The 59340-nt window shown below is 54.4% G+C and overlaps 1 protein-coding gene across 4 annotated transcripts; it reads right to left on the reverse strand.

The window, feature by feature from the left end:
• Window positions 1-24230: 24230 nt before the first annotated feature.
• On the reverse strand, window positions 24231-52300 carry KCNC4 (potassium voltage-gated channel subfamily C member 4). Of its 4 annotated transcripts, none has more exons than XM_064732886.1 (5): window positions 51240-51499; window positions 49626-50373; window positions 43446-44382; window positions 40144-40329; window positions 24231-26174 (listed from the first exon to the last, which is right to left on the reverse strand). In XM_064732886.1, exons 2-5 carry the CDS (start codon window positions 50274-50276, stop codon window positions 26110-26112), a joined length of 1839 nt encoding a protein of 612 aa, XP_064588956.1. In that variant the 5' UTR covers window positions 50277-50373; window positions 51240-51499; the 3' UTR covers window positions 24231-26109. The 4 variants fall into 4 exon arrangements, with proteins under 4 accessions (XP_064588956.1, XP_064588958.1, XP_064588955.1 ...); XM_064732888.1 differs by lacking the exons at window positions 24231-26174; window positions 51240-51499 and adding exons at window positions 32365-33453; window positions 52129-52300; XM_064732885.1 differs by lacking the exon at window positions 24231-26174 and adding an exon at window positions 32365-33453.
• Window positions 52301-59340: the final 7040 nt, after the last annotated feature.

Raw genomic sequence — 59340 nt, forward strand, 5'->3', positions numbered from 1 at the left:
CCCCGTGCCGCTGCCGGCTTAAACCGCTCTTAAACCAAGCTCTGCTCAACATCGTCCCCAAGGAATTTGGGTCCCCAACAGCGAAATCTGCGGAGCATCCTCAGCAGCAGCAGCAGCACCCGAGACCCCGCGGCTCCCCAGCCTCGGGGATGCCCGGGCTCTGCCCGCAGAGCAGGGAGAGCAGAGAAAGGGAAGAACAGGGCAGGGAGAGCAGGGCAGGGAGAGGAAAAAAGGGAAGAGCAGAAAAGGGAAAAGAAGAGCAGAGCAGGGCAGGGAAGGGAGAGCAGAGCAGGGAAAGGAAGGGCAGGGCAGGTAGAGCAGGGCAGGGCAGAGAGAGCAGGGCAGGGAGAGCAGAGCAGGGAGAGGAAACAGGGAAGAGAGCAAGGCAGAGGGCAGGGAGAGAGAAAAAGGGAAGAAACAGAACAGGGACAGCAGGGCAGGAGAGCAGAAAGGCAGCAGGGAGGAACAGAGCAGGGCAGAGCAGAGCAGGGCAGGCAGCCCCTGCCCGTCCCGCTGCCGGCAGAGGGCAACGCCAGCCCGTGAATTACCGCATCTGAGCCGGCCCCGCCGCCGCAGCCCAGCCCGAGACCCTCTGCCCTGGCTCCTCACCCCCCTCCTCTCCCTTTTCTTCTCCATTTCGTCTCTTTTCCTCCTCTGCGTGGGGAGGGCTCGAGTTTAATAAGTAATGAAGGAATTTATGGAGCCATTAGCACGGTAATTGTTCGCTTTCCACCTAATATTCAGAGATTAATGGAGAGGGAAGAATAAACCCCCAAAGTACAGGGAGAATTAAGGCAGGATCAGGGATTGCATTGCAGGGCCACATCCTTCTCTATGCCCTGTGTCCTGAGGAGACCTGATGCACGGATATGAACCCAGAATTCCAGAGCTTTGGGGCACTCAGGGGTCCTCTGTACTCTTGGTCCTGTTTTCCTCCCAGGGGCTTGCTGAGAATGGACATTGATGTGTGTACAGGATGGAGCCACCTGATTTTGGGTGCCCAGCCCCGATCCCTCATGGTGGCCAGGCCCTGGCTCTTCTCACAGGGCTGCAGCCCGAGGAAGCCAAGCAGAGCCCCGGGAAGCTGCACACACATCCACGGCCTTCAGGTGCTTTGGCTCCGCTCTGTCTCCGGTCCATCTGCCCCCTGCAAGCTGCTGCCTTTGCCTTCCAAGCGTTCCCCGTGCTCAGAGGAGCCCAGACTGACATCCTGCTCCCTCCCAGAGCCTCGCAGGGAGCGGCAGGGAGCTCGTCCAGCCTGCCTGGGTTCCTCCCCGTGCCCGGCAGGAGCAGCAGGGCCCAGCAGAGCTCGGCCCATCCGCAGCCATCCCGGCAGGCAGGCGCCTTTAAACGCTGGAGCCTCCTCTGGAGCCATTCCCATGTCACCACACGGTGACACGGCCGGGGATGACGGACGAGCTGGGGCTGGCTGGGCAGACACCGAACAGGTGGCAGCTCTGCAGGGGGCACATCACATCACCACAGGCTCCCAAACACCAGAGGCTCCATCCCAGCCAGCGCTCTTGGCTGCCTTTGGCAAAGGATTCTCCTTGGATAGGGAGGGAAAATGGGAGAGACCCCCCCAGCCCTGCTCTGAGCTATAACGTCACCATTGTGTGTGACGTGTCTGCAGGACAAGTGGCACTGGCTCGGGGAGGGAGAGGCAGCGCTGAGGATGCTCTGAGGAGCCAGACAGCGAGACCTGCGCCCTTCCCCGTGTCCCAGCGGGGAGGAACAAGGACACAGCCTGCGGCAAAAGCCATTTTCCAACCATTTGCACAAGCAGCCGGCAAGGGAGGCGCTGGGCACTCACACAGAGAGACCAAGGGGACGGCCCCAGGAGGCAGCTCCATGTGCCAGCCTGCTCCAGGCACCTCACACCTCTCTTCCACACCTCTGAGGATCATCCCCATCTCCCTTCACCTTCAGGGTGGTGTGTGTCACGTCTGGCAGCTCTTCCCTGTGACAGGCTCCAGCCACGGGGGGAGTGGAGCGTGCCATGCCAAGCAGCACGTCCTCCCCTGTCCCTGTCCCTGTGTCTGTCCCTCCAGGGCCTTGCCTGCAGCCCTGGAAGAGAACAGACAAATCCTCCTGCCACCTTCCTTCCTCTCCAACACCTTCCCAAGTTCAAAAGGTGGAGTGCTGAGATGATTCACCCCAGGGCAGATGCTTCACCCAGAGAAGGTACCTGGTATCCCTCAGCTCTGAGGATTCATGCTCACCACAAAACTCCAGGATTTTTCCTGTTGTCTGCCCTTCTCATCCCCTACAATGCACAGACAGCCCAAAACTGTTTTCTCCTCCCATTCACCTGCAGATAATTTCCCATCTCCTCCTAACCTGCTCCAGTGCCTCAGTTTCCCCACACTGGGGGGACCAAGGAGCAGTTTTTCCATACATAGGGGTGGGCAATGCCCCCACCAAGCCCCCAGCACATCCTGTCTGGGGTGCTCCAGCATGGATTCATCACGTCTTTTTGTCACCAGGAGAAGGGAAAAATGGCAATTAAAATAAGCCAGAGGCTGGCAGATCCATTTATCATCTGGAGGGGAACAGTTCCAGCCTGGATGGGGAGGGAACTCAGGCAGGAGACAATCAATAAGGCCGTGGGTCTGTAAGGAGACACCCACCAACCTTCAGTCGGGGCCCCAAAGTCAAAACCTCGCCTGACTTTGCTGTTGGAGGAGCGCTGGACCTGAGGAGGAAATGTGTGAATTAATTCCCTCAAGATCTTGTGTTTCCAAGCTGACAGCTCTGGGCAAGGCTGTGCTGCTCAAGGAGACCCTTCTCCAGGTGTAAGGGGATCCTCCACCCTACGGAGGAGCCGTGAATAATTCATGGTGCTGGCTGGTGGCACAGCTCCTGGGCAGACCTGGGAGCTGAGGGCTGCTCTTCACAGGGGCTTTTAGCCCAGGATGATCTTTGGAACAAGGGAATCTTCTCATTTCCAGAGAACTGGGAGCTGGGCAATGCTTTGGGAGCTCAATCCCAACTGGTGCAAAGAGCACAGTGTCACTCTGGGCCACCCAGGTGATTCACACCCACCAAGCTTCATCCTCATGGTGGCTCCATGCTCCTCATCCCATAGGACCACACCTGCCCCTTGTGTCTCCTCATGGAATCTGCATTATGGGTTTAATTCCATGCTTTTCCATCCTCTGGGTGGCCCATCAGCAGTTCACTTCCAGAAGGGCTGGGCTTGTCACAGACATCTTTTATGAAAAATCCTTTCCTTAAGATTTTTCCTCCTGAGAAGCTGAGAGGCCTCAAGAACAAAATGTAAACAATGGTTATCTGCTGCTGTGCAATGCAACAGGTGCATCTGTGATTGGTCTCATGTGGTTGTGTCTAATTAATGGCCAATCACAGTCAGCTGGCTTGGACAGAGAGCCAAGCCACAAACCTTTGTTATCATTCTTTCTTTTTCTATTCTTAGCTAGCCTTCTGATGAAATCCTTTCTGCTGTTCTTTTAGTATAGTTTTAATGTAATATAGATCATAAAATAATAAATCAAGCCTTCTGAAACATGGAGTCAGATCCTCGTCTCTTCCCTCATCCTCAGCCCCCTGTGAACACGGGCACACTGGGCTCACTCCAGCACCTCCTCATCTGCTCCCAGCCTCCACGGGGACAAGGACCCATGCCAGGCTGTCCTTGTCCAGCAGAGGCACCAGGAACTGTTACTCCCAAAGGAGAACCATGGAGAACAGGGTGATGCCACCACAAACCTGCCCTGGTGGGATGTAGGAGCATCAAGGGGTAGGACAGTGGGGATGGACAGAGACAAGAGATCTCTGCAGCCAGGGCTGGGAACTTGTGGGTTATTGCAAAGGGCCTGGGTGCAGGGCCCTGCTGGGAGCTGCCAGCCACAGCTGGAGCAGGACTGAGAGAAGAGAGGGGCAGAGAGGAAGAGAGAGTAAAAGGGGTAAGAGAGTAAAAGGCAAGAGCTAAGAGAGCGAAGTTCCCATTACAATACCATAAATCTTCTGTGTTGAATATTCTGATTCTCACTAACCAATCTAGTACAAGATACAAATCCCACAGCATTTCCATACAGCCTTCTCATTACATTACCACATTGTGTTACATTTTAAACCCTAAAAACTCCTCTTTGGGCCCCTTCTGCCAAGCTGTAGGGTCTGCTCTGACCCTTGGGCCTGTCTGCAAGCAGAGGGTGTTGTTCCATCAAAAGGGGATCACCTTCAGCTGGCCACACCATTGTTTTCCAGTTGTTCAGTAACTGAGGGATCTCAAAGCTTGCTTTCATTTCAGTCTCACTTATAGTTTCCATATTCTCAAAATCTTTTGTCAGACAATCATATTTATAAGGCTTTCCTGTTTCATCTTCCCCAGCAGTGGGACCCACTGGGTCTCCACAGATTGGGTGTCCATCAGCAGGACACTTGCTGGGACATCCTGGTGGAAAAGGATCCTGTTTTAGAGACCCAAAAGGCTCAACATGTGGCTTTATGCAGTGTGGGGGCAGTTCACTGGCATGGGAGCAACCCTGCAGCCTCCTCCTGCCCCAGGATCTCCCTCACCTCCATCCCTTCTCCATTCCTCCTTCTTCCCCCCTAGGCTGTGATAAATCCTGTGGGTCTTCATCAAAAACCACACTGTACATTTGGTGCCTGGAGCTCCTTCAGCCATGGACTATGAATTCCTGCTAAATATATATTTAAGGCAGTCGTGGGGATATTTTTAAATGACCCCTGAAGCTATTTCTGCTTAATTTCCCTCACTTTTTCTCTGTGTCTCTCCCTGATCTTCTCCTCCAGAGAGGACGAGAGCTCATTTTCATCTCTCCTGTCTGGGAGATGGGGTGCCTGACTGGCTGAGGACAAAAACCAGCCCAAAAAAGAGCAGACAGGGCTGAGCAAGAATAGCAACAGGGCTGGCCCAGGGCAGAGCACAGCAGATCCAGCCCCCCTCTGCCTTCAGGGTGCTGCTAATCACCAGCCAAGAGCACCCAGCATGGAATATTCCCCCTGCAGCCTCGTCCAGGCACCAAACAAGGCTTTCAGAACCTCTGTAACCTTAAATTAGATTAAACCTCCGTGGTCAGGATGAGATCTACTCCTGGTGCTGATGCTTGGGAGCAGCCCCTGCTCAAAGGCAAAGGCACATCCCAGCCTGCCCTGTGAAAACAGCGGGGCCAGCCATAGCCCCAAACCCAATTTATTTTCCACCTTGGGCCAAGCTGTTTCTCTGCTTTACATCTCAATTTTCTCATCTGACACCTGTGGAAAATCACCCGTTCCTGGAGCTAATAAGGCCCCGCAGATGGAAGGGGTTATTTTGCAAGGCAGCCCTCGGGGGAAGAGCAGCGAGTGTGTGTGTGTGCACATGGGTTAGAGCACTGAAACCCTGCCAGGGGAGAAACACAAACCAGCAAAACCCCAGCCTGGTGCTGAGGAGAAACCAGTTCGTTGGTTTAACTCTTTCATCTCCACCCATCTCCTGTCCTTGGGAGATTTCATTCATCTGCAGCCTTTGGCTCATTCATCTTCCCTGCTCTCAGGTCAGCTGTTGATAATTGCAGCCCTGAGATGTGCAGGGTCTCTGTTTCAGCCTGCACAGGTGAAGAAGGAGTCAGAACTCTTCACTTTTCGGTCTTGAGGTTGTTTATTAATTCTTATCTATAAATTTTCTTTCTGCCCAGCCGAGATCTGCTCAGCAGGGCAGCCACAGGCACTCTGTGTTGTCCTTTTATACTACAAACTACGTATAACATATTTACACTTAATTCCCAATACCTATCACCTATGTTAGACAGTGCACTTCTACTCTAAACCAATCCCAAAGTGCCAACATCACTGCAGAAAATGAAGAACAAGAAGGAGAAGGAAGGCTGGACATGCCCAAGTTCCTCCATCTTGTCCCCAAAACCCCCATACCAAAAATCCTAAAATCTACATTTTCACCCTGTGATCATTTTATTATTACACCATTCAAACCTGTGTGATTTTCACATCTTCATACAAAGCTGGTAATTTGTTCCAAGGGTCAAAATCAAATCCCCAGGTTCTCTGGACTGTGTGCCAGGGTCTCTGAGCCTCCTGATGGTGTTCCCAGCAACTCTGGACATCCAAAGGGATGTGCTGAGTTCCCACACTGCACCACCCCTCTATCCTGGTCAAACTGCCTCCCCTCCTTCCCCTGAGCCACAGCACCGTGGTGAGAGCTCTGATCACTTGATCTGGAGCTGCTGCCTGGGAAAGGACTCCCAAGGACAGCAGACAGGGGAGGGCACACCACGCTCAGCTTGATTAGATGGATTTGAGATTGCTCTGAAGCCTCCTCCAAGGCCAGTGGAGCAGGGCTGTGACCTTCCCAGGTGAATGGCTCCAGTTTGATTGGGATACCAAGGGGGAGATCACACCCATCCCCATGGCACCCACGTTTTCCTCAAGGCCTGGGCCAGGGGTGCAGCCCTCCAGCATCCCCCTCCCCTCTGGCCACTGTTCCCACAGGGAGAGCAGCCGCAGCTGAGATAATTTACCATTTAATGTGACCAGATGGCTTAATTTAAACCAAATCAGAGGGGAGAGAAGCAGGTCTGAATGTCTCCAGGAGTTCAGCCTGTCCTCCCACCTTTCCCTCTCCCTGCAGCAGGGTTGGATGCAGCCCCAAAGCCCCTCAGGTCCTGTCATCCTTTCTCCTCCCCAGGTACCACTGTGCAGGAGGGAGGACAAAATATATCCAGGTGTAGCAAAAATTCCAGCCCAAAATTCCCCCAAAGCCCTTTGCATGGAGTTTTGGTCTACAAAATTCAGTGCAAAGGACCCACAGGGATCATCCAGTCCAGCCCTTTGCAGATGGGCCCTTGAGTTTATCACTCTGGGGGTTGTGTTGAGTGGTGACAGGTGCTGGTGTGGCTGGAGGTGGTGGCACTGTCACCCAGAGGTGCAGGGGCAGAGCTGAGAGCCATGGGGAGGTGGGCAGGGTGGGCAGAAGCCCTGGAGGTGGGCACAGGAAGCAGAAGGATGAAGATCAAAGCTGTGGCTCCTGTGTTAAATCTGTCCTGCTCCTCAGGAACATCCCAGCAACCTTGGTGCTCATGAATCCCTTCCCAAACTGCCCTCCAGGCTGTGCTGCCCCAACCCTGTGCCCATCCCACTGCCCATCCCAACTCTCACAGGACTATGGAAGGGTGGGAAGGTTGGCCAGGCTGGGAAGATCTGGAGATGACCCAGTCCAACCCTCTACCAAGGCAGAGTCACCTGGACACAGGAACCCCCAGGTGGGTTTGGAATCTCCAGACAGAGGCTCCACAGCTCCATGGACAGTCTATTCCAGTGCCCATCTCCAGCTCTTCCCTTGGCCCTTGCCTTCCACCCAGAACCAAATTCCCCTCTGGCTTTGACCTCGTGGGTCCCATTTTGTGCCCTTCTAGCCCCTCACACCATAAAATCCTGCCCAGACCGGAGCTTTCAGTGCTAAAAATCAATGTTTTCAGTGCCAAAAATCAGTGTTCTTTTGGTCAGCAGGGGTGGAGGAGGCAGCTCTGAGCCCAAACCATCCCCAGGGCACGGTGTCAAAGCAGAGGATGATTGGGGAAGGTTGGCCAGGCTGGGAAGATCTGGAGATGACCCAGTCCAACCTCCTGCCAAGGCAGGGTCACCTGGACACAGGAACCCCCAGGTGGGTTTGGAATCTCCATAAAGGCTCCACAGCTCCATGGACAGTCTATTCCAGTGCCCATCTCCAGCTCTTCCCCTGTCTCAAAGCTTCTCCTGCCTCTTGCCTTCCACCCAGAACCAAATCCTTCTCTGGCTTTGGCGTCATGGGTCCCGTTTTGTGCCCTTCAGTCCTCTTACACCATAAGATCCTGCCCATACCAGAGCTTTCAGTGCTAAAAATCAATGTTTTCAGTGCCAAAAATCAGTGTTCTCTTGGTCAGCAGGGGTGGAGGAGGCAGCTCTGAGCCCAAACCATCCCCAGGGTACGGTGTGAAAGCCAAGCATGATTGGGAAAGGTTTGATCAAGTTCAGCACTGCCTTTTCCTACCCAGGAATTACCCCAGCATGTCCCCTGTGCCCACAAGGAGAGCCAGGCAGCCAACACAGCTCCTTGGGCTGCCAACTTCCACCATGCCCACCTGCACATGGAGCACAACAACCCTGCCAATGGGGGGGAAACACCTCCAACAGCAGTGCCCACCCCCCTCATTTCCAGAACAAACACACCGGGCTCTCCTCTGTCAAGAGAGGTTGATTTTCCTCTAATTACCAACATAACAAATTCATCCTGGTTATGCAGAGCTTTCGTAACAGGTTGCATGGCCGTAGGTGATTGCTTTAAAAAGCTTCCCCACCCATGGAGCTGTGCTGTTCCCTCCGCTGTAATAAATGCTAATAATAAGGCTCAGCACCACCACGCAGCATTTTATGGCCTGTCTAATGCAGGAAGTCAAAGTTACTCAACACAATGGGCTCCTCCAGCCACAAAAATGAGCAGAATCCAAGGGAAAAGCCAAAGCAGCTTTTTGGAAGGGGCAAAGCTCACCTGCAGCCTTGATTTGGGCTATCAGAGCTGGATCTGGAAGTTAAACAATGCCCCCGAGGCTGGAAAGCTGGGGCTGGGATCTGCTCCTCTGGCACCTGTGCCCACCTGAGCCTGCCTTGGGCACAGGAACGGATGGATGGATGGATGGATGGATGGATGGATGGATGGATGGATGGTTGGTTCCCATCCCCTCGCAGCAATTTTCTCCCTCATTAGGCTAATTAGCCCCCTGTGAGAGTCTGTCCGAATTTTCCCTCATCCGCCTCATGATTGCCATTTGGGGACCACTGAAGAGAGGACCCACCCTGTCTGGAATCTCTGGCTCTGTAGGAGAAAGTCACACACACCAAAGGCCCGAGACCTGAGCACAGTGCTAAGCTATTGTTCACAGGTGTTGTTTGCTGTATGCTACACTGAGCCCAGTGAGAATAAGAAGGGGACACCGTGCCCTGTTTGCAACAACAGCCTGGGAAGCTGTCCCACCTCTCAGCCTGGCTGGACTTCTCCTGAGTTTCAGGTGGTCTCCCACAGAAGACCCTCACCTCTTTTACAACAGCCATGACAGACAGACTGAGATGTAAGGAGCCTCTCCATCAAAGACATGAAACCCCCATGTGAAAAGGCCCCTCTGCTCCTTCCAAGGACTGGGACTGAAACCCCCAACCCAGGGGAGGTGTGAGGGGGAGGCAAGCTGACCAAAGCGAGATGTTCACCTGCAGTTTGTGACCACTGGACCAAGAAAACAATGGCTCTCATTTACTGCTGAGAACATGGACTACCTGTTACATCTATTCCTTATTGTATCTGTTTCCCCCTGCTTCGCAATTTCCAATAGAGTTATCATAATAAAAACCTCTGAGTTAGCTAGAGATTTTGAGATCTCCCCGACGTAACAGGTGGACCAAAGGACTTCGTCTCTATGTTTTGGTACCTATATCCCTCTCTCTCTCTCTCTTTTCTCTCTCTTTATCTTTTCTCTCTCTTTCTCTACATTTTTCTCTCCCTTAATCTCTCTATCGCATTTTGCTGTGGCCATTCAATAAAGCTGCATTTGTTTTCATTATCACTGCAAACCCCCTGTGCCGTGTCGGTTCTTTTTGCACCCTGAGATCAATGCATGAACCATCACAAACCCCGTTCATAAGGACGGATCGTGACACTTCCCAGCCCAGCAGGTCCCGCCCGTTCCCATCCCATTCCCAGCCCGTTCCCAGCCCCATTGCTCGGCCGGGGCTGCTCGGTGCCGTTTCAGCCGCTCCGACCCGACTGAGCGCCAGCCAGGCTGTGCTGAGCCGAATTTCAATCAGGCCAGGCAAAACCCATCCACCTGCATCCTCCACGGGGGAAATGTGGAGGGAAAAACCCGGAGAATGGTTCTTCCCGAGTTTTGGGAAGGGTGTGATCACATGGAAATGCAGCAGCACTGGGATGTTGAGGGGGGCAGCTCAGGAGGGGATTTTATCCTGCAGGGTGAAAACGTGCAGGGAAACAGCAGCAATGAAATATAAGGAGAGGAGCCAGGAGTAAAAGCTAGGGTGCACAAAGGATGGAGCTCACAAAGGAGGGATCTCACTAAGAAAATTCTCTTTTTTCTTCCCTCCAGTGAGGTTTTGAGGACTGGCACAAACCGTGACCACCGGAGACAGGAGCCCTTCCCTCAACAGCAGCTCCATGCCCACTGTGGAAGTTGAGAATCCCTTGTTGCACTGTTTTAGGATCAGCTGGCACAAGGATGGACCGTAGTCCCTGGGGATCCATCCTGCTTCACCCCTCGCTCCTGCCCGTGGCCCTCGGGGCAGTTCCGGCTCTGCAGCGCAGACAACGGGATTAGCATCGATCCGCCGAGAGCAGCAGCATCCTGAGCATGGCCTGAGCGCCCACCGCCCCTCCCTGCCCGCATCTGAGTCCTCTGCAGTGTCCTGGCCCCATCTGCCCCCAGAGCTGTCATCTGAGGGGGTCCCGACCCAAATAAACCATGTACCAAATAGGCGGTGCAGATTTGAGAGCTGAGCCCCCCCGTGCATCACCTCCCTCCCCTGGCTTGGTGTTCCCCCCGCAGCCGCAGCTGAATCCTCTGCTGTGTCCTGGCCCCATCCTGCCCCCGGAGCTGTCATCAGAGGGGACAAAACTGTGTCCCAACCCTAATAAACCATGGCCCAAACAGGCGGTGCAGATTAGAGAGCTGAACATCCCCGTGCATCACCTCCCTCCCCTGGCTCAGTGTTTTGGTTACAGCTGGTTTAGGAACACGGCCATACCCCCCAGCCTTTTTACACACCAGAGAGAGGAAAACATCCCTGATTTATCCCCAAATGCCTCTCTGGCTCCAGCAGCATCTGTGCTGTTTCAGAGGGAAATGGGGAGAGGGGCTGAACATGAAAAAAAGACAATTCCTACTGCATGCTGCATTTTGCGGTGGGGAGATCCCAGCAGCCCAAGGAGCTCCTGCATTTAAATTCCTTTTCCTAGGAGCTCCTGCATTTAAATTCCTTTTCCTAGGAGCTGGGTCCCCGTTGTGTTGCCTGATGAGCAGGGGAAGGAGCAGCACGGCCAAGGCTCTGTTTAGGATCCTGGAATCCTGGAATGGTTTTGGAGGGAAGGCTCCTAAAGCCCATCGTGTTCCAACCCCCTGCCACGGGCAGGGCCACTTTCCACTAGGCCAGGTTGCTCCAAGCCTGGTCATTGGCAGCAATTTCAAAGAGGTACTGAGGAACAAAAGCTCTTGAACATTTTTAATGATGGATGTTCCCTGTCGGCTGAACAAGGAGCCTTTAAAATCGGGCTCCCTTTGATTAGACAATGGACTCAGACTGAAGGAAGTGCTTCTCCTCCTCCTTATCTATCATCTGCCCTCCTCCATACCCCTCCTGCCCCAAAAGGGCTAAATTTAGAAGCAAAAGCCCAAGAATTCCAAGCAAAGGGCAGGAGGGGCTGCCCAAGATCAGAGCAGCAGTGCCACAAACCGGAATTTTATTCCACTGTGTCTCCGAGGGGTTTTAGCAGAGGATGGGGGACATCAAGGGGGTTCCTCACCATCTATCCCTAATTTATCCCCATCATTTTCTGCAATACAAGAACTCTCATTCTGAAACAACACAGCACCCCCATCATGGCCACAGCCAAGACCAGAGAGGAGAACTTGCCCCTTCCCTTCTCCTCCTTATATCTCTTCCAAAGTGCTGCTCCAGATGAGTTGTTTTATAGCCCCAGTCTCTTAAAAAGCCATTTCTCCCCACAAACCCCAGCCCTGCCAAGCTCCTCAGCTCACCCTGGCTCTCAGCATTCCCGACTGGCTCCAAGGACACTTAAAGCAGTGACGGGAATGTGACGTCCCTCTCCGAGAGGGACAATGCTGGGGAAGCACAAGGAGCCCCCAGCTGCAGCTGACTCCCAATTGTTCTGCTCTGAAACTGCTCTCTGGTATTTTTTGGAGTTGTTAACATCCCATTAGAAGTGTCCTGTTGAGCAGAGCTGGCTGGCAGGGAGCAGGGAGGGTGCACGCCTGGAAGGAACCGCAGCTCTCCCGTTATGGTAAGTTTTCCAAAACCCACTGGTTGTGTCCCTAAATAGTTTCCTTCCATGAACAGTGAGATGGTGTCAACTGCCTTTTTTAAAAATGAACAGCAGAAAACAACAAAAGAGCTGCAAGTGGCAGCTATAAATGCAAAGCAGGGGCTGGAGGGGGTTGGGGTGCCCTGGAGAGGGGCTGGGGGGGCTGCAGCGAAAGTGGACACACATTCAAAGGGGACAGGGCTGGGCTGGCCCTGCAAGGAGCTGCTGCAGCCTGGCAGAGCTGCTGGGGCACCACTGACCTTCCCTTGGCTGCCAGTTTGGGAGGAGATGGCATGTGCTCCAGCTGGAAGCAGCCATCCATCCCTGGCAGTGTCCAAGGCCAGGCTGGACGGGGCTGGGAGCAACCTGGGCTAATGGAAGGTGTCCCTGCCATGGCAGGAGGTGGGATGGGATGGGATGGGATGGGATGGGATGGGATGGGATGGGATGGGATGGGATGGGATGGGATGGGATGGGATGGGATGGGGTTTAAGGTCCCCTCCAACCCAAAGCTTTCCATGATCCACAGTGAAAGCTGCTCCTTGGACTGCTCCACTCTCCCCCTGGCCTGTCTCCTGCACCTTCCGTGCTCAAGGGGGGACTCTGTGCTCTAGAGCAGAATGCTTCCTACAGGGCTTGAATACATTGAGTTTATCACCTGCCTCTGCCCACCCCTGTGTGGCCATCCCTGCTTCCCATCACTGCTGGGAATCACAGAATCACTGAGGTTGAAAACACCTCTAAGAACATCGAGTGCAGCCTTTGAATGAAGCTGCAAAATCCTTCCTTTCTCCAGAAGGGCCACAGCTCCCATGGAGAACTCAGCCAGGTCACTGAAATAAAGTCAGTGGGTATCTGGAGTGCTACAGTTTGGTTTGGGGGGTGGCTGGTTGGTGGGTTAGTTGGTTTGGATGGTGGGTTGGTTGACTGGTTGGTTTGGGGGGTTGGTGGGTTGGTTTGGGGTGTGGTTGGTTGGTTGGTTGGTTGGTTTGGTTGGTTTGGTTAGTTGGTTTGTTGGTGAGTTGGTTTGGTTGGTTGGTTGGTTGGTGGATTTGGGGGATTGGTTGGTTGGTTGGTTTGGGTTGGTTGGTTGGTTGGTTGGTTGGTTGGTTGGTTGGTTGTTTTCCTTGCAGGCTGCTTCACAAATCCCATTTACTGGGAGCAGGAAGCGAAGCCAGGGACTTGCTCACGCTGGGAAGAAAACAAAGGCTGACAATGGAGCAGCTCAGGCAGGGATAAGAATGAATTCATTTGCATTTGTTTCATGCAGCCTCAGACACGCAGGAAATCAGCCCCTGGTTACCACCGAGCTCCTGGCAGCATTGAGAGAATGCCCTTGGCATGTGGTCCCGACCCAGGGAGAAGGGGACTCCTGGACACTCCTGCAGTGGTGACAGCATTCCCAGGGATTGGATCACACCCTGCATCCCAGAGGAATGTCCGTCCCACCAGCACAGGGAGGGCTGGCCCTGTCCTGACCTGTCCAAACCTCAGCCAAATCCACGATCCAACCACAACCCTCCAGCATCAAAGTGCCTCTGGCAGCACCCCCTTGACTCCATGGGGAACGACACAGCTTCCAAGACTACAAAAATCAAGGAGCTGGGCAGAAAAATGACCTTTTTCCTTTTTTATTACAGAGAACAAGGGAAACATCCCATTTTCTGAGCACGGCTTGAATAGGAACAAGTCTGCCTAAATTCTCTGTGAATGGAGATGAAATCCCATCGTGTCAGCTGTTTCCAATCTTGGAAAATAATCCGTTGGAAAGGAACAGTTTCAGGCGTGCTGAGTGCAGGGCAGGGCTGGGGGAGCAGCTATTAGTGCCAGTGGAAGTGGTTCTCAATTAAAAAAAGCCGATGACAACAGTTTTTAGATCAAAAGAAGCCTTTCCACAGGACATTTTCTTTGCTTGGGCAGAAATGTTAATCAATCAGGCTGAGAGGAGCTGCAGCAAAAATCATTTGGTTTGGTATGAGTTTGTGAGTTGGATTTGGCTCAGAGGACACGGGATGTTAAACACCCATTGCTCTTCTAATGAAAACACCTCTGAGGAAGCGAGGAAGCTTCTCCACAGATGGGATTTCAGGATTTTTCCCCAGGTAATGGATGGCAAAGCACAAACTCTGCTTTGAAAATGGAGCAATTTGTTCAACCACGGCTGCCCATGGCTGGTTTGGAAAATCAAAATAATGAAGTGTGCTGCGAACAACGTGGCCTTGAAGTGCCTGATTGCACCAGAGCTTTGGTGGCTCGTGTCTCTCTGCAGCCTTGCACCTCTCCTTGGATCCCACCTGCCCTCACACACGGCTCTAAGCAATCTCACAAGGACGTCTGGGTCTGGGGACCTGTCGCAGACATCTTTTATGAAAAACCCTTTCCTTAGGATTTTTCCTCCTGGGAAGCTGAGAGGCCTCAAGAGCAAAATGTAAACAATGGTTATCTGCTGCTGTGGAATGCAACAGGTGCATTTGTGATTGGTGTCATGTGGTTGTTTCTAATTAATGGCCAATCACAGCCCAGAGAGCTGAGCCACAAACCTTTGTTATCATTCTTCTTTGCTATTCTATTCTTAGCTAGCCTTCTGATGAAATTCTTTCTTCTATTCTTTTAGTAGCGTTTTAATGTAATATATATCATAAAATAATAAATCAGCCTTCTGAAACATGGAGTCAGATCCACGTCTCTTCCCTCATCCTGGGACCCCTATGAACACGGTCACAGGGAGCTTTCTGCTGCCAGGAGCAGCTCATCCCCCAGAGATGGTCCATCCCTGGTCCATCCTGCCCAGCATTTCCATGTCACTGTCTCTGCAGATGCAGCATTCCTGTGCAGGGAGGCAGTGCTGGGGCTGACCAGGAGCTTTGTCCCCAAACTCATTGTGCTTTTCAGCCTCCCTTGGGGCAGCTACAAGTGGCTCCAGGTCAGGTTCTCAAGGTTTCCACATGCTGGGTCACCACATGGAAAAATCCCACCATAGCAGGGGGAAAACAACTGGCAGGAAATGCTGTGGCTCCAGTTTGGATCTCAGAGGGCTCATTTGGGAATCACGACCCCAGTGCTGGAGCTGCATGAGCACAGATCAGCTCCTGGGTCCAACATCTCACCCATGCCCACATCCCCATCAAGGAGATCCCCAAGAATGCCACTGGACAAGTCCCCAGGCCAGTCATGCTGTGGTTGTTGGGAAAATCAAGCAGCCATCTCATGGTGGGTCCCTCTTGCTGAATTTTCTCCAGTCCCACACTGGGAGCACTGGGTTTTGTCCCACTTTGCCACCCAACACTGTCACTGCACCAGCTGGGGAGAGTCCTGGCCATAGGCAGGAGAAGGTAGAGAAAATTCCTGCAAGAATTAAGAATTTTTCTCTTTTTTCCCTCCAAATTACCAAGGAAGATGCAGCAGGAAGGGGAGGACAAAGTGGGAAATGTGCCAAGCTAGAAAATAACAGAGAACCCAACATTTTGGTCTCTTCTCCATGGGAGAGTCTCGTGGTTGATGTCTCTACGTTGGCCAACAAGCAAACCAAGACAAGACAGCCCTGTGGTGTCACCACCTCTATCCTTGTGTCCTCTGAGGGCATTTCTGGCCCCAAACATTGGTCTGGAGACAAACCTGCCCCAGGAAAGCCCTTTCAGAGATGCCCCGAGGCAGAAGATGATCCAGCTCCAACACGGGTAGGAGAATGTCCTGATTTAGCTCATTAAGTACCTGGAGATGGGGTAACAATTCCTGTTTCCACCATTCCAAACCCAACCTTGGCACCACATTGCCCCTTTCCTCCACAGCAAAACCCCCCAGGGGAGCACACCCAGTGCCCAAAAACCCCAAAAAGGGCCATGGGGTGGATGGAGCAGCACAACCCACACCCAACCACCTCCACCAGCATTTCCCACCCACACCCCCAGCCCCAGCACCCCAGCAGGAAGGAATTGGGGTTTCCATCCACCACCACCCCATGCTCAGCCCTGGCACCCGCTCTCTACCTGCCGCATTTTTTTTTTTACTTATTTATTTTTTTATTATTATCATCATTATTTTTGCAAGGAAAACGGGTTGCCCTGGAGCTGTGTCTCCATGGAAACTTGGGTTTTTCAGACACTCAATGGAGAAGGCTGGCACGGAGAGGCTTGTGCAGGAATACTGATTCAGCCCCAGCGTCTGTAACACTGACTGCATTTTAATCCCGCTCCGCTACCCGGAGAGCTAAAAATACCCCGCGAGCTGTCGCCTCCTGAACTCGAGTAAACAGCTTAAAGCAACACGCTGCTGCCAGAGCAGAATTCCATGAATCAGCTAAAATAAAAGGGATGGGGGAGGGAACAAAAGGCAGTGGGGTCTCAGCCCTCGGGGAGCAGCAGCAAATCCCCGCGCCAGGGATGGAGAAGGGGCTGCTGGAGGCTGCAGAGGGGTCCTTGGGGCTTTGTTGCACCTCTCCACGATGCCCTTTTGCAGGAAAACAAGGTTTTCCCTGGTCCCCAGCTGTCTGGGAGGAGCGCTGTGCTCTCTGTGCATGGCACTGACATGGGCTGGGATGGAGCCAAGTGTCCCCACCGGAGGGGCTGGGGACATTTGAGGGAGGGGTAACCTTGCTGCCGCACTGGCAGCGTGTTTTTCCTTCTCCCTCCTGTCATCTCTCCAATAAATAGACATTGATGTGCAGCAAAAGGGGCCCTGGGGCTGTGGGCACTGCCAGCCCCTCGCTGTGCCCACAGCCCTGTGCCAGCCCAGCCTTCCTGGGGCTCTAATAGGGAAATCAAACCCAGCTCTCCCCTCCCAATTAGCTGGGACTGTCCTCAGCTGACTCCCAGAGCTGCTTTTTGCAGAATACACAAACACCTCCTTAATTTAGTTTATTTTTTTTTTCTAAAAACATTCTCCCAGCAGCTCAGCATTCCCCGGGAGAGAACACCTAGATGGGGAAACTGAGGCACGAGCCTGCTTGCTCACGAGCAGGGAGTGAATCCAGGTTTCCCAGCTGTGCCAGGAGCCAGGATCAGGCATTGCCCTGCAACACCCCATCAAGGGAACTCTCCTACCCTCATTAGTGCTGCCTCCTAATTAAAAGGAAGCTTTCAAAAGCCATGGCAAGGTGTGAGGCCACCAAGTGGCTTTGTGGTGGCTCCAGCAGCTGGGTGCAGAGCTGGCATTGATTTTTCTAGGGAAACTCTGCATTTTTACATTTGGTTTTCTTGCAGCTGTGGGGGAAAACAGGAGGCATTCCCAGGATGCTGCTTTCAACCTTCCTTTCTACCAGGACCTAGAGAAGCAGGAAAAATGGCATCCACATCTTGCAGTCAGAAGATTTAGGGTGGTGATAAATGGGGTTTTGCAGTGGAAAATTCCCCCCTGCCCTGCTCGGGGTGGGAAGAGCTTTATTCCCAACAGAAACCATTTCAGGGCTCAGCCATTCCCAGAACCCTTCCTAAGCCTCTCCCTGGCTTATCTGGCTTTTCAACACTTCTTACAGTATTGCAAAGCAGGGATGAGGGAAAAAAGAACATCTTAGGTCAGGTATTGTGGGCTCTGAGATGGGATTAAGGCCATTGGCTCTCAGTAGCCAGAGCAGTAAAATAAATCTGTGCAAGGCAGGCATGGCCTGGCCAAACCAGGCTGCAAGGTTTGCTCATTCCTGGGTGATAAATAAACTCTGTTTGGGTCTTGAGTTATTTATTAGACTGCATCTCGTTAGGAGAGTGGGAACTGGGCACACTGAGCACCTCCAGCCCTTCCCCTCCACCCGAATTCCTCTGTCCCAGCACTAAACTGGGAGCCTGGAGCATCCATGGGGAGGGGATGTGCAGGGATGCTGCAGTCAGGGAAAACTCTGGGTTCAGCAGCTGGAGATCTCCATGGGATCAGGGTTGGATCAGGCTGGGATCAGGCTGGGATCTGTCACAGACATCTTTTATTAAAAATCCTTTCCTCAGGATTTTTCCTCCCGAGAAGCTGAGAGGTCTCAGGAACAAAATGTAAACAATTGTTATCTGCTGCTGTGGAATGCAACAGGTGCATCTGCGATTGGTCTCATGTAGTTGTTTATAATTAATGGCCAATCACAATCAGCTGGCTCAGACTGTCTGTCCAAGCCACAAGCCTTTGTTATTCATTCCTTTCTATTCTTAGCTTAGCTAGCCTTCTGAGGAGAACCTTTTCTTCTATTATTTTAGCATAGTTTTAATATAATATATATAATAAAATAATAAATCAAGCCTTCTGAAACATGGAGTCAGATCCTCATCTCTTCCCTCATCCTGGGACCCCTGTGAACACGGTCACAAGATCAAGGTGGGATCAGGGTGGGATCAGGCTGGGAGAGCTGGGGGTGCTCAGCCTGGAAAGTCTCCAGGGAGAGCTCAGAGCCCCTTCCAGGGCCTAAAGGGCTGCAGGAGAGCTGCAGAGGGACTTTGGACAAGAGCCTGGAAGGACAGGACACAGGGAATGGCTCCCACTGCCACAGGGCAGGGTTAGATGGGATATTGGGAATTAGGAATTTTCCCTGTGAGGGTGGGCAGGCCCTGGCACAGGGTGCCCAGAGCAGCTGTGGCTGCCCCTGGATCCCTGGCAGTGCCCAAGGCCAGGCTGGACAGGGCTTGGAGCAGCCTGGGACAGTGAAGGTGTCTGCCTTGGCAGAGTGGACTGGATGAACTTTAAGATTTCTTCCAACCCAAACCATCCCATAATTCTGTTCATGAATAAGGCCCCAGGAAGCTGGACAGAGGCTGCACTCAGGGGTCTCTGATCACCCCGAGCTGAAGGGGCCCCACCTGAAGCCAGGATACATCCAGCACATGAGGCTGGAGCTCTGCAGGGGAAAAGGGTTTATAGGATCCCACTGATCCCAAACTGAACAGGAACCTTGAATTCCACCCCTTACCTTCACCATCCTCATCCCAAGGCCATGGCCAGTGACCTCAGCTGTACCAGAGACTTGGGTGGGCTGGGGAGCTGCTCTGGGGGGCGTTCAGAACCAGCCCAGTGCTCCCAGTTCAGCCCCTGCAGCCCCCAGGCTGTGTCAGGCACAGGTAACCTCAACTCAGAGCTGGGATTAGAGCAGGGAATCAAATTCTCATCTTTCACAGGGAGTGAATCAACTCCTCATCTTTCACAGGTGTTCAGCGGGAAGGAGGAGTCACACCTGGCCCCAGAGAACCTCTCCCTCCCAATATCCCCCTGAACTCCCAGAGGTGAGCGTGGTGTGAGGCCAAGGCAGCCTTACACTGCATGGAGTGTAGTTTGAGAGAAGGATGCGGGATTCACCTGCCCCTGGAGGGATTTAGGGTGCTCCCCATATTCTTGCACTTCCTGGAGCTCTGGAACCCAACTGGCCCTTCCTGCTCACGGCTGGATGCTCAGCTCCTCTGCCCTGCTCCCAGGCTTTGCTCCAGGCTTATCCCACATCCCATCAGAGGTAAACCAGCTCCTCTTTATCCCCCCCACCAAATCTCCCTGTCTGAAAGGGCTGATCAAACATCTCCACTTAGGAGTGGGGAAACTGAGGCACAAACCAGCTGGGGAGGATCCCAACAACCCCACATCCCTTTCCCCTGCCCTTTCACCCCTTTCACCTGTGCCTGGTGGGATTTAGGGTGCTCCCCATGCTCTGGCCCTTCCTGAAGCTCTGGAATTCCATCCTTGCCCAGAGCTGGTCCTTCCTGCTCACAGCTGGATGCTCAGCTCCTCTGCTCTTCTCCCAGGCTTTGCTCCTACTTTTTAGTCTATTTTTTTTTTCAGTCAACATTTCTTAGTGCAGTTATCACAGACTGCAGCAGGATCACCCTCTCTCCAGCTCCCCCAAAAATTCACGAGGTTACAAAACCAATTCATTTATCCCACATCCCATCAGAGGGAAAACAGCCCCTCTTTATCTCCCCCCACCAAATTGCCTTGTCTGAAATGGCTGATCAAACATCTCTACTTAGGAGTGGGGAAACCAAGGCACAAACCAGCTGCGGAGGATCCCAACAACCCCACATCCCTTTCCCCTGCCCTGTCACCCCTTTCACCTGCCCCTGGTGGGATTTAGTGTGTTCCCCATGCTCTGGCCCTTCCTGAAGCTCTGGAACCCAGCTGGCCCTTCCTGCTCATGGCTGGATGTTCAGCTCCTGCTGCTCTTCTCCCAGGCTTTGCTCCAGGCTTATCCCACATCCCATCAGAGGGAAAATATTAGAGTAGGGAATAAATAAGGGGATAAAGAGGGAAAACAGCCCCTCTTTATCCCCCCCGCCAAACCTCCCTGTCTGAAAGAGCTGATCAAACATCTCCACATAGGAGTGGGGAAACCAAGGCACAAACCAGCTGGGGAGGATCCCAACAACCCCACATAAAGGTCCCATCCTTTTCCCCACTGCAGGAGTGGCCTGGCTCCGGGGGAAAGCCTCTCACAGCTCAGGTTTTCCCTGCAGCTCCTTCCCCAGCCCCGTGCAGGCTGTTCCCTCCCAGCAGGTACTTTCCTAGATTAAAAACCCTGCTCTCATCCCTTGGCCCGGTGCCCCAGAGCCTCGCACTTGTTTTCCCTGACAGCCCCATCTTTTGTTGATTAAAATTCCTTTAAGTGCACCTGCTGGTTAATGCCATGCCCGAGCCAGGGATGCTGTCACTGTCCCCCCCATGGGGCCTTTCTGCCCTGCTCCCTCCCAGCCCTGTGTCCCCAGGTGCTCCATGGCTTCAAAAATAAAGCTAAGAAAATAAAAATGCTGCGGGATGATGGGGAAATGGTGATTTTTCTTTGGGAAGAGAAAGGGGCTGGTGTCAGGGCATGCCAGGCTCTGTCCTCCCCCTTGTCTCCCTTCTCCCACTTGGCTGGGCTCACACCTAGAGGGATGGAGAGCCAAGGGACCCGGGCCAGCAGCAGAGTCGTGCCAGAAGCGCTGCAATCCAAGTCTTGCAGCTCCAAACAAGCAGTGGCACTGACAGAACCCCAAACCCTGCCAGCCTGGGCTGGGCATGCCCGGGACCAGTGAGGATCATCAGTGCCAGGAGCTCTGCCCAGCGAGGGGGAGGATGGCTGGGTCCAGAAAAGGTTTGGAATCCTCTGATAAACCAACATTCCTGCTCCCCTTTGGGATTTCTGCTCCCTCCAAGAACTGTTGCTCTTGTCCCAGATTGCAAGGCAAGATGGATTCTGTTTTTGTCTTCTGTTCAGTGGGCAGCTTTCCTTATCTCTTCCACAACCCCTCCTCCCTGCAGGAGGGATAATTATTATTATTATATCAGCAGATAATTATTATTATAATATTATTATCTACTGATAATAGGCTATTGAATGTCACTGCATGGCTGATAAGAACTACAGCATCCCATTGGGAGATGTGAGCCCAGAGGGAGGAGCCAAGCATTCCTACCCAGATATAATCTGGAGATTCTGGAACACCAGCACAGCTTCTCCACTGGATTGCCCAGAGGAACAGCAGCTGCCTCTTCTTCCCCTGGATCTTCAGAGGCAGAGACTGCACCTTTCTCCAGGATCCCTGCTCCAGCAGAACCAGCCCTGACACTGCAGGAGGGCTGAGCCACAATTCCAATGGGACTGCTGCCAACAGCCTGACCCACAGGGTGTCAGGTTGGGTTCTGACTCTGGCAGTGTTGATTTAGTGTACTGCATTGTTTATTTTATCTTTTTATTTTCTTCCCTACTAAAGAACTGTTATTTCTGTTCCCATATTTTTATCTGAGAGCCCCTTAATTTAAAATTTATAGCAATTCAGAAGGGTGGGGAGGGTTTCCATTTTCCATTTCAGGGGAGGCTCCTGCCTTCCTTAGCAGACTCCTGTCTTTCCAAACCAAGACAATCCCTGACAGGACTCGGGGCATGCAGGGCATGTTACCCCAACCAGCACCCCCTCTCAGGCAGCCCTGGCCCCCAGCAGGGTCCCTGTGATCCATCCCTGCCACAGCTGGCAGCACCACGGGGCTCTCCCCAGGGCTCTGCAGCCCAGCAGGAAGCGAAGCCTCCTCTGGAAAGGCTCTCTCCTCTCTCTGTAATTGCTCTTTGGCCCTCTGCCACCGATCACTCCCATTTGGGAATGTTTTCTTTCCAGTCTCAGGGCTGCTCTTCAGTTCCCTCGCTGGTTTTACCCATGCCAGCCTCTTCCCACACCACCACTCCCAAATAAAGGAGCTCGTGTTGTTGTCAAAGGTGGAGCCCCAAAAGAGATGTCAGATCTCCAGAGGAGGTCTCAGCTGCACCCCTGAGCTCCTGGCAGCAGTGATTTGGAGCACCCATGGTTGTGCCAGGTCCCTGCAGTTCTCCAAGGGCTCCGGGAGAGTACAGCCACCAAAAGGGTGTGAAAGATGAACCCTGGAGTCAGGGATAGGGCAGGGTGGCCCACAGAGCTCAGCAGGACCATCCTGGTGCCCCCTCTGAGACCAAGGGTGGCCCCAGCAGTGCTGGTGTGGCCTCCCTGCTGGACAGAGCTGGGGGCAGCTCTGTAGGGCCTTCCCCCAGCCAGGGGTGTCACAGGGATGTCACAGGGATGTCATGGGGATGATTCTGCCCTGGGCTTTCCAGTGTGGGCTCCCCTCCAAACCGTGTGGGAAAACAATGAGCTCAGCCACAACATGGAATCCCAGAATCCCAGACTGGTTTGGGTGGCAAGGGAGCTTAAAGCCCATCCAGTCCCTCCCCTGCCATGACAGGGACACTTCCACTGTCCCAGGTTGCTCCAAGCCCCGTCCAGCCTGGTCTTGGTCACTGCCATGGATCCAGGGGCAGCCACAGCTGCTCTGGGCACCCTGTGCCAGGGCCTGCCCACCCTCACAGGGAATAATTCCTTCACAAAATCAAACTTAAATTTCCCATTTTTGGCTTTAAGCCACTCCCCGTTGTCTTCTCACTCCAGTTCCTGATGAACAGTCGTCCTCTCTCTTCCCTGTAGCCCCTTCAGGTCCTGGAAGGTTCTCTGAGGTGTCCACACAACCTTCTCTTCTCCAGGCTGAACAGCCCCGTCAATCCCACCCTGTGTCCATAGGAGAGGTGCTCCAGTTCCTTTATCAACCTCATGGCCTCTCCTGGACCCACTCCAACACTTCCACATCCTTTTAATGGTGGGGAATGATCCACGAGAGCTGGATGCAGCATTCCAGATGGGCTCTCACAAGAGCAGAGCAGGGAGGAAGAATCCCAGGCAGGGCCAGGTGGTGCTGGGGAAGCTGAGGGTCTCCAGTGCCACCCCCAGCTCTGTGCAGCTGCACTGGAGCTCCCCAAGGGCTCCTTTGCCTCCTTCCCACTGCAGTACCAGGGTGCCCAGGGCCTGAGCTGGTTGATGGTGGGTTCTGCTCAATGACAGTGCCAGGGCTGTCCCCCCTCCCTCAAGGTGATCCAGGCAATGCCATGGCCAAAATTCCCATTCCGACCTCCAGGAACACCCAGGGCTGGCACTGGACTCTGTGGGCATGCAGAGGGCAGTGGAATTTTACTTTATGTCAGAACTCAGTGCTTCCCTCTGGGTGTCCGTAGTTTCCAGGACCCCGCTGTGGGGCTCTGAGACCCTGGCACACAGTCCAGAGAACCTGGGGATTTGATTTTGACCCCTGGAGCAAATTGCCAACTTTGTATGAGGACCTGAAAGTCACAGAGGTTTGAATGATGTAATAACAAAATGATCACAGGGTGAAAATGTAGATTTTAGGATTTTTGGTATGGGGGTTATGGGGACAAAAAAGGAAGAATCTGGGAGTGTCCAGCCTTTTTCCTTCTTCTTGGTCTCCATTTTCTGCAGTGATGTTGGCACTTTGGGATTGGTTTAGAGCAGAAGTGCACTGTCTAACATAGGTGATAGGTATTGGGAATTAAGTGTAAATATGTTATACGTAGTTTGTAGTATAAAAGGACAACACAGAGTGCCTGTGGCTGCCCTGCTGAGCAGATCTCGGCTGGGCAGAAAGAAAATTTTATAGATAAGAATTAATAAACAACTTCAAGACCAAAAAGTGAAGAGCTCTGACTCGTTCTTCAGCCGTGCAGGCTGAAACAGAGACACCCTGCACATCTCGGGGCAGCAATTAACAACCAAAAACCTGATAACTTTAAACCTCACCCCCAGCCCCTGCTCATGAATTCAACCCTGCAAACCCAAAAACACAGCTCCAAAAACTCCTTTTTTCCCACAAAATACAGGTCTCGTTCTCCATGGAGAGCCAGAGGCAAGGAAGCAGGAGGCAGGAGGGGTAGGGGAGCTGACTCAGCTCATGGATGACTTTATTGGAACTCTACACATTGGACAGGCATGCGCACAGGACAGACGGACAGGAGTAGTATTGCCTTGGTCACAGAGATATGGAACAGCGTTGGAAGGACCCTGACCCCTCCAGGGATCCCCACACCTCGCTCTCCTATTGCTTCCATCCCCATCCCTGCACCTCAACCCCTCCTCTAGCCCCCCCCCCCCATGCCCCTGGGACCTGCACCCATGGGAGAGGGGCCATGGTGGCACCGGAGTGGAGCCTTTGGCACCCCAGAGTGGCACCCAGAGCAGAGCCTTTAACACTCTGGAGTGCCACCCTCTAGTGGAGCCTTTGGCACCCAGAACAGAGCCTTTGGCACCCTGGGTGGAGCCTGTGGCACCCCAGAGTGGCACCAGAGTGGAGCCTGTGGCACCCAGAGTGCCACCTTCCAGTGGAGTCTTTGTTACCCTGGAGTGGCACCTGCAGTGGAGCCTGCGGTACCCTGGGGTGGCATCCAGAGTGGAGCCCTTGGCACCCCAGAGTGCCACCCTCCAGTGGAGTCTTTGTTACCCTGGAGTGGCACCCAGAGTGGAGCCCTTGGCACTCTGGGGTGGCACGCAGAGCAGAGCCTTTGTCACCCTGAAGTGGCACCAGAGTGGAGCCTTTGTCCCCCTGGAGTGCCACCCTTTAGTGGAGCCTTTGTCACCCTGGAGTGGCACCAGAGCAGAGCCTTTGTCCCCCTGGGGTGCCCAGAGGAGGTCCCAGTGTCCGTGTGACGCTGGAGGGGTCAGGGCACGGTGCAGAGATGTCCTGGTGAGCAGCTGGATCTCCAGATGTGCAGGGCGAGGTGCAGCCAGAAGCGTGGGCGAGGGTGGGGGGCAGCCCAGGGTTGCAGGGGCAGCGTGGCCATGGCAGGGCTGGCACCAGGAAGGGGAATGGGGCTGTCCCCAACCTCCCCCCAGCCCTGCTGCTCTGTGGCACCTCTGGGGGGGACCCAGCTGCCAATACCCCCAGGAGATGGAGCTTTGGGGAGAGAAAGCTCCTTGGGAAGGGCAGCCCGGGGGGAATGCATGTCCCAGCTTTGGGGAAAGCATCCCTGGGCCTTGGGGAGGACATCCCTGGGGAAATGCATGTCCCAGCCTTGAAGAGAACATCCCTGGAGCTTAGGGAGGGCATCCCTGGGGGAATGCATGTCCCAGCCTGAGGGAGAGCATCTCTAGGCTTTAGGGAGAGCATCCCTGGAGGAATGCATCCTTCAGCCTTAGGAAGAGCATCCCCTGGCCCCAGGGAGGGCATCCCTGGAGGAATGCATCCTTCAGCCTTGGGGAGAGGATCCCTGGGCCTGGGGAGAGCATCTCCCATGGGAAGAGCATCCCTTGGCCCTGGGAGAGCATCCCTGGAGGAATGCATGTCCCAGCCTTGAGGAGAGCATCCCTGGGCTTTAGGAAGGACATCCCTCAGCCCTGGGGAGAGCATCTCCCTTGGGAAGAGCATCCCTGGGCTTTGGGAAGAGCATCCCTGGGGGAATGCATCCTTTAGCCTTAGGAAGAGCATCCCCTGGCCCCAGGGAGAGCACCCCTAGAGGAATGCATGTCCCAGCCTTGGGGAGAGCATCCCTCAGCCCTGGGGAGAGCATGTCCCTTGGGAAGAGCATCCCTGGAGGAATGCATGTCCCAGCCTGAGGGAAAGCATCCCTGGGCTTTGGGGAGAGAATCCCTGGAGGAATGCATGTCCCAGCCTTGGGGAGAGCATCTCTGGGGGAATGCATCCTTCAGCCTTAGGAAGAGCATCCCTGGCCCCAGGGAGAGCCTCCTTCCACCCTGGGGAGGGCATCCCCCAGGGAAAGCATCCCTGGCCAGGGCAGTGCCTGCACCAGCTGGGGCTCAGGAGAAGGTGACCACCTCACCCTGGGGGTAACTGGAAGCAAGGGTGTTGTCCTGGCAGGAATCTGCAATTAAAGACATAAACATTAAACACAGAATTAGAGATCTGTTTCCATGAGGTGTGTAGGGGGAGAAATAAGAGAGGAAGAGGGACACTGAGCTTCCAGGGGACCCCAGAGTAACCACAAAGTAAAGGGGCCTTTTTCAGAGGGATAAAACGCTGCTGTTGCATTTGTAAGTCAGGGAAAAATGGTTTAAAAAAGCCTCAGGATGGTGGCAGAGATGGAGACTTGGGAAATGATTCTCCATGAGAAAGCATGCATGGAATCAGGGTGATTTTAAGGGTATAAATGAAAAGCAGGGGGAAAGCATCACCCTCACCACATCCCTCTCCTCCCAGAAAGCTGCTCTTGCCCAAAACTTCCCAAGCCAACCCCAAAGCAGATGTCCCAAAGCCAAGCCTGGTGCATTAATCTCTCAGTGTTTTTTTCCTCTCCCTCTCTCCCTCTCATTTGTTATCATTGAATTAATTATCATTGATTGGAGCTCTGAGTCACCCCCCTCCCCGCCTCTCCCCATGTGCCAGGGCCCAGTTTCCAGGCAAGGGGCTGTCAGGCAGGGAGACAGCTCCTGATCCACCTGATAAACCACGAAATTCCGCTTTAAACCTCAGCCCCAGCTCCTGTTCATGGGTTTGACCCAACACATCTCCAAAAACTCCTCCTTTCCCACAAAAGAAAGGTTTCCTCCATCCAGCATCACTGGGTGAGAAATGGCCCAAGCATGGAGGCTTTTCAAACCTCATTCCCATAAAACCCCCAGGGATGAAAGGAGTTTTCCTCCTGGAGCTCCCCACCTCCAAAGACAAATCAGTTTGGGGACTCAAGAAAATCTCCCTGCAGCAATTTGGGGACCAGCAGCTGCTGAAAAATACCCCAGCTCCTGGTTCAGTCACTGCTGCAAGCAGCTAAAAGCTCTTGGCAGGGTTTGTGTCCTGCTAGAAACATTCCCCATCAGGTCGATTGATTTACCAGGGGCACGACTTGGCTTTTAACTCCCATCTCCTCCTCCCTGCTCAAAGCCATTTTGTGTGTGAGCTTGAGACCTGCTGCCCACAGCCTCCAGGGACCTGCCTTGGAAAGCAGCTTTCCAGCCTAGGAAAGAAATTAGCACCACTAAAAATAAATAACAACAGCCCAGATTTTTATTTTTTTGTCCCCCAGAGCAAACAGCCCTCCTGTCTTGGCTTATGGGTACCAGCTCTGCTCTCACCCTCAGTGATGTGCTACCCTTTCCTCAAGCCTATTTTGGGGTGCAGATCTGCCACCAGCCTCCACAGAGTGCTGCCCTGAGCAAGGCAGGAGGTTTGGCACAGCCTGGCACAGCCTGGCACAGCTCAGCCCCAAATACCCCCAGGTTTGCTGTGCTGCTCCCAGAGCCACCCCCCCCAAATTTCCCCTCATGAGGAGCTCACCCAGTCCTGCCCTCCTGCTTTGAGCATCTCCTCAAACAGCCTGAAGTGCTGCTGGGAGGGCTGCCAGCTGTGCCAGCTGTGCCAGCTGTTCCAGCTGTGCCAGCACAATGTTTGGGTAGGTCTCACTCTGCTCTGCTCTGGCACAGCAGCCCTGAGGACGAGGATTTGGGGGTGTTGGGGGATGAGCATCTCAGCAATCCCCATCCATGTGTGCTGGACCCAGAACCCCCCAGGTGATCCCCCAGCCTGGGCAGCTCAGGTGAGACCCCACCTGCAGAGCTGCCCCAGCCCTGGCTCCAGCATCAGGAGGATTTGGAGCCAGGCTGGGAGAGCTGGGGGTGCTCACCTGGAGAGGAGAAGGTTCCAGGGAGAGCTCAGAGCCCCTTGCAGGGCCTGAAGGGGCTCCAGGAGAGCTGCAGAGGAGCTTTGGAGAAGGGGGAATAGCATCCCACTGTCAGAGGGCAGGGATGGATGGGATATTGGGAATTAGGAATTGTTCCCTGGCAGGTGCGGAGGGCTGGCACGGTCCCAGGCACTGTGGCTGCCCTGGATCCTGGAGTGCCAGCATGAGGGGCTGAGCAGCTGGATGTGAAGGTGTCCCTGCCACAGCCAGGAGCTGGAAGGGATGGAAATTCAAGGCCCCTCCATACAAACAATTCCTTGGGAATCTGTGATTAACTGCAAACCAGGACACATTCCCTGCTCCACGGGTGAGGGCAGTCCCTATAAACACTCAATGTCATCCTGGATCCTTCTCATCTCACTGCCTGCAGAACAGATCCCTACCCATCCGTCCCTTTCCATCCATCCATCCCATCCATCACCACCACCCCAGCATCATCCCATCCCATCCCATCCATCCATCCATCCATGGATCATCCCGTCACGTCCTGTCCCATCCCGTCTCCATCTCCATCCCATCCCATCCATCCATCCATCCCATCTCCATCCATCCCATCCATGGATCCATCGTCTCGTCCCATCCCGTCACATCCCATCCCATCCATCCATCCCATCCATCCCATCCCATCCATCCATCCCATCCCATCCCATCCCATCCCATCCCATCCCATCCCATCCCATCCCATCCCATCCCATCCCATCCCATCCCATCCCATCCTAGCCCCAGGTCCCCTTTCCATGCTGCCATGCCCCACAATCACTGCAAACTCCTTAATGTTATTTTTTAAAATCCATTTTAGGGCTTGGGCAGGAGCAATTGCACTCCTGTGGATTTATGCAGTATTTTGGGAATAAATCCAACAACTTGGCTTTCTCTTGGTGCCTTTACGCTGGGCAGGAATGTGAGCAGGTCCCTGCCCCTGCCTGTCCCACACAGGAGGAAGTGTCGCCCTCTTCCCAGGAGCTCACAGATGCTTTCTGAGCCCCCATTTACCTTTTCCATGGGTAAAACCTTGGGCTCAGTTGCCCGGGTGGGGATAAGGAAGTAACAGACTGGGAGCTGGGAGGCTCCTATTTATAAGCTCCTCTGCATCCTATTTTGCATCTGCCTCTGCTCTCCCCGCTCCTCCTCAGCACGGGCAAGCCATGGGGTTGCTATTTATTTTCTGTTTTCCTTTATTGTCATCAAATAAGCAGCGAGGATTTTTCCTGGCAGAGCTGGGGAAGCCAGGAACAGGCTCCTTCTGGGTAGAGCAATTACTCTCCTGACATCTTCACCTCCTGCCCGCCTGCCTGACAGGCCTTTCTATTTCCTCAGCTCTCTCAGGCATCTCCCAAGAAACAGAGCAGTTGTTGCAACAATAAAAATTAATACTTTGCAAGCAAGCTGGGATCATGGTGCAGCCTCCACGCAGTGCTGGACTGAGAGTGTTCCAGGGGGAAAAGAGAAGGAAGGAGCTGAGGTTGGAGCAGGGAACTGCTCCCAAGTCCCACTGAGCCAAAGGCTGCTCTGGTTTGGCTCCTTGCACAGGGGTGGGTGGTCACAGGGGCTCAATCTCAGTCCCAAAGAGGGCAGAGGAATGTGAGGAGCCCACCAGGGCCGCCTGGTGTCACCCAGCACCTCTGGAGTGTTCCATGCCAGGCTGGGCAGAGCTTGGAGCAGTCTGGTCCAGAGGAAGCTGTCCCTGCCCTTGGTCCTTCCAACCCAACCATTCCATGACTCCATCATCTCTGGTCCTGTTCCCACTGCTAAGCATCACATGTGTCCCCATGGTGGGGAGAGGGACAGGGGGCACTGGAGCTCTGTGGGGTCTCACCCTGCTGAGCAGCCCACTGTCCCTGTGAGGGTGGGCAGGCCCTGCCAGAGCAGCTGTGTCTGCCCCTGCATCCCTGGCAGTGCCCTAGGCCAGGTTGGACAGGGCTTGGAGCAGCCTGGGATGGTGGAAGGTGTCCCTGCCGAAGGCAGTAGCTGGAATGGGATGGAATTCAAGGTCCCTTCCTACACAAACAATTCCCTGAATCTGTGATTATATTTGCACAGCCCTCAGGACACATTCCCTGCTCCACAGGTGAGGGACATGTTCCTATAACACACCCAATGCTCATCCCTGGATTCCTGCTCAATCTCATTGCCCTGCCAGGAACGAGACCCAGCACAGCCATCCCATCCCATCCCATCCCATCCCATCCCATCCCATCCCATCCCATCCCATCCCATCCCATCATCCCATCCCATCCCATCCATCTCCATGTTCCCTTTCCATTCTGCCATGACCCCACATTCACTGCAAACCCCAAATGTTATTTTGTTTAAAATCCATTTTAGAACTTGGGCAGGGGCAGTTGAACTCCTGTGGATTTATGCAGTATTTTGGGAATAAATCCAATAATTTGGCTTTCTCCTGGTGCCTTTAGCCTGGGCTAGAACGTGAGCTCCCAGCAGATCCCTAAACACAGATAAGTCCTGCGAGGATATTCAGGGGAAGTATCGTATATTCCTGCTCTATTCTTATCCTCCTCTCCAGGCTGCCAATTTTGGCCACTGCTTGAGATAAAAACCTGGCCTCCAGAGATATTTACAGGTCTGCTCTGATCCACTACAGCTCCTCTTCTAATCTTACCCAGGGATTAACCTGTGCAAAGTCGCCCCCAAAACCTACCCAGACCCCACCTAAAAATAACAACAAGCTGTTTTCTCCCTCTGCATCCCCCAAATCCTGCTCAGGAGAAGGCGGGGAGGAAGAGGGACAAGATGCGATGGGTTTTTCAGCAGTTTGGTGCCTCCCACTGAAATCCCTCCATCTCCCTTTCGGGGCTGGGCTGTTTTAGAGGAGCTTTTTGCACATTAGTCATCCCTTCTCCAGGGTTGCATAACGCCCCAGCTAAAAATTGCATCCTGCCAGCTCCGTGGCAGCTCCTGCCCAACCCTCCTGGCTCTGCTGGGGATCAGATTTTGGGGGGTCCACCAAGGGTTTTCCACCCCAAGCAACCGCTCTGGCACTGGAGCTGAGGGGGCAAAGGCAAGCATGGGATCTGCTGGGATCTGTGGCTGCTCTGGGTTTAATTCTCTACCTCCAAGAGACTCAAACCCCAAAGTCTGAGCACCTTCATCTGATCCTTCTGCAAAACCAGGGTTTCATACCTGGCTCATCCCCAAAGTCAGCTAATGACCTTGGATAAAGCATTTATGACCCAAACACCGCTGAAGCCATGGCCTCTGGCAGGGACTGGGGATATTCCAGCTCCTCCTGCTTCCAGAGGGAAGGATGAACCAGAGAAGCACCTGCACAGTGCTGCTGTTCCCAGCTCTTTGCCCAGTTCATGGAATTTTGGGGGATTCTTGAACCTGCCCACGATCAGCACCAGAGCCCAGGATGGCCCATCCTGAGCACAGGATGGATGCAGCTCATCCCAATTCCTCCCCAAATCCACAACAATTGTGCCTTCAGCACCAGCTCCTGCCATCCATCCCCAAAATCCAGCCCAAGGCACCAAAAGAATTTGATTCTTTCACCTCTCTTCTGCTTCCCTTTGCCTCCTGCACAGCTGGGACAGGGAGGGAGGGAGGGAAGGAAGTAAAAAAGAAAAGAAAAGGGAAGAGAGAAGAAGAAGAAAGGAGGAAGGAAGGAAGGAGGAAGGGAAGGGAGAAGGGAAGGGAAGGAAGGGAAGGAAGGGAGGGAAGGGAAGGGAAGGGAAGGGAAGGGAAGGGAAGGGAAGGGAAGGGAAGGGAAGGGAAGGGAAGGGAAGGAAGGAAGGGAAGGGGGGAAGGGAAGGGAAGGGAAGGGAAGGGAAGGAGGAAGGGAAGGGAAGGGAAGGGAAGGGAAGGAAGGGAAGGGAAGGGAAAGGGAAGGAAGGAAGGGAAGGGAAGGGAAGGGAAGGGAAGGACAAACTCAGAGAGGCTTGGATATGTGCTGGCTGCTCCTCCTGGCAGCTCCTTCTCCACACCAAGGGAAACTGAGGCACAGGAAACCTGGGGTGGAGCAGGAGGGTCCTGGCTGTGGGATCTCCCAAAATCTATCCCAGCTTCTTTCAGGTGCAGGGACCATGGAATCACAGAATCCTTCAAGTTGGAAAAGAGCTCCAAGATCATCAAGTCCAATCTCACCATACCCTGAGCACCAGATCCAGTTTGGCCATGATGGAGGGGAAGGCTCTGACCCCAGAAAAGCTCTTGGGGCACTTTGCTTTTCAAACACATCCAAATCTAAGCTCTCCTCCCCAGAAAGGTCCCCAGGCTCCAGCCCTGACTTGCTCAGAGTGAGAGAAGAGGCCAAGAGAGCACCAAGGGGGATTTGAGAGCAGGGCTGGACACCCCAAACCAGCCCCTTGCACCCACCCAAGGCCCAAACCCCTCCAGGGAGGCTAAGCTGGACAGAACTGAAATAAGACAGGGACAGAAGGGTTTGTTCTAGTTCAGGAAGACACCTGAGATCATCCAAAATCATCCCAAAACACGATACAGGTGAGCAAAACCCAGCAGTGCCACAGGGAGTTTGACTCTCCAGTCTCACCCTCCCAGGGATGGAGAGAGCCTGGCTCAAACCCAGCTCCCAGTCCTGCGGGAATGCTCTGGAATCACCACCTCACATCCATCCCAAACAAGGATTCATCCCCCATCTATTGAGGCATCATTTTGCTTCAAATCTCTCTCTCAAATCCACACCAGCAGCAGCTTTGCCAGGGACCTTTATTCTGCTTGCCACCACTTCCCAGCTCTTCATGGGAGCATCCATACCTATTATCCCATCCTCTGTGTGCTCCCTGACCCCTCTCCCAGGGCCCTCCAGCCTCCAGGGGATCTCAAGGCTGGTTTCCAAGGCCCTCAGGCCCATCCTGAGGTTAGAAGGAGAAAGAATAAGTAGGATTTAGGCAGAAAAAGGCACAAAACAAGAGGGGAACCACTGCTGGGCAGGGAATAGAGGTTTATTCATCTATTGCCTCCAGAAACTTGAGGCTGCTTTAAAAAAAAAACCAAACAACATAAAACCTAAAAATATATGAATTCAGCCATTCCCAGCACAATGAGATATAATTTCATGAGTCAACTTGTCCTCCTTGTGTTTCCACCACCCTTTAGCCCAACACAAATGGCCCACGGGAGGGAGGGCTTGACACCAGAGGGAATTGCAGGGTTTATTTAGGATGAATAAGGTTTCAAAGGGGGGGAAAACCACCTCAACACCTCCTCCAGGGACTGCCCATCCACATGGACACCAGACAAGCTCAGTGGAGACGTGATGGAGGAACTGGAGAGGGGGTCAGAACCAGCTCCTGGGGGATGGAGATGTCCCAGCTGGGGCTGCTCGGCGTGGTGGGGAGCAGAGGGACCCCCGAGGTCCTTTAGAGGATGGAGGGCACGGGGGAGCAGGGGTGCTGCAGGGAGCAGGGGGAGCTGCAGCGGGAGGCCAGCGGAGCCCGGCGCGCCGCTCCTCCGTCAATGCTGCTCAGGCTCCGCGACTTTCCACAGCCTCGGGACAGAAAACAGACAGGTTAGAGCCCAGCAGCCTCCTGCCCAAAGCTGGCAGCACCAGGCTGAGCCCCACAGCCCCGAGCAAACCCCTTAAAAAAATTCAGGAAGGGAGTTTTGGGGACAAGCAATGCTCAGGCTCCGCGACTTTCCACAGCCTTGGGGAAGAAAACAGGTTAGAGCCCAGCAGCCTCCTGCCCAAAGCTGGTAGCACCAGGCTGAGCCCCACACCCCGAGCAAACCCCTTTAAAAAAATTCAGGAAGGGATTTTTGGGGATAATCAGGCTCTTGCAGAGCTTCCCACGCCCTTCACGGCCAAATCCAGGGCTCAGAGTCATCAATGAGAGACCAAATTGCTCTTGGAGGGTGTTGGATTTTTGTTTCCCAAATTGCTCTGAATGAGGAATGAGTCTGGGGATTTTGTGGGCTGAAGCAGACGGGGGAAAAGCAGCAGAACTCAAACAAATATGGGATTTGGAAGGAGTGATTCCCCCAGCTCTGGTTTTTACACCCCTGTAGCAGCAGGCTGCTGCTGACACCTTTCTGTGTGCAAAGGAGCAGGTAGACATGCTCATTCTTTTCCATTAGAAATTGCATTAACGAGCAAATATTTCTGTTTCTTTAAGCATGGGGACACTTCACACTACCCCAAAGAGCCAGGAATTTCTCCAGCTTTTACTGAACAAGGAAATGTTCTCGCAGGTCAAAAACCACTTTTCTTGCTGGGAAGACACAAAGTCTTTGCACTGAAAATTGGATTTTTAGATCCACAAAGCACCACTGCTAAGGATGAGTCTGTTCCCTGGATCTGCTGCCAAAACATGGAAAATTAATGATGCTCCCAGCTGTGATGTGCCCAATGTCCCTGTGCCTGGACCTTCCTTGGGAGCACCTGGCTGAGCAAACCCAGCCAAGCCTGAGCCTTCCCAAGGCACCAGCGAGATCCAGGGAAAGCAAGGAGCAGGGAAGCAGCCTTTGTGTGGGGGGAGCAGAGGGAGGCAGCTCCTGACAGCAGAAAAACAAGGTGATGGATGGCTCCTTCAGCAGTGCCAGCCTTGGAATCCCTCCCTGTGTCCCAGCCCAGGAGTTTGTGGCACATCTTTGGGCTCTGCTGGTCTGGGTTTGGATCAGGGAGAAAGACCCACAGCGAAGCAGTCCCAGCATCACCTCACACACCCCCAAGGAGGTGCTGAGACAGGAGCATCACCTGGGAAAGGCTCCAGAGCTCTCACTGCCTCTGCAAATCTGGGGCTAATCCCCTTTATTAGGTTTTCCCAGCCCCAGCAGGGATTCTCCTACCCCAGCCCCCGAGGACACTCAGCTCCTCCAGCTGTGCAGCAGAGGCAGGGCCAGGGGGCAGAAGGACCTGCCTAAACCTGTTGCTGACTCCAGCACAGCTCTCCCTCCCTGCAGTGGAAGCGGGAGCAGCAGCAGGCCTGAGCAGAAGAGCAATTTCCTTATTTATTCTTGGCAGGGATCCACGCTGAGAGAGAGGAGGGAACAAGCACAGCCCTGAGCTGGGGGGAGCTGGGAGTTTCCCACCCACAGCAGCTGATGCAGAGACCACCCTGCTCCCCACAACACTCCCAAAAACTCATTTTTCCTTCTCCTTGCTCTTTTCCCTGGGTGTGCTGAGCTCTTGGAGGAGCTCACGCATTTCCCTGAGTGTGGGAAGCAGCTGTGCTGAAATCAAAGTGGTCCCTGAGAGCTTGGGGTAACTCCAGGACCCAAACAGCCCCAACAGGAGGTGTTATGGGGTCAGGGATTGGTGGGAGCTGCCAGCAGGGCCCTGATGATGGGTTTATGGGGTTTATGGGGTTTATGGGATGGGCTTTGCCCCTGGCTCCAAACTCTGCATAGAAAATTCAGGTTCAAAGAGGGGTCAAAATCCCCCTGCTCACTCTGATTAAGTCTCAACCATCACATTTTGGGGCAGATCTTCACAAAGATGTTTGATTTCCCCAGAGACCCTCTGCAATGGAGCACCAGGGGCAAACCTGCCCCAAGCCCAACGCTTCATTCTCCCCATCAGTTTATCCCAAGCCACAATTGCAGGAGCACCTGGGAAGGACCTCAAGACTCAGTTCCTCAGGGTTGTTGTGGTTTCCCACCACACCCAGGGCTGGATAAAGCCACAAGTGGACAAGGGGGTTGTACTCTGCTAATTGTCACAGCTGATAAACACTGGCACTCAGCTCCTGTGGGGTTGGGGACAGACAGAGGCCTGGCACTCAGCTCCTGTGGGGCTGGGGACAGAGCCCTGGCAGTAAGCTCCTGTGGGGTTAAGGACAGCCAGAGGCCTGGCACTCAGCTCCTGTGGGGTTGGGGACAGACAGGGGCCTGGCACTCAGCTCCTGTGGGGCTGATGACAGAGAGAGGCCTGGCACTCAGCTCCTGTGGGGCTGGGGACAGGGGCCTGGCACACAGCTCCTGTGGGGTTGGGGACAGAGAGAGGCCTGGCACTCAGCTCCTGTGGGGCTGGGGACAGAGGCCTGGCACTCAGCTCCTGTGGGGCTGGGGACAGACAGAGGCCTGGCACTCAGCTCATGTGGGGTCCTGTCCTTGTGCAAATGTTGGCTGGTCCTCAGTCCCCCCCAGCCAGGCAACTCCAGGGGATGTTCCCATGAGTGTTCCCAGCTTGATCCCATCCCACATGCTCAGGCCATGTGGGAGTCACAGCCCTGCACTGACACCAACAGTGAAAATCAGCTGCACCATGCTCTACAGAGACAAAAATTGCTGCTGTGCCATGTTAATAAAGCAGCTGGAGTGTTTTAAGACACACACAGATGTGGCATTTGGGGCCATGGGTTAGTGGCCAGGTGCTGGGGGGAGGTTGGACTTGTAGAGCTCTTTTCCAGCTCAGGTTCCACCCTCACCAGTCTCACTGGCTGGACTCTCCCTGCCTCCATGTCCCTCCACCCAAGCAGAGAACAGGGCTCTTGTGCCAAGGCAGGTGTCTGACCCAGCAGGACACGTTTTTGGGAAGTGCTGGGCAGGACCCCAGTGCTGAGGGGACATAAAGGCTCTGAAGCCATCCCTGGCAGCCAGGGAGCAGAGCAACACCACTGCAGGCAGCCACAGGAGCAAAAACACATTCCCCACAGGAATCCACAGCCCAATCTGCTCCAGGCTCAGGTCCAAGGGCAGGAGAAGCTCTTCTCTCTGAGCTGCCCCAACAAGACCAACCCCAAGTTGGGGTTAAACCACAATGGATGCTGAAATCTGCAGCTCATTCCCAAAGCAGCTCCCTCCCCTGATTTCCACAGCTTGCACAGACACCAGTACCTGTCCCAGGATCTGACAGATGGCCATCTGAGAGTCGGGCTCAGAACCAAGCTCATCTCAATTTGCAGAGCTGCCAACATCCCAGTACCAGAACAAACAGCCTCAGCAGGAGATAAATCAGGACCCAGGCAAGAGGAGCCTCTGCGGCTCCCAAGGGATTTTGGCTGGAGGCTGCTTCACCCTCTGATCACCTCTGGTCACCTCTGGTCATCTCTGGTCACCTCTGGTCATCTCTGGACACCTCTGGTCACCTCTGGACACTTCTGGCCATCTCTGGTCACCTCTGGTCAACTCTGGTCATCTCTGTCCATCTCTGGTCACCTCTGGACATCTCTGGTCACCTCTGGACACCTCTAGACACCTCTGGTCATCTCTGGTCACCTCTGGTCACTGCTGGACACCTCTGGTCATCTCTGGACACCTCTGGTCACCCTCTGGTCATCTCTGGTCACCTTTGGCTATCCCTGGCCATCTCTGGTCACCTCTGATCACCTCTGGCCATCTCTGGTCACCTCTGGTCATCTCTGGTCACCTCTGGACACCTCTGGTCACCCAAGGCCAGCCCTGACCTCCCAGGACAGCCTCCCACCGTCTGTCCCACACCCAAGCAGGACATGGGCACTGAGGTTCCCCTTCCCAAAAGGTCTCAAGCACCTCTGGAGCCCCTCTGGACAGCAGATCCAGATTTCTTCAGGTGCAGCATCATTCCAGCAACATGGGGGTGAGTGACCCGTGCACAGCTTCTGTTTTAAATTGTGAAAGGCACTCTGAAATTTGCAGGGGAGACCCCAGAACACCCCAAGAAGCATCACCACAGTGCCCTTTCAAAGAGCTGCTGTGCCACCACACAAGGATAGAAATCTCCTGGGATGGGATTTGCGAGTGCGTGAAAGCAGCTCTGGATCCTCAGCTCTCAGAGCTGCTCCACTTCTCCTGGCTTCAGTGGGACCAGATTCAAATGCCTCAGCTGAAGCCTGGCTCCAGCATTTGCTGAGGAGGAAAATCAGCTCTGGTTTCATCTGTCTCCTCCATCCCTCCAGCTCAGCATTCCCCCTCCCAGTCTGGAGTGGGACTAAGCCTCTCTCCCCTCTCCACATTAACAGGAAAAGGCACTTCCAGGGAAAAAACATCAGGCATTTCCAGCAGATATTTGATGGCACCCCAAGGATGAGCAGAGCTGTTCCTCTCTGTCCTCTTTCTGAGGCTGAGCAGCAATGCCAAAGGGAATCCTTGATTTCCCAGGAGGAAACAACCAACTTGCTCCTACTACTGATAAATGTGATTGCACCCAAACACCTCCCTGTGTCCCATCAAAAGGAACAAACCCTTCAAAGCTCCTGGGGAGCAGCTCAGAGATGCAACACATCATCCCTGCTCCTGCCTGGTCCCAGCTCCCTGTGAGCAACGGGCAGCACTTGGTTCCAGGGAGGTAGAAGTAGGTCAGTTCTGCAGCTACAGCATCCCACACCAGCCTGGACACACAAAACCCTGCACAACTGGGAACCTGAGCTGTGCCCTAAGAGTTATCCCACCAATCCAGGGTGCAGCTGGGTTTTGGGGCTCTGGATTTATCCTTTCTGGGGCTGGAGTGCTGAGGGATGGGCAAAGGAGCAGTGATACCACTGTTGGGAAAGATGAAACAGGAAAGCCTTATAAATATGATTGCCTGGCAAAAGATTTTGAGAATATAGAAACTATAAGCGAGATTGAAATGAAAGCAAGCTTTGAGATACCTCAGTTACTGAACAACTGGAAAACAATGGTGTGGCCAGCTGAAGGTAATCCCCTTTAGATGAAACAACACCCTCTGCTTGCAGACAGGCCCAAGGGTCAGAGCAGACCCTACAGCTTGGCAGAAGGGGCCCAGAGAGGAGTTTTTAGGGTTTAAAATGTAACACAGTGTGGTGATGTAATGATTCTTATAGACTGTATGGAAATGCTATAGGATTTGTATCTTGTACTGGATTGGTTAGTGAGAATTAGAATATTCAGCACAGAAGAAGATCTATGGTATTGTAATGGGAACCTCGCTCTCTTACCCCTTTTACTCTCTTACCCTTTTACCCTCTCATCCTCTCTGCCCCTCTCCTCTCTCAGTCCTGCTCCAGCTGTGGCTGGCAGCTCCCAGCAGGGCCCTGCACCCAGGCCCTTTGCAATAACCCACAAGTTCCCAGCCCTGGCTGCAGAGATCTCTCATCTCCATCCATCTCCCCGATGCTCCTACAGACCAGGTTGAAGAAGATTTTGTTTTGTCATGGGAAGAAGAGTTTTGTGTTTTCCTGACTCATCTCCCCCTCAGTTTCCTATGGAAAACCTCAACACTTAGCACAGCTCCTGTTCCAAGCCCAGAGGAGCCTTTCTGGCAGCCCAGAGCTGCTGGCAAGGCAGCGCTGACACATCTCAGCTCCCCACGCTCGAACCCACCAAAAGCCACCACAGGGGAGAGCAGGGAAAAAGAGTCTGGGTTTTCTTTTTTTCCTACTGAAAACTGTTTGGTCACCTTCAGTCACCACCTCATCATGTCCCCAGGAGAGATGTCCCACACACAACATCCAGAAATGAGGGGTTGAAACCCAGGGAGAAGAGCTGCAGGGGGAGAGGTTGGAGCACTGTGCCCTCAGGGAGGGCAGTGCAGCCAGCACGGGGACACAGACCCCAAAGAGGGGTCACAGAACCCAAATGGAAATCACAGACCCCAAATGGGAGTCACAGACCCCAAATGGGAGTCACAGACCCCAAATGGAGGTCACAGACCCCAAATGAGAGTTACAGACCTCAAATAGGAGTTACAGACCTCAAATAGGAGTTACAGACCTCAAATGGGAGTCACATATCCCAGATGGGAGTCATAGACCCCAAATGGGGGTCACAGACCTCAAATGGGAATCACAGACCCCAAATGGGAGTCACACACCCCAGATGGGAATCACAGACCCCAGATGGGGGTCACAGATCCCAGATGGGGGTCACACACCCCAAATGGGAGTCACACACCCCAAATGAGAGTCACAGATCCCAAGCAGGAGTCACAGACCTCAAATGGGGGTCAGACCCCAAATGGGAATCACAGACCCCAAATGGGAGTCACAGACCTCAAATTGGGGTCACAGATCCCAAGCAGGAGTCACAGACCTCAAATGGGAGTCACAGAGCCCAAATGGAGGTCACAGACCCCAAACAGGGGTGCCTGGGGAGGAGAACACTGGGGAAGAGAACAAAAAATGTGGAGCCAGCACGGAGAGATGTGTTGGGTGGAGGTGAAGCAGATGGAGGGGCAGGAAGATGTGGGTTTGGGGAGCAGAAGACAGCCAGGCAAGTGGATGGAGATGAACCAGTCTTGGGTCAGCCCAACAAATCTACACTCAACCTCCACGTGTCCTGCTCACACCTCCAACCATTTTACCTTTCTGGATGCCTCCATCTGCTGCACAGGAGAAGTCCCCCGTGGCCAGCAGGAAGCACGTGGAGGATTTCTTGTTCTTGTCGCGGGTGCTGGAGCGCCGCATCGGCCGCTGCTCCTCGTCCATGGGGGACAGCGGCTGCTCCTCGTCCGAAAGCACCACGTTGGCCTCCCCGTTCTGCTTGGAGTCTGCAGGGAGGGAGGGAGGTGCCACAGAGCCATCAGCAGCTGGTAAATTGTGAGAGTCTGTCTGAATTTTCCCTCATCTGCCTCACAAGCGTCATTTGGGGACCACTGAAGAGAAGACCCCCCTGTCACAGACAACTTGTATGAAAAATCCTTTCCTTAGGATTTTTCCTCCTGAGAAGCTGGGAGGCCTTAGGAACTAAATGTAAACAATGGTTATCTGCTGCTGTGCAATGCAACAGGTGCATCTGTGATTGGTCTCATGTGGTTGTTTCTAATTAATGGCCAGTCACAGTCAGCTGGCTCACACAGAGAGTCCGAGCCACAAACCTTTGTTATCAATCCTTCTTATTCTATTCTTAGCCAGCCTTCTGATGAAATTCTTTCTTCTATTCTTTTAGTACAGTGTTAATATAATATATATCATAAAATAATAACTCAAGCCTGCTGAAACATGGAGTCAAATCCTCATCTCTTCCCTCAACCTGAAACCCCTGTGAACACGGTCACAGCCCCCTGTCCTCTCTGTAGGAGAAAGTCACACACACCAAAGGCCCGAGACCTGAGCACAGTGCTAAGCTATTGTTCACAGGTGTTGTTTGCTGTATGCTACACTGAGCCCAGTGAGAATAAGAAGGGGGCACCAAGGCCTTTTTGCAACAACAGCCTGGGAAGCTGTCCCACCTCTCAGCCTGGCTGGACTTCTCCTGAGTTTCAGGTGATCCCCCCACAGAAGACCCTCACCTGTTTTACAACCGCCGTGACAGACAGACTGAGATGTAAGGAGCCTCTCCATCAAGGACTGAGACATGAAACCCCCATGTGAAAAGGCCCCTCTGCTCCTTCCAAGGACTGGGACTGAAACCCCCAACCCAGGGGAGGTGTGAGGGGGAGGCAAGCTGACCAAAGCGAGATGTTTGCCTGCAGGTTGTGACCACTGGACCAAGAAAACAATGGCTCTCATTTACTGCTGAGAACATGGACTACCTGTTACATCTATTCCTTATTGTATCTGTTTCCCCCTGCTTCGCAATTTCCAATAGAGTTATCATAATAAAAACCTCTGAGTTAGCTAGAGATTTTGAGATCTCCCCGACAAAACAGGCGGATCCTCGACTGGACCAAAGGACTTCATCTCTATGTTTGGTAGCTATATCCCTCTCTCTCTCTCTCTCTCTCTCTCTCTTTCTCTGTCTTTTCTCTCTCTTTCTCCTTTTTTCCTCTCCCTTAATGCCTCTATCACATTTTGCTGTGGCCATTCAATAAAGGTGCATTTGTTTTGATTATCACTGCAAACCCCCTGTGCCGTGTTGGTTCTTTTTGCACCCTGAGATCAATCCACGAACCATCACAAACCCTGTTCATAAGGATGGATCATGACACAAATCCACAGCACAAACTGCTCAGGGTGGCCAGGAGGGGCTGGTCAGAGCATGCAAGAAGCAGAAGAGCAGGCTGCAGGTGGCCCAAAGCAGCACCAACCAGTTCAGGTGCTGATTTCAACTGGACACGCTCATTTAGCACAGCCAGGGGAGCAGGACTGTCACAGACATCTTTTATGAAAAATCCTTTCCTTAGGATTTTTCCTCCTGAGAAGCTGAGAGCCCTCAGGGACAAAATGTAACCAATGGTTATCTGCTGCTGTGGAATGCAACAGGTGCATCTGTGATTGGTCTCATGTGGTTGTTTCTAATTAATGGCCAATCACAGTCAGCTGGCTCGGACTCTCTGTCCAAGACAGAAGCTTTTGTTATCATTCCTTGTTTTTCTATTCTTAGCTAGCCTTCTGATGAAATCCTTTCTTCCATTATTTCAGTATAGTTTTAATGTAATATATATCATAAAATAATAAATCAAGCCTTCTGAAACATGGAGTCAGATCCTCGTTTCTTCCCATCCTCCTCAGACCCCTGTGAACACGGTCAAACAGGACAAACACAGATACGATTCCAAGCAGCTCCAGTCCTGCTGAGGGTTATAAAACCTGCTGGGCATGAAACACCCCAGGTTTTGTGAGATCCACCCACCCTAATTGGAGGGAATTAGCTCTCCAAAATTCACACTGCTGAGGAACGGGCTGCTCGGGGTGGTGGGAAGTGCTAATTTATGTCCCCTGGCTCCCTGGTTCCTTGGCTGAGAGGATGCTCTGCCACGTGAGGGCCTGGCCTGGGCTCCTGGCTCTGGCTGCTCCCTGCTGCCAGGACTCCTGGGGTAGATGGGATTCACAGGCATGTGGAAAAAGGAGATTTATAAAGGGAAAGAGCTGTTTGGGGCACCTTGAAGCTCTCTGTTTCCTCAGCAGGGAAAACCCCATCACTGCTAAACACCTCAGTGTTGGTGCAGGACACAACCCCACCATGGTGCCTCCTGTTCCAGACACCCCAGAGGTGCCACTGGCAGCAAACCAAGACAAAAGGAGCAGAGCAGCCACCAGGGCCAGCACTGACAGTGGGACAGGGCTCACACAGACCCCCAAAGTTAGCCAGGGGATGGTGCCCACAGCTGCCCACAGCTGGGCTGTGCCTTCTGCTGATCCTAAGGAAAGACTGGCCAACCCCCAAACTTCAGCTCCGTGCATGAGACCAAGAAAAGAGAGAAATGTCCAGGGACTGGTTTTGCTCAGGATTTGGAGCAGCAACACAGGGATTCTGTCTACCAGCAGATGAATGAGGAGGTGGGGTCAAGCCCCAGGGAATGTCCCTGGATTTATCAATTTTGGTGAAAGTTACCCTGATTTATGGTGGGAGAAAGCAAAGGAAAAATCTGTGCCAAGGGAATGACCAGGCTAACATGAGAGTAGGGCGAGTGGCCTTACCTCTTACTGTGAGAGAGGGGTGGGTTAGGCAGGGGCACCTTGAAAGCCACCACAGTGGCTTGATCTGTGCCATCAGGAGGGAAGGATATGGATTTTGGGAAAGCAGGTGGCCTTTCCCCCTGCCTGGATGGGGGATTCGACCTGCAGTGTCCTGCTCCACCAGCATGGCCAACAACACCCTCACACCCCCCATCCAGAGCTGGGGGCCACACCTGCACCATCCTCAGGGACACAGGGACCAACAAACTGCCCTGAGAGCTCCTGGAGGTCTCCCCCTCCCTCAGCCCCACCTTTGAGGTCTCACCTGACCGTTTCCTCTCAGTCACCCCCTCCTCCACTGCCAGTGGGCACGTGTCGCTCTGGGTGCTGTTTCGGGGTGAGTTCTCCTCGGATTTGCCGTAGGTGGGTGAGTCCAGCTGGGCTGGACGGGGTATATGCTTTTTCTTCTTCTTTGGCAGCTTCTGCTTGGCCATGGCCAAGGAATAATACATCCCAAAGTTATTGACGATGACGGGCACCGGCATGGCGATGGTCAGCACCCCAGCCAGCGCGCACAGGGCGCCCACCACCATCCCCGACCAGGTCTTGGGGTACATGTCACCGTAACCCAGGGTGGTCATGGTGACCACGGCCCACCAGAAGCCGATGGGGATGTTCTTAAAGTGAGTGTGGTCGTTCCCAGTGGGGTCAGATGTCTTGGCTCCGATCCGCTCGGCGTAGTAGATCATGGTGGCGAAAATCAAGACACCCAAGGCAAGGAAGATGATGAGGAGCAGGAATTCGTTGGTGCTGGCCCGCAGAGTGTGGCCCAGCACGCGCAGACCCACAAAGTGCCGCGTCAGCTTGAAGATCCGCAGGATGCGCACGAAGCGAACGACCCGCAGGAAACCCAGCACGTCCCGGGCAGCCTTGGAGGACAGGCCACTGAGACCCACCTCCAGGTAGAAGGGCAAGATGGCCACGAAGTCAATGATGTTGAGCAGGTTTTTAATGAAGAGAAGCTTGTCTGGGCAGCAGATGATGCGAACCAGGAACTCCAGGGTGAACCACAGCACGCAGACCCCTTCGATGTAGGTGAGGATGGGCTCCGTCTCCACCTTGTGGGTCAGCAGCACCGTGGTGGTGTTGCCCACCACCAGGGTCTCCGTCACGTTGACGTTGATGTTGAAGGCCTCGTGTGTCTCCAGGCAGAAGGTTGTGATGGAGACCAGGATGAAGAAAAGCGAGGCGAATGCAACCACCTGTGAATGTCAAAGTTACACGGGCTGTGAGCTAATGTGGGGCAGCCTGTTCGGTGTGGAGGAAGTCAAAACACTCCAGATGCTGCCACCCACTGCCCCAAGACCAAGGGTGGAGAATGAGGAGGGATCCCTGGACCTCTCCCATGGATTGACAGCAAACCTCAGTGCCTGGGGCCATCAGTCCAGGACCTTCTCCAAGTGCTCTGATCTGTGCAGGAGAAGGTGTGCTGGGCTCCCCAGCTGTGCAGTGGTGGGGATGAGGAGGAACTGGGACAGTCTGGGACTGGAGCAATCTTCCAATGGGAACAGACATGGAAAGGGAATTTTGACAGGACAAATTCAAAGGGCTTTCCCGCACATTCATCACAAACCCCTCCACATGCTAGGTTCACACTGTTCACAGCCCTGAGCTTTGGGGTCTGGATGTGTCAGAGACATCATTCGCCCCCTCCCTGAGGGTCAGTGGTGGGTGATGTGCCCACCACAGAAGGTCCAGGACCAAGGGAGGAGCAGGCAGAGCTCAGCCTTCTGCTGCTGCCTGCACCTGGTGACACCCAGATATTCCCATTTCTCTGCTCTGCCCAAGCAGGGAGATCGTTGTCCCCTCCATGTCATCTCCTCCCTTCTCCTCACCTCAGGTGTGAGTGGGGAGGGGCCAGCAGCACACACTGGAAGTCACAGGCTGTGTCACAAAGTTCCCCCTTGTGCTCCCATCAGTCCTGCTCAGCTCCCTCCCTCCCTCCTGCGAGCCCATTACCTGGAGCATCTTTCCAAAAGCCACCCCCCCAAAAAAACCCAGTTTTGTCGCCATGATATTTTATGAAAAATCCTTTTGCCAGGATCTTTTCTCCTCAGAAGCTGAGAAGCTTCAGCTTCTCCATGTTTTGCTGCTTTGGAATGTGATCCGGAGAATTGTTTACCCAGCATGTGAAATCGTTTTTACTTGCTGACCAATGACAGCCACCTGTGTCGAGGCTGTGAGCAGCCAAAAGATTTTATTATCATTCTTTTTCATTCCTTGCTAGCCTTCTGATTAAATCCTTTCTTTAGTATAGTTATAATATATCATTTTCTTTTAATGTTATATATATCATAAAATAATAAATCTGAAACAAGGAGTCAAGATTCTCCTCTCTTCCCTTGTCCCTGTGAATATCACCACACAGCTTCAAAGAAAAACTCTTGTTCCACCTCCCTGCAGCACAAAATCCCGGTGGTTTCAGCTTCCCCAGAGCAGGTCCTGCTGCAGCCCCTTGCTGGACGTGACCTTTTGCTGTCAGAGCCACCCAAGCGGCCGCTCCTGGTGGAGCAGCACCGTGAGGCTGCTCCAGGCACAGCCCGGATCCTCGGCCGGAGTGAATCAGCAGCAGAGACAGCCTGAGTCACGCTGGAGGAACACCCGACCCCCGAGAGCAGCAGTGCCCTGCTGCAGCCCTGGGCCTGCCAGGAGTGTCCTTGGGGCTGTCCCTGAGGGCAGAGCCACATGGGGCCACCACGGACAGCGCCAGCCCTGCAGGAGCTGGGTGTGAAGTTTAAATGTGGCGTTAAATAATGAAGGAAACCTTTGGAAGATGGTTTTCCTACCCCAGTGAGAGACACCTGCTCGGGATGCAGAGAGATGCTCTCACTCCTCAGTCAGACCCTCTGGATTGTGCATGAGGATTCGGCTCTGAGGGCTGACCTGCCGTGTCCAACAAACAAATCCAACGAAATTGGGATCTTAAAGCAAGGCCAGCTTATGCAGACAAGTGTCTCTATACAGTGGTGGCACAGCCAAAATAATCTGCTTTTCAGCTGAGGGCTGAGTCACGTTCCTGAGCTTTCCTGTATGGGGGATCTTGGGAAAACCTGAAGAGTAAAAATTTAGACTTAAAGCAAAGTAGAAAGGAAAAAAAAATCACCCAGGAAGGGAGGGAGGCCATGCAAACATTTGAGTAATGAAGCAGCCCTGCTGCTGGGTGTGAGGTGAGACCTGATTTAGGCCAAGGAGCAAAATCAGCCTTTAAAAATAGAAGTTGGGTTCACAGCCAGTGCCAACCATTGTGTCCCCCCAGAGTGCTGCTCCAGTTCTGTGTCTGATCCAAGACATCTCACCTCAGCCTCAGTGTCTGCTCCAAACTCAAGTCCTTTTCCAAAACTGTCTTTAAAATAAAATAAAATCAATGTATAAACCCAGTACTACCAATACACACCAAACAAGTCCTCCAGAACCTGCTGATGTTCTACACAATATTGAGCAGTGCTGCTCCAGTTCTGTGTCTGACCCAAGATGTCTCACCTCAGCCTCAGTGTCTGCTCCAAACTCAAGTCCTTTTCCAAAACTGCCTTTAAAATAAAATAAAATAAAATAAACTCTGTGTATAAACCCAGTACTTCCAATAGACACCGAACAAGTCCTCCAGAACCTGCTAATGTTCTACACAGTATTGACCTGCACTCAACAGCTTGCCATAGGTGTCACCAAAAAATCCATGACCCTACAAAGGGTCACCAGCCTGAAAGTCCCCATGAAAGTGAGGTCAGGAGTCTCCAAGTTGGGCTGCAAAGGGAAAAACCAACGAGGAGCTGCACGTAAGGAGAGTTTGGACATGGAGGTAAAATCCCAGCCAGGGCAGTTTCCCATGGGGAGGAGAAGTGTAAAGCTCCAGCTGGGACAGCAGCTGCACCAGGGACCAAACACTCCCTGAGTGAGGAGCCAGGGACCCCGTGGCCATCAATGGTGCACGGAGAAGAGACTAAAACATGGGAGAGATTTCCAACCACACACTCACAGTGCTGCCAGCTCAGGAGGAGAGGTGCTGGAGGGAGGGAAAGATGGAAATAACGAGGAGCCAACTGAGTCAGGGCCCGAGGGGCTGCTCCACGGAGAGGAGGAGCGATGACCGACCAGAGAAATTCATCTCTGGAGACTCTTAGTCACGGCTGCCACACAGAGAGGGAGAGTTTACATGGACAGCCTGGGACTGCTGCTTCCCAAGATCTGGCAACCTGCTGTCCAGCTGCTCCAGCACGTTCCCTGCAGCCAGCAGCACCCCTGGGGCTCTGGCAAAAAAGGTGGAGACCCCAAAATGGGATATCAAAGACATCCCAACCAATGCTAACCTCACCCACCACCAAAGCCAGGGCAGCAGCAGGAATGTTGTACCCACACAAATCCTGCAGCATCCTGGTGCTGGATGGCGGCTCCAGCAAGGAACTGGGTGCACTCAGGAATTTGGGCTGGTTGCATTGCTCTGTGCCTCAGTTTCCCCTCTTGCCAGAGCAGTTCCCCTAAGCTGTGGTAAAACTACATTGGTATTTTTTCCTGTTGCCTCTGGAAGTTGATTGTTCCCATGGCACTGCTGAGCTGAACATTTATGTAGAGCAGTGAGAAGGAAGCAGGGAGATCCCAGCACAAACTGGTCCCACTCCAGCCCCAGCTGGGCCTCAATCACCACCATCTCTGCTCCCTCCAGCACATTCCTCCTGCTAAAGCCTTTCCAGGATCAGCTCAGCACTCAGGAAAAGCAGAACCAAATGACACCAGGGGGAAAAAAAGGAGTTGAATTATTGTGCCTGGGTTTATTTTTAATTTTGTTTAATTTTTTATTTGGAGCTTTACACCACTCAGAGCATCTCTCTGAGGTGAAGAGCCCTCAGAGATGGGCAGAGGAGGGGGTACCCTTTTAAAATGGGTTCAGCTCTTGCTGCCCAAGCATTCTCTGCATGTGTGTGTGTGTTGCTCTAACATTTGCTGCAAAAACACCTCCTTGCCAAACTGACCCCTGCCCCGCGTGCTGCTCGTGGGTGTGAAATGCCTGCAGAATTTCTTACCATTGATGGAGTTTTTTTACACCTCTAAATGCATCCAGAATTCATCTCCAACCCAACTGCCTGCCTGGGTGTGTGTGTGGCAGATTTCTAAGCTGGGTGTGCCAGGGCTGGGTGGGTATTGGGGGGTCGGGGCAGAGCTTTGGGGATGACCTACGAGGAGCTGGGAGAGGAGACACATGCACAGAGCAGCGCCTGAGCACTGGGCTGGGAGCCTGCAGACACTCTGGGGTTTGGGGGACACTTCCCAGGCATGTTGGTGACTGTGGGGAGGGATATCTTGGGTGCCCAGGGAGGATGCAAAGGGGTCTGGGTTTTGGGGGACACATCCTGGGCATGTTGGTGGGTGTCCAGGGAGGGTCTGGGTTTTGGGGGACATGTCCCAGGCACGTTGGTGACTGTGGGGAGGGACAGGGTGCATGCCCAGGGAGGGTAGGGGTCTGGGTTTTGGGGGATGTGTCCTGGGCACATTGGTGCTCATGGAGAGGGACAGCCTGGGTGCCCAGGGAGGCTGGGGATCTGAGTTTTGGGGGACATGTCTTGGGTACATCGGTGCTCATAGGGAGGGACAGCCTGGGTGCCCAGGGAGAATGCAAGGTGTCTGGGTTTTGGGGGACACATCCTGGGCACCTTGGTGGGGATGGACAGCCTGGGTGCCCAGGAAGGGTCTGGGTTTTGGGGGACATGTCCCAGGCATGTTGGTGTCCATGGGGAGGCATAGCCTGGGTGCCCAGGGAGTCTGGGGGGGGTCTTTGGTGTGTGGATGAGCTCACGTGTGCACACACACGGCACCAGGGCCATGTGTGATGAGGGGGCTGCAGGACCCTAGTGGGTCTGGGGGGTGTCAGCAGTGTCTGATGGGTTCTGTGATCTGTGGGGATGGCCCTGGTGGGGACAGGGGGTGCAGGGGCATGGGGTGTCCTTTGGGGCTGTGGGCCCTACGTGTGAGAAGCATGATGAGGATCCTGTCAGTGCAGGACCTGACCCCCAGCCCTGATCTCCACTCCACACCTGGGCTGTTCAATGTGGGTTTTGGCATGGTGCAGCCCAGCAGGAGGAACCCAAACATCCTATCCTAGAGCATCCTGAAACTCTGCCAGGAGTCAGCCCTGCCAAGGACAATCCCTCATCTCTGAGTGCCCAGGAGGTGCCTGGGGAATGCTTGAGGGTGCAAAGGGGGCAGGGACTGTGCTTGCCCCCACTTTCAGCCCAGATGTGATGCGTTGGGAGGTGATTGGGAGACAATGGAAGAGGTGTCCTGTAGGATGGGACATGGCTCATGTACCCCACAGTAGGAGTGGGACAGTTATGGGAGGGCCTCATGTAACCCACCAGGAAAGCCAGCCTTGCCCTCAGGGATGGGGAGGTGAAGACACAACCCCAGCACAGCCCCATCCATCCCACCTCCCCTCCAGTGTGTTTCAGGAGCTTACCCTTGCCGCCTTGGACGAGTAGGGATCCTCAAAGAGCGCCCACATCTTGGGCTGCCAGTTCCTGCAGCATCCACCCCCTCCAGCCGCCCCTGCTGCCCCTGGAGGCCTGTCATCCATGCCCAGGCGCTGCAGGGCCATCTCCCTACCCCCTTCCTCTTCAGCCTCCTCTCCAGCAGCCCCTCCGCCAGGCTCGGGACTCTCAAAGATGTCCAGGGCCTCCTCGGCGTCGCGGTGCTGCCGGTAGGTCATCCAGCAGCAGGGCTCCACGTCGGTCTCGTCGATGCCCCAGTAGGTGAGCTCCTCCTCGAAGAGGGGCCCGCAGATGTCCGCGGGGCAGTGCAGCTTCCCCGTGCGGTAGTAGTTGAGCACGTAGGAGAAGATGCCCGGGTGCCGGTCGAAGAAGAACTCATTGCTTTTGCCATCAAAGTCAAAGTTGCTCTGGGCGTCGGGGTCGGCCAGCCAGGCCAGGCGGGTGCCCGGCAGAGTCCGCAGGGTGCTCTTGTAGGTCTCATGCCGGGTGCCGCCCACGTTGATGGTGATCTTGTCCGACTCTTCCCCTTTGCCCATCTCTTCCTTCAGGCATGTTTTGGAGGGTGGTTTGTTCCCAGACTTGCGTCCACGGTAGGAGGAGACACACACCGAGCTGATCATAGATTTCGGTGGATGGGAGATGCCCACAACGTGCACCCTTCCTCCGGGCGAGGAGCTGGGGCTCGGCCAAGGCGGGAAGGGGAGGACGGAGACGGGACTGGGGAGGGGAAAAGGGGGGGCTCAGCCTCGGCTCTGGCCTCGGGGGGAGCGAGCCGGAGCCGCGCCGGACACCGCAGGCAGCCGGGGGACAGCAGGGGAGGCTGCAACCTCCACCCCCTCCAAAGCCACCCCCCCAAAATAAAACCGCCCTAAACCCGGAGCCAGCCCAGCCCCGCCGGGCAGCAACAAGTGCGGGATGGAGGGGCCAGCAGCGGGCGGGGGGGTGCGGCAGCCGGGGGGATGCGGGCCCGGCCGGGAGGATGCAGGGGAAGGGCTGGGGGGATGCCGAGCCCGGCAGGGCGCTGTGTCCCCCCCTCCGCTCCCGGTACCTGCAGCGCCCGGCGCGGGGGGGCCCCGCCGCCCGCCCCTCCCGCTCCGGCGGCTCCGCGCTCCCTCCGCCCCCCCGGGCCGGGCTCGGCGAGCAGGCGGCGGCCGGGGGGGCTCGGACCCGGTTAGCGGCGGAGAGAAGGGGGGATGGATGCGCCCTCTCCGCCTCCCGCTGTCCCTCCCTGCCCGGGGGTTCACGGCTGGCCGGGCCGGGGGGGCCCTGTTGCGCCCCGGCGGTGCCTCCTCCCCGCGGGGATCAACGCGAGGGAGGCGGCGGGAGCGGCTGCGGGGCTCGGCGGGGCTTTGATAGCGCTGGGAGCTTGCGGTGGGGTTACGGGAACCGTGGACCCCCCGCCCCAGCGCCCAGCCCCGCAGCGCCCAGCCCCGCACCGCTGTCCTCCCTCCCATCCCCACATCCATCCCTCCCCTCCATCCCTCCATCCATCCATCCCTCCATCCATCCCTCCATCCCCTCCACCCCCAGCCCAACCCTCCGCCTACCCCCGGCTCCCCCGCACCCCCCGGCACAGGGCTCACCTCCCCGCGGGGCCCGGCGTGCCGCTGAGGGTCTCGGGGGGTCGGTGTCAGCGAGGAGTGAACCCCGGACACCCCAGCTCCTCTTCGCGCCGGAGGGGAAATGCAGCCCAGAGCTGCCTGCGGATCTGGAGCCAGCTCTTGGCAGAGGCTCCCGCAGATCCCATCCCTCCCTGGCTCGCAATGCCTCGCTCACCGAGAGGTCAGCAGAGACCGACCCCGGGGCCGGTGGGGAGCTGGGCGGCTGCACTCGGGGCTGACCCCCCTTCCCTCCCACCGCCCTCCCCGAGCATCTCCCCGCCCTGTTTCTGCTCCTGCGTGCGAGCTGCCCCTTTCCGCAGCGGCTGCCGGGGCTCGGGGTACCAACCACCCCCAGCCCCCGGGGTCCTTCCCCTAAACCCCCATCCCTGGGGAGCTCCGAGACCCCTGGGACGCTGCTGGTGCTCAGCTCCGGGGCTGGGCAGGGGGCGCCGGGCTGCGGTGCCCCCGGGCCGAGGCTGCCCCCAAGGTAGATAAACCCTTGTTCGCACTCATCCTGCCAGCAATGTTTACTTCTGCACTGGCACTGCTGCACTGAGGGGTGGGAGATGTTTTGGGGTCACAGAAGGGGTGCAAACCCAGCACAGGCCTGGCATTGGGGTGGGGGGCTCACCCAGGAGGGGCAGCACTCAGTAAGGGGGTTTTTGGGGACAAGGAGGGGGGAATGCTGCCTCAGCACCCCTCTCTGCACCTCCCTGTCACCCCACCAGGGCCCCTCCTCACCCCCTGCCCAGGTTTGTCCCCCCTGTTTGTGATGCGCCCCCCAAAATCCATTGAGCACTGGGGCCAGCCGGAGAAAACGCTCCACCCCAAAAAACCCACGAGGCACGAGAGAGCCACGCTGCGATCTTACCACCGAGAAAGCCCCAAGAAAGCTCCAAGTGTGACAGCAACTCCGCAGCTGCCAGGGCCGGCTCCGGAGCGGGTGGAGGCTGCCGAGGCTCCACACCCGAACCAGCCCGAGCTGCACCCGCGGGAGAGCCTGGAGCCCGAGGGAAAAGCGTGCTGGAAAGATCGAGCCTTGCATCACCGGCCAGGCATCGCAGCTCGGCTCCTGAGCAGGCCAGGAGTGAGGGATGCTGCGACCTGATGCTGATGGTTTATCTGTTTTATCTGCCGACTTTCATCCCGCCAGGAAAAGCTCCGTGCACCCGAGCGCGGCCGCTCCTGGGGTGGGAGGAGGTGGCCAAGCAGACAAATGAGTTGTTTCTGGGGAAGGAAGAGATCTTTTAGCCAGCAACACCCGCCCAAAGCTGTCTGCTCTCTCGAAATATGCCTTCTGATTTTTAATGTCCATGGGAAAGGAAAAAAAAAAGGAAAGAAAATAGAGAAGCAGAGAAAATGGAAAGAGCTGGATAAATAAGGGCCTTTTTGGAGACGGAAAGAGTCACTTCTTGCCTGCAAGGCATCTGAGATAACATCCAAAGGATGGAATGAAGAGCAGGACCTGGAAGATCTCAAAAAAAAAAAAAAAGGAAAAAAAAAAGAAAATAGAGAGAGAGAAAGGAGAGAAAATAGAAAGAGCTGGATAAATAAATAAGGGCCTTTTTGGAGGAGGAAAGAATCATGTCCTGCATGGGACACCCAAGGCTCAAGGCACTGAGATAACATGCAGAGGATGGAATGAAGAGCATGACCTGGAAGATTTCAGGAAAAAAATAAAAGCAAAAGAAAATAGAGAGAAGGAGAGAAAATGGAAAGAGCTGGATAAATAAATAAATAAGGGCCTTTATGGAGCAAGAGTCACTTCTGCAGGGATGTCCTGCACGGCTCAAGGCATCTCAGATAACATCCAAAGGATGGAATGAAGAGCAGAACCTGGAAGATCTCAAGAAAGAAAAAAAAAAGAAAAAGAAAAAAAAAAGAAAATAGAGAGAGAAAAGGAGAAAAAATGGAAAGAGCTGGATAAATATGGGCCCTTTTGAAGCAAGAGTCACTTCTGCAGGGATGTCCTGCAAGGCATCTGAGATAACATCCAAAGAATGGAATGAAGAGCAGGACCTGGAAGATTTCAGGGAAAAAAAAAAAAAGGGAAAAAAAAAGAAAATAGATAGAGAGAAGGAGAGAAAATAGAATGGAAAGAGCTGGATAAATAAATAAATAAATAAGGGCCTTTTTGGAGCAAGGAGTCACTTTTGCAGGGATGTCCTGCAAGGCTCAAGGCATGTCAGGTAACATCCAAAGGACGGAATGAAGAGCAGGACCTGGAAGATCTCGTGGAGGATCAGCTCTAACCTGGAAAGCCCTGGGTGGGTCCTGAGGACATGGGAAGGGCTCTCTGGGTCACCGTGGCCTCCTCCCCTGAGCCAGCACAGCACCCTGAGCCTGCCCCAAGGTCCTGCACATCAGGGACAACCCCAGAGGTGGGGAGGGACCAACAGGAGACAGAGCACGGGATGCTCAGGGGGCTGAGTGGCCCCCAGAGAGGCTGGGGACACATTCCTCTGGGACACAGAGAGCCCTGTGCCACCTCCTGTGCCCTCCCTGGGCACTGCTGCTACTCCAGCTGTGTCACAGAATTCACTGAATTCACAGAATTCACTGAATGACCAGGTTGGAAGAGACCTCAAAGATCATCGAGTCCAACCCAGCCCCAACCCCTCAACTCAGCCCTGGCACCCAGTGCCACATCCAGGTTTTGTTAAACACCCCAAGGGACGGTGACTCCACCACCTCCCCAGGCAGCCATTCCAGAACTTTATCACCCTTTCTGTAAAAAACTTTTTCGTGATATCCAACCTGTATTTCCCTTGGTGCAGCTGGAGATTGTGACCTCTGGTTCTGTCGGTGCTGCACCAACATCTCCAGATGGTGCCCAAATGACCTTCCCTGCCTCCCCACAGCTGCCCCTGCGTGGGGACAGGTTTGATTCATGGCCATGGCAGCGTCCCCATGTGTGGTGGCATCCCCAGGGTGGGGATCTCATCTGGGACCCCTCAAGGTCTCTGTCCATGGAAGGACAGAGGAGGAGGAGGATGTACTGCAGCAGTTTAGGGAGACACAATCCTGTTTTGGTGTAGAAATAGCCAAAGCAACCTCTGCAGGTCCTTCCAGGCCAGAATCTCGTTAATGAAAGATGTGCTGTCCTCAGGAACCCCTGGATGCTCCAAACGAGGTCTCTGCCCTCGTGTTTTTGGTGGGATCCATCTCTGACCTGTGTGTGGTGGCACCCAGGCTGTGATCCCCAAGAAACCTCTCTAGACTCTCTCTTGGAGCTGGATCTTCCCAAAAAGAGCTGTCACAAACCATGCACAAGCTCTGTTTCTGCCGGGTGAATTTTTCAGCCACAATTCCTCATTTCAGCAGTGCAGGTTGCACTGCCAGACTTTGCAGCCCCATCCCTGCATGAACTCAGCCTGGAAGGGGAACTCACAAAATTCCCGGGTGGGGAATGCTCCCCGAATTCCCGGGTGGGAGTGCTCCCCGAATTCCCAGCGTGTCCCTCGCTCTGTCACACGGTGCCACCCTGCTCTGTCACACAGTGCCACCTCGCTCTGTCACACAGTGCCACCTCGCGTCCTGCGCTCTCCTCTGGAGCCCCGGCAGGCAGAACGCGGGCGCCGGAGCCCGGCGGGGTCTGGGCAGGATCTGGCTCCATCCTCGGCATGGCTGATGCAATTTCGCTCCATAAAAGCAGCTTGGGGCCGGGAGGGGGCTGGGCTGGAGTGGGGACAGCGCTGGGGATGGTCTGGCTGTGGAATGAGCCGGAGCGGTTCCTGCGGTGGGGCTGTGCCTTAGTTTCCCTGTCTGTAAGCATCAGAGTGTCCTCTTCCTTCCCGAGGTGCCCAGGAATCACATCAGAGTGTCCTTTTCCTTCCCGAGGTGCCCGGGAATCACAGCAGATGCTGCTGTAGCAGCTCCACCTCGTGTCTGAACCCACCTCGAGCCCGGAGCTTGCTCCGGAATTGTTTTGAGATGGGACATCCAAAATCCACATCCACAGCAGCATCCTTCACCTCCCAGCAGGCTCTGAAACCTCTCTCCATCACTGTCACAGGGAGTTCAATATTTATGGGGCTTGAAGTTCAATATTTATGGGTTTTTTAAAATAGAATGTATTTGCCTCAAATTCCACATTTGGGCCCATTTCTGGGCCGTTTTTCCAGCGCCCAAGGACCAGAATTGCCTTTTCCCATTTGTTTTTCTTACCTGTTTTCAGGAAGCCCTGGCACTGGAATTTTACGGCCCCTCTCAGCCCCTTGGAGCACAGGATGGGCAGAGTTGGGCTGGTTCACACCACAGTGACACCACACTGAGCTCTTGGCATGGCCCTGAGCTGGGATCTCCATCCCTGCTCCCCCAGCCCTGGGCTGTGCCAGGGTCAGAGCTGCCCCAGTGCCCTGGGCATCACTCCTGGGGGATGTCACCCCCAGAGCTGGGTCCTGGATGTCCTCTGGGACAGGGAGAGCCCTGCGCCACCTCCTGTGCCCTCCCTGGGCACTGCTGCTCCTCCAGCTGTGGCAGACACTTACCCCAGTCACAGAACTCACTGAATCACTGGGTTGGAAGAGATCTTCAAGATCATTGAGTCCACTCCAGCCCCAACCCCTCAACTCACCCTGGCACCCAGTGCCACATCCAGGCTTTGTTAAACACCCCAGGGATGGGGACTCCACCACCTCCTCAGGCAGCCATTCCAGAACTTTATCACCCTTTCTGTAAAAAAATTTTCCTGATATCCAACCCAAATTTCCCTTGGTGCAGCTCAAGGCTGTGACCTCTGGTTCTGTCAGTGCGGCACCAAAATCTCCAGATGGTGCCCAAATGACCTTCCCTGCCTCCCCACAGCTGTCCCTGAGTGGGGACAGGTTTGGTTCATGGCCATGGCAGGGTCCCCATGTGTGGTGGCATCCCCAGGGTGGGGATCTCATCTGGATCCATCTCTCCTGATCTCTTCTTTCCTTCCTCATCCTCCCTGAAACAGCCTTGGAGAAGGCAAAGAAGCCACGAGGGGAAGGGAAGGGAAGGGAAGGGAAGGGAAGGGAAGGGAAGGGAAGGGAAGGGAAGGGAAGGGAAGGGAAGGGAAGGGAAGGGAAGGGAAGGGAAGGGAAGGGAAGGGAAGGGAAGGGAAGGGAAGGGAAGGGAAGGGAAGGGAAGGGAAGGGAAGGGAAGGGAAGGGAAGGGAAGGGAAGGGAAGGGAAGGGAAGGGAAGGGAAGGGAAGGGAAGGGAAGGGAAGGGAAGGGAAGGGAAGGGAAGGGAAGGGAAGGGAAGGGAAGGGAAGGGAAGGGAAGGGAAGGGAAGGGAAGCCCTGCTCCCCAGCTAACCTAAGCTAATTCCCAGCAGCTGAAGTCATCTGGGATTGCTGGAAACTGCAGGTCCTTCTGCAGAACTCAGGATAAACCAGCAGCACTGTGAGCAGGGCAGTGTGCAGAGGAGCAGAGCAGTCCCAGTGCCCTGGAAAGCCAAGGTGTGCTGGTTAAACTGGGCCAGAACCTCCACAGGCTCCTGAAGCACCCACAGACAGCTCGATCTGAGCAAGGCCCTGGCAGAGGCTGATGCTGGGTGGAGGAAGGGATGAGGGGAGACACAAGGACAACAGGGGGACAGACAGGGAAGGACAGACCTCAACACCCGCGGGCCCTTTGCTTCCTGTCTCTGCCACCCCAAACCTCAGAGAGACCCCAAAGCCCACCCAAGAAAGCAAACAGAGGCACAGACGAGACTCGGTGAGGAGACATTTGGTAAGAAGAGACTTTTAATCAGACTCTGATACAGCTCTTACAGGGTTTCTCCCGGCGGCCGAGGAGCCGGGGCAGCGCTGCCCGGCCCCGCCCGGCACAGGGGGAACTACTGCGGTACCGGGGCCAGGGACGCGCCTCAGAGCTCTGTGCTTCACCTGTACACGAGGGTTTCGCTAGGGTTGTGCTTGTCCCACGCATCCCGCGTGTCCCCGGGGCTGTGCCATGTCCACCCCCGGCCACCAAGGCCACTGCGCCCCGCTCCTGCCACGCTCGGGAAGGGGGGGAACCATTGGAAGGCAGTGGGAGCTGCTCCTGGGAGGTGCTGGGGATTAATGTGACCTGTCAGGGCAGGAGCTGAGAGGTGAGGAAGGGGCTGGTTTGGAGGGATTGAGCCATAGGACATCCTGGGAACCAGCTCCACAAGCCCCCTGCCTTGTACTGGGGTCCCTGCAGCAGAGAGCAGTGCTGGGGCACAGAGCATCCCAAATCCTGCCCCACAGCCTGGGGCACACAGCATCCCAAATCCTGCCCTACAGCCTGGGGCACAGAGCATCCCAAATCCTGCCCTGCAGGCTGGGGCACAGAACATCCTAAATCCAGCTCCACACTCTGGGGCACAAAGCATCCCAAATCCTGCCCTACAGGCTGGGGAGCAGAGCATCCCAAATCCAGCCCCACAAGCTGGACCTGCAACTCCAGCAGCACAATGGACAGCAGCACATCGTTTTTCCACCCCCCAAGGGCCAGAATTGCATTTTTCAGTTTGTTTTTCCAGTTTCCAGTTTGTTTCCAGGCTGTGCCCCTCCAGCAACCTCCTTTGTGCCTTCTCCAGAACCCCCAGAGATGAAACAGGATTTGGGCCCCTCCTACCCTACCCTGCCCAGCAGCAGGGACCCCAGCCTGCTCTGAGCAGCAGGATCTGGGCTGGGAACCCACCCAGGAGCTGATGTGGGGGGACAGGGACACGGGCAGCAGTTCCCCCCTCTTTGTCCCACTGCCTGAAGGAAAACAGAAAAGTGCCTGTGCTCACAACTAGCAGCTATTCCCTGTGCCTCTGTGCAGAAAAAGAGGAAAAGTGATTTCTAGGGCTAAAAGCCACCGGGGGTCGGCCCAATCCACAGCCTGGCACCCCGAGGAGGTTGTGTGGAGGGAGAACCTGCCCTGGCAAGCAGGAGAAACCCCCAAAAGTGAGCGAGTCCAGGCCAGAAGTGAATCCTAAAGGCAGCCACGCACACGGACACGCACACCCCACGGACGAACACGCACACCCAACACGGAGCTCCTAAAACCTAACACACACACGCACACACACACCCCAAAACCCCGTGTCTAACACCGAGCAAATGCCACGACAAAACACGAGTATTTCCACAGGTAAAAGTAAAGGGGGCGTCCCTCCTCCTCCTCCTCCTCTCTGCTGGATGCCCAGGGTGCCCCAGGCTGGGGGGAGAAGGGGACGTGCACCCAGCACACACAAGAAATAAAAAGGTAAAAATATGCCCTGCTCTAGAATGAGATTTGATCTGTACAGCACTGGGAATGAAAATAGGTCATGGGCCACTTTGGAATACGATTTTGTCATTTAACAGCATTTACAGTGACATTTACAGAATAAATATACAATAGAAATAGAGAATCTCTAGGTTATTATTCCATCTCCTCTCTCTGTATATATTTTATATATATATATAATATAGCTTCTTTGTTACCTCCTTATTGACTCTGCCTCTTATTGATGCTGCAAGAAGGGAGGAAAGCGAGCTCCTCCCTGGCTGGTTTGGGAACAGGGGTGGGAGAGAGGGAGGGCTGGATCCTTCCCCCCGGGGTTCAAGGAGCATCCTGCCATGGGAGCACATGGGGCTGAGTGTTCTGGAGCACATGGGGCTGAGTGTTGTGGCTATGGAGGTGTCCTGCTCCATTAACTCCATGGGAGCTACGGTGGGAATCCAGCCCCCGGGCTCAGGGGTGATGGGGAGGTGATGCTGGGCAAGGATTTGACTCATCCTCTGTTCTGCTGGTCAGTCAGGATGGATTCCATAAGAAATGTTGCCTAGTGATGGGGGAAAGTCACCAGATTTGGGGTTCTCCCTTCCAGAGATGATGCCATGGGGACATTTCTGTGTCCCTCCTGCATGGGCAGAGGAAGGAGAAAGAGATGGGAGGGGATGAGGAAGGGGGAATTTCTGGAGGAGCGTGGCTGATCCTGACTTACAGATCTTGGAACCACCACTGAGCTGCTTTGGTTCATTCCACTTCTCCATCTTCCCCCAGAAAAACAATTAATGAAGGGATTGAGCTAATTGTCCTGGAAGAGTCACCAGCCAAGCCCACAGAGAAGGCTGTGAATGAAGGATCATACCCACAAGAGATGTCACTGTAGGAA

Source organism: Zonotrichia leucophrys, chromosome 26 (genome assembly GCF_028769735.1).
Source record: "Zonotrichia leucophrys gambelii isolate GWCS_2022_RI chromosome 26, RI_Zleu_2.0, whole genome shotgun sequence".
In the NCBI taxonomy this organism is placed as follows: domain Eukaryota; kingdom Metazoa; phylum Chordata; class Aves; order Passeriformes; family Passerellidae; genus Zonotrichia; species Zonotrichia leucophrys.

Coding starts and splice junctions, on each gene's coding strand:
- KCNC4 (XM_064732888.1), bottom strand. CDS start 50,276: ATGATCAGCTCGGTGTGTGTCTCCTCCTACCGTGGACGCAAGTCTGGG. Junction 44,383..49,625: donor ACTCGTCCAAGGCGGCAAGG/GTAAGCTCCTGA, acceptor TGACATTCACAG/GTGGTTGCATTCGCCTCGCT. Junction 33,454..40,143: donor AGATGGAGGCATCCAGAAAG/GTAAAATGGTTG, acceptor TTCTGTCCCGAG/GCTGTGGAAAGTCGCGGAGC.